At 48.3% G+C, this 53114-nt stretch overlaps 1 protein-coding gene and 1 long non-coding RNA gene across 4 annotated transcripts; both read left to right on the forward strand.

Annotated features, from left to right (window-relative positions):
- The first annotated feature begins 5224 nt into the window (after positions 1–5224).
- DKK3 (dickkopf WNT signaling pathway inhibitor 3) lies at positions 5225–51969 on the forward strand. Of its 3 annotated transcripts, XM_050757439.1 has the most exons (9): positions 5225–5348; positions 5749–5827; positions 6392–6630; positions 12461–12598; positions 16130–16213; positions 46608–46700; positions 47985–48129; positions 49117–49273; positions 50392–51969. In XM_050757439.1, the coding sequence occupies exons 3-9, from the start codon at positions 6418–6420 to the stop codon at positions 50612–50614; spliced, it is 1053 nt and encodes a 350-aa protein (XP_050613396.1). In that variant the 5' UTR covers positions 5225–5348; positions 5749–5827; positions 6392–6417; the 3' UTR covers positions 50615–51969. The 3 variants fall into 3 exon arrangements, with proteins under 3 accessions (XP_050613396.1, XP_050613394.1, XP_050613395.1); XM_050757437.1 differs by lacking the exon at positions 5225–5348 and having other exon boundaries at positions 5651–5827; XM_050757438.1 differs by lacking the exons at positions 5225–5348; positions 5749–5827 and adding an exon at positions 5839–6130.
- LOC126935671 (uncharacterized) lies at positions 31285–36547 on the forward strand. Its single transcript, XR_007719276.1, has 2 exons — positions 31285–35363; positions 36338–36547. It is a non-coding gene; the product is annotated as an uncharacterized LOC126935671 (long non-coding RNA).
- Positions 51970–53114: the final 1145 nt, after the last annotated feature.

The raw sequence follows: 53114 nt of genomic DNA on the forward strand, positions 1-53114 counted from the left end.
TACCTCCCACTGAATCCCTCCCATGACATGTAGAAATTATGGGAGCTACAATTCAAGATGAGATTTGGGTGGGGACACAGCCAAACCGTATCATTCCACCCCTGGCCCCTCCCAAATCTCATGTCCTCATATTTCAAAACCGGTCATGCCTTCCTAACAGTCGTCCAAAGTCTTAACTCATTCTAGCATTAACTTAAAAGTCCAAGTCCAGTGTCTCATCTGAGACAAAGCAAGTCCCTTCTGCCTATGAGCTGGTAAAATCAAACACAAGTTAGTTCCTTCTAAGATACAAATAGGGGTACAGGCATTGGGTAAATATACTCATTCTAAGTGGGAGAAATTGGCCAAAGCAAAAAGGTTACAGCCCCATACACGTCCGAAATCCAATAGTGCAGTCACTAAACCTTAAAGTTTCAAAATGATCTCCTTTGGCCCCATGTCTCACATCCAAGTCATGCTGCTGCAAGAGGTGGGCTCTCACAGCCTTGGGTAGCTCTGTCCCTGTGGCTTTATAGCCCCCCTCATGGCTGCTTTCATTGGCTGGCATTGAGTGTCTCTGTGGCTTTTCCAGGTGCACGGTGCAAGCTGTTGGTTGATCTACCATTCTGGACAGTGCCCCTCCTCTCACAGCTCCACTAGGCACTACCCCAGTGGGAAGTCTGTGTGAGGACTCCAACTCCACATTCCCCTTCCACATTGCCCTAATAGAGGTTCTCCATGAGGGCACTGTCCCTGCAACAGACCTCTGCCTGGACATCCAGGTGTTTCCATATTTCCATACATCTTCTGAAATCTAGGCGGAAGTTCCCAAACCTCAATTCTTGTCTTCTGTGCACCTGCAGGATCAACCAACACCACATGGAAGCTGCCAAGGCTTTCGGCTTCCACTCGCTGATGCCACAGCCTGAGCTGTATGTTGGCCCCTTTTAGCCACAGCTGGGGTGGCTGGGATGCAGGGTACCAAGTCCCAAGCTGCACACAGTAGGGGTGCCCCAGGCACATGAAACCATTTTTCCCTCCTAGTTCTCCAGGCCTGTGATGGGAGGGGCTGCTGTGAAGGTCTCTGATACAACCTGGAGGCATTTTCCCCATTGTTTTGGTGAGTAACATTCTGCTCTTTGTTACTTATGCAGATTTCTGCTGCTGACTTGAATTTTTCCCCAGAACATGGGTTTTTATTTTCTACTGCATTGTCAGGCTGCAAATTTTTCAAAGTTTTACACTCTGCTTTCTCTTAAATGCTTTGCCACTTAGAAATTTCTTCCACCAGGTACCCTAAATTATCTCTCTCAAGTTCAAAGTTCCACAAATCGCTAGGGCAGGGGCAAAATACTGCCAGTCTATTTGCATAGCAAGAGTGACCTTTACTTCAGTTTCCAACAAGTTCCTCATCTCCATCTGAGACCATTTCAGTCTAGACTTTATTGTTCATATCACTACCAGCCTTTTGGTCAAAGCCATTCAACAAGTCTTTAAAAAGTTCCAAATTTTCCTACATCTTCCTGTCTTCTGAGCCCTCCAGGTCTCTAGGAAGTTCCAAACTTTCCTACATTTTCCTATCTTCTTCCGAGCCCTCCAAATTCTTCCAACTTCTGCCTGTTATGCAGTTCCAAAGTCACTTCCACATTTTCAGCTATCTTTAAAGCAGTGCCTCACTACCCGGCACAAATTTGCTATATTAGTCCATTTTCATGCTGCTAATAAAGATACACCTGACACTGGGTAATTTATATTTAAAAAAAGGTTTAATTGCTTCACAGTTCAGCATGGCTGGGGAGGTCTGAGGAAACTTACAATCACGGCAGAAAGTGAAGCAAACACGTCCTTCTTCATGTGGCAGCAGCAAGGAGAAGTGCAGAGCAAAGGAAGGAAAAAGGCCCTTATAAAAACATCAGATCTTGTGAGACTTATTCACTACCATGAGAAAAACATGGGAAAGATCTGCCCTCATGATTCAATTACCTCCCACAGCGTCACTCCCATGGCACATGGGGATTATGGGAGCTACAATTCAAGATGAAATTTGGGTGGGGACACAGCCAAACCATATCAAACTAATATACATTCCCACCAATAGTGTATAAGTGTTCCCTTTTCTCCACATCTTTGCCAACATGTTATTTTTTGACTTTTTAATAATAGCCATTCTGACTGGTATGAGATAGTATTTCATTGTGGATTTAATTTGCATTTCTCTGATGAATTTAGTGACAATGAGCATTTTTTTCATATATTTGTTGCCCACTTGTATGTCCTCTTTTGAAAAGTGTCTGTTCATGTCCTTTGCCCACTTTTTAATGGAGTTACTTGGAGTTTTTTTTATTTGTTCAAGTTTCCTATACATTCTGGATATTAGTCATTTGTCAGAGGCAGAGTTTGCAAATATTTTCTCTCATTCTGTAAGTTGTCTATATACCCTGTTGATTGTTTCTTTTGCTGTGCAGAAGCTTTTTAGTTTAATTAAGTCTCATTTGTCTATTTTTGTTATTGTTGCATTTGGTTTTGAGGTCATAGTCATAAATTCTTTGCCTAGGCCAATGTCCAGAAGAGTTTCTCTTAGGTTTTCTTCTAGTATTTTTATAGTTTCAAAGCCTACATTTAAGTCTTAATCCATCTTGAATTAATTTTTATGTATGGTAAGATGTAGGGGGTCTATTGTGATTCTTCTGCATATGCCTAGCCAGTTTTCCCAGAATCCTTTCCCCATTGTTAATTTTTGTTGACCTTTTTGAAGATCAGTTGACTGTAGGTGTGTGGCTTCATTTATGGGTTCTTTATTCATTCCATTGATCTATGTGTCTATTTTTGTGCCAGTACCATGCTGTTTTGGTTATCATAGACTTGTAGTATTGTTTGAAGTCAGAAAATGTGATATCTCTACTCCAGCCTGTTGTAGATGCCCTTCCTCACCTCACAGTAAAGGAGGCCACTGCTGGGCCTTGGGGAGGTCAGCATTGTGTCAAGAACAAATCTAAGAAAAAAGTCTACTTGACTACAAGAGATTTTATTGAGTTGTTTTTGTTTTGTTTTGTTTGGAGGATGGTGCCTTCTGCTTTTATTTACCAATTTATTCACAAAACATTTAAAATATACCAAAAATAATAAAAAAGAACCAGCTACACCCATGTATCCTGATGTAAATAATCATGGTTGATTAAACAGATGTGAATATTTGGAAACTTTTGTTTCAGAATTCCTCCATTCTGGTACACTCCCTTTCTTGAAGAAATAAAATGTTATGAATACAACTGAAGACATCCTCCATCCCTTCCTTGCCTCCCACCTCAGAGGTAGCCTGCACATTTCTATATTTTTATTATATGTGAGCATCCATAAACAATACATGCTATTTTTCTGCATTTCTAAGATACGCACAAATCGTAACCCATATATGTCATTTTGCAAATTGCCTTTTCTACATCATATTATATTTTTGAGAGTTGGTGATGTTGCTGCCTATAAATGTTGTTCATTATTCTACCTGCTGTACAGTATTCTATTATTGTAGAAGCCCTGGTCTATCCATTCTCCTGCTGGAAAACACAGGCAAGTAGTTTCCACATTTTTTGCCATTGTAAATACTGCCTCAGTAAACATCTTTATACATGTCTTCTTTTGCACGTGGTCATGAGTTTCTGGAGGGTGGACAGCTAGATGTAAAATTGCTGTGTGCACTGTCTAGGCAATTTTCAGCAAGTTGTATCCGCCTTGCTGCCATTTCCTTAACCATGAAATGAGAACCCAGTTTATGACTTGGTAGCTCCCTCATAGAGAAAATGTGAGAACCTAAAATTTTAAATAATAATTCCAGAAAGTGTTTCCAATGCGTCAAAGGAAAAAATCATCTGTTCCTAGTGGATACAGAGCTTAGCCAGTGACACAATGGGAATTGCGGAAATGTAGAATGTTCTCTACTCTACATATGATTGTCCTGGATGGCTCTGCACTCTCTGCCCGCTCTGTGCCCCTCATCTCCCAATGGCCATCCAGACTGACCCTTTCTCCAACAAGTCCCTGACCCCACTGGGCTCCCCAGTCTGAGCTCTTTGGAGCTGACACTCCCTGTCCAGATCTGGTTTGGGCTCAGCTCCGCAGCTGGGCCTGGGGCTTTTCCTTCAGGTCCATGAACGTCTCAGGCTGGTGAGAGGACTGGCATGGAGCTGGGCAGGAAAGCCACTTATATTTGAGACCTGTAGATTTTCTTACCGTTTCTTCTCTCTCTTTTTCTCTCTTTCTCTCTCCCTCTCTCTTTACTCTTTCTCTCTTTCTTTCTCTTTCTCTCTCTCTCTCTCTTTCGCTTGTAGTGTAACCTAATAATTGAACTGTTGATAAATTATTACATTTGGGAATACAAAATGTTGACTCCATACAAGAAAACAAGTGTCCCTTTGCCTGACACTTGAGGCACTTCAATATATAGAGATTTTTAGGTTCAGTCTGAAAGTCAAGACCTCTAGACTGCATGGCAAAAGATGTAAGGCAGAAGACAATCTTACTGGGGAAATTCGTGGTCTTTAAGCCAGCAACATGAAGGACTGGAAGACCATGATGTGCTCTGTAAACCCGCACCACTGCAATTCCTAGCTCGGCCCCACAATATGCCACCACAGCACCCTCCAGTTCGGCATTAGTTTCTTCCTAACGTCCACCCTGCCTGAAGTGACATGCTGGGGCATGTGGAGACTCAGCTCCAGGTTCCTGGACGGGCTCAGCCACCCCCAGAAAGCTAATGAATGCTCAGCCAGGGCTGCCAGATGCCCAGGGGACAGAGCAGGAGATGCCGCGGAAAGGGGCTTTCCCTGCAGTTCAGGAGGGCCCTGTCCCCAGGCCCAGAAGTAGAAGGGAAAGCGGCTGGAAGCTGTGTTTTGCCGGTTAACAGTAATGTGGGTAGTGCTGCAGAGAAAGGCAGTCTTGGGGCGTCAAGCTGGAGAGCACCAACTGCAGAGTCAGCTACACTCAGGACCTCTGGCCAGCCCTGCCTTCACCTGCTGTTTGGCCTGATGGTCTAACTTCTCTGATTCTCCACTACCCACTCCATATTACGTTTTTGAGACTTGTCAATGTTTTACATTAGGGCTAACTGGGACGCACACAAAGCTGGTAACTTGGCCGGGGAGGGAAGGTAGGAAGGAGCAGAGCTGGCTGCAGGTGTCTGGTCCTGACCACTCCTCTATGCCACCCTTGAAGAGCTTGCTGACTTTCTCATGACGTTCTCCCATTCCAGGAGTTGCAAGTGCGTTGTCCTGGCTGGAGCACGGTGTCAACCATGGCAGACTAAGGCCAGCAGTGACGGCTTGAACGCCAGGCTGGGGGGCTGGGAATTTTCCTGAAGATTGCACAGGACGGAGGTTGGCTTGGAAAGACCATGGTGGGACTGAGGAACAGTCCTCCCACACACAACCTCCATGGGCTGTTGCAAGCCTGGAGGCCAGAGAACACAGGGGCCTGGGATGCCTCGGGGCCAGGGGGAGGCAGTGAAGGAGATGGCTGCCTTCCATAGAGCTAGTCGCGGAGGCAGAAGAGGAGGGTGTGGGGCGTGAGGTGGACTGCGCCCCGGCTGGCCAATGGCCGGGCTGCGGCCCCTCCGCAGGGCGGGGTGGGCCTGGTGGGCGGGCGGGGCTCGGGGGGGGCGGGGGCTGGTGGGCGGTCAGGGCGCGGGCTGCGGGCTCTCTCGGGTACCAGCGCTGCCGCACCCTGCCGCGCTCCCGCACCCGCGGCTCGCCCACCGCGCCGTTCTCGCTCCCGCAGCCGCACCCGCAGCCCGGCGGCCTCCCGGCCGGAGCGAGCAGATCCAGTCCAGCCCGCAGCGCAGCTCGGTCCAGTCAGGGTGGGTGAGGGGCGGCGGTGGAGGAGGGGACGACTTGGCTGAGCTCAGCCTCCCTTGAGTGGGTGTGGGGCGGGGCACTCGAGTAGAACCCGACGCCAAGGGGAGGGGGCTGACCTGTGCTCTGCCCACCCCAGATAGGGGTTGAGAGAGGATTGGGGTGGAAGTAGGGGTCGGGCACTCTGACTTGGTGGAGGAGGGGTTAGGGTTTGAACCGGGGACTAAGTCGAGGTGAGCTGGGGCTTGGGAGCTATTAGCGTAGAGGATCCGGGTTCGGTTGCTCTGGCGAGGGCTCCAGCATCGCAGGTGAGAGGCAGAGCTCAGCTTGTGCTGGAGGATGGGGGTGAGGGGTCCTGGGGCGATCCGGGCTCGGGCTGGAGCGGGTGGGGTCGCATCTTTTCGGGTGTAGAGGAGCTGCGTTTTCAGTGGCCTCAGTTTCCTCCTGTCTCCGGGCGGGTGCGGGAAAGAGGGGCGCCAGGGGCGGGCGGCTGGGCGGAGCGGGGCGGGGCGGCGGGCCAGGCAAGGGGGGTGGTCCGCGCGCCTCTGATCGCGTTCCGGGACACACAGGCGGCGGCTGCGGGCGCAGAGCGGAGATGCAGCGGCTCGGGGCCACCCTGCTGTGCCTGCTGCTGGCGGCGGCAGTCCCCACGGCCCCCGCGCCCGCTCCGACGGCGACCTCGGCTCCCGTCGAGCCCGGCCCGGCTTTCAGCTACCCACAGGAGGAGGCCACGCTCAACGAGATGTTCCGCGAGGTTGAGGAACTGATGGAGGACACGCAGCACAAATTGCGCAGCGCGGTGGAGGAGGTGGGTGCGCGATGGCGGCGCGGGGCTCTGGGAAGAGCCAGGCTGGGGGCAGCGAAGGCTGGGAAGGCGTGGAAGAGCGCTGGCCAGGGACCTGGGGTCCCGAGCAGGGGCTGGGAAGGGCCCACAGCCGATGCAGAGTGGCCTGGAGGCAGCGCAGGGTGATCCCTACTCCCGCCTCGTTTTGCCTCCTTGCCAAGAAGTCTGGATCTGAGCCTGTGCACCGAGAGGCTCTGCAGCTGGACCCTCCCGAGGTAGCTGGGGCCACCTGCCTGCAGTTGGAGTCAGGCATGCCGTTGGCCCTCCCTATTGTAAGCGAAGGTTTGCAGGGCCCCTGGTATTCCAGTACTGTGGTTTCACAGAGACCCGGGGCAAGCTCCAGGCATCGCCAAGTTCTAGCTTGTCTGTTATGCTTTGAGCTTGTTAGGATGCCACGCAGGGACAAAGAGGCAAAGAGCCCTGAGCTTTGCTGGCAGTCTGTCTGGGCTGTCTTGCTTCTCATGCAATGTGGGGGCAGAGAGGGAAGATGGAAATCCCAAATCTCAGCACTGTATGAGTGGCGGATGAGGATGTGAGAGGCAATCCCCCTTCCACCCAACAGTGCTTTGCAGTTGTCCTGGGCTCACGTCCTCCTCTGCCACTCAGTAACAGGGTGACATTGGGCAAATCATTTATATCCTGCACCTCAGTTCCCTGTGAGAACTAAATGTCATAAGTGTGGGCATCTGGCAAGTAATAGGTGCACAGTATTTAGCAACTATTATTATCAGATACCACGTACCTTAGCAAAGTTTTGCCTAGCTTCTGCCCTCCATCACCTCCAGGTCTAAACACTGTGGGTGGCGTCTTGTTCTGTCCTCTGTGATGGGCACCCACGCATGCCAAGGGCTGCCTGGGAAGAAGATGTCACTGACCCTGCCCTCTCCATCCAGGTGCGGGGAGCTGTCCCTGGTGCCTGAGGTGGGTAGGCGTGGGCGCTGTTGGGCCGGGCTCTGTCTGTAGCCTGTGTCTAGAGAGGAGCCAGCCATCCCAGTGAAGGAGCCAGCAGGAAACTAATGTCCAGGCTGGTTAACCCCTGGTCTGGTTTCACATCCCTGCTCTCTCCAGCTTGGTAGCCCCCTTGGACAAAGCCTTAACTGCTGGCCCTCGTCTCCAGGGAGAAGTTGCTTTCTCCTCGCAGCCCTTTGTAGTTTGGGGCTATTTCCCCTTCCACTCCACAACAGTTAGCCTGTGGAGTTTGCAGTGAAGGGGACACTGGCTTTGGAGGCAGTGACTTGGGCAGCTGTCCTTGAATATCCACTGGACAGGCCCAGATCCCGAGACCCATGATCTTTCTGTTTCCTGTGATTGCAAAACTATCATGACATGGAGCAATTAAAGGCTGAAGGGATTCAGATAGGCCCCCATGTCTCTTAACTCTGAAGCTTCAAATTAAATGGGGTTCGTGATGCCTCTGGTTCTAAGGCAGGCCGTCTGCTTTCCTTATACAGGTTCTAGAACTTTCCCTCCTGCACACAGATTCCTAGTAAGACTGAGTAAGTCACCTCTATGTTTTTGTGCCCACCACTGTTCAGAAAGTCTGCAGCCTGGTCCTCTGACGTTAGCTTCTGGTGAGGCAGGAGAGGGAGCAGCAAGGGCCTCTTCAGTCTCTTCTTTAGCAGAGCGGTGTGGGGCTCTGCGGGACCTAGTGACGGGGTCTTCTCCATGGGCGTTATCCACACTGGGCTTTGCCAAGACCCCAGCTTTCCTCCCTCTAGATGTGGCTCTGTGTAGGTTGGGGGTTGAAGTTTGCCACCAGAGGAGATGCTGTCTCTTCTATCCCACTGTTTCCCAGAAGTGTCCTCGCTGGCCGTGGGTACAGGATGAGAGAGGTTGAATACCATGGCAGGAGAACAGGCAGTGGGGACTGACCTTCCCTCATCCAGTCCCTGCTCTGCCACTTACTGGCAATGGCATCCTGAGTCTGAAGTGGAGAAATGTCCACCTCTTAGGGTAAGGTGAGAATTCAATGAGATGATGCAAATAAAGCAAATCCGTGAGTTGGGCAGCCGTCCTTGAATATCCACTGGTCAGGTCCAGAGCCCAAGATCCATGATCTTTGTTTCCTGTGATTGCGAAACAATCATGACATGGAACAATTAAAGGGTGAAGGGAGTCAGATAGGCCCCAATGTCTCTTAACTCTGCAGCTTCAAATTAAATTGAGCTTGTGATGCCTGTGGTTCTCAATAGAATCTATCTTTTAAAATATCTTAAAGCATTAAAAATTAATCTTAAAATGTTAAAAGTATCTTTTAGATATCTTCAAAAATAGAATACAATAGATTGTTAATAGACTGTGGTTATTAGTATTAATTTTTTGTAAAGAGACTACCAGAATGCCCCTTAAATCTCATAGACACAGGATAATTGGCATTTAGTCATTGTTCAGGGGAAAAATAAAAAAAGACCTGGGCCAGATGCATTATTTGTTTACATAGTTGCATCATGAATCTGCTTTCAAGAAACTTCCTGGCATTATCAATGTTCCAGCTGGCTCAAGCTGTTGAAGTTTCTTAAGGGGAAGGACAAAGCAGGTCTAGTTGTACAGCCATTATTGGGAAAAGCAAATCTTCAAATGGCTTCAATCAGGGATATTACTACTTCCTACATTACTGTTCTGTATGCTACCAATGTATTCTGAAGATATAACCACTCTGTTTCTCCTCCCCTTATTGCTAGCTCTGTAACTCACTAGTTTTAGAATGTTCTTACTGCCTCACCTATTCTTAGCAAGAACTCCAATACCAAGCCTGGATTCATCTCTTTAATTTTTCCTACTATACCCCTTTTGCAGACACACAGATTTAACTCACTATAAATGCCATTTTTAACAGCATTCACATTCCTCCTCTATGAAACAGCTCCTTTTGCTTCAGACTTAAGTTTCTCTTGCTAGTGGCAATAATAGTTGCGGTTGAAATTTCCATTGTAGACTATACTTTTAGTTCATGGTGCCATTTAAGAACCGTTAGCTCATTCTGTTGAAATAACCAGTGGCTGAGCTGGGGGGAAAAGTTTTATAAAAAGACTATCTGCTCAGCCTAGAGGAAACTCTAGGTTTGGCAACTTGTCAATTATTTGAAAGCCAAACTGATCCCTATGGGAATTTAAAAAACACTAAAACATTCTCTTCTTCTGGGTGGATCCTCTCCAGCACCTTCAGTCTTCTCTTCCCAGCTGTATCTTTTCTGTCACTAACCAGAGTGGTAACTGAGGGCAAGGTCCTTTGCTTTAAAAAAAAAAAAAAAAAAAGTCATTTTCTTGCCCATTCTGCCTTCTCTCTCAGCACCGTTTCTTCTGCCCTTTGTTGGCAAGCTCTTCAAACACGTGATATCAACTGTCTGCTCTTCCTGCTTCTAGCTATCCATTCCCTTCAGAACTCTGGCAAAACAAACTGGCTTCTTTTGAAACTGCCTTCTTAAAGGGCAATATGATGAAAACAGCTATGAATTTCATCTTTGCTGTGTGGCAGGTAGTGTCTTTCATGCCTTAATTCTTGTATCTACGTCATGGTCCTTGATTCTTATATCTACTCAACAAAGTAGTACATCCCTATTTTACAAATGAGCAAGCTGAGGTTTAGTGGGATTTGGTATCTTGTCCAAAGTCATACAGCTACTTTGTGGCAGAGCCAGGACTTGAACCCACCTTGTCTGACTCCAGAATCCTGGTACTTTCCACTGTGTTCCTCTCTGAGGATGCTGCAGGCAACGACTTGACTCATCCAGTGGCCATCTCTCAATGGCTTGATCCTTCTAGACTTACTTAGAGTCTTTCCCACCTAGAAGGCCCCAACCCAGATGTAGCTCCCATCTCCTACACCTAATTCTAGCCAGTTCCCTGACTCCCCTCTCTTTCTGGTCTACTCGTTATATTATTTTCCCTCTAGCCTTCTGGAACTTGCTGTAGCTCCCTATTGCCCGGAACAGAGATTCTTAACGGGGGGGTCAGAGGGAGGGGAGGGAAATCCTCAGAATCATCTGAGAAGCTCAGTAACATCGGGGGTCTCACCTCTGGAAATCCCAATTCAGCAGGTCCATGAAGGGATCCAGATATGTCTATTTTTTTAACTTTTGGACGTGACTCTGTAATCACAGCTTTCCCATTAAGATTGCTGTGAATATTCAGGGCATCTGGTGCAACGGCTCAGATATTGTCAGTGCCCCAAACATGGGGGCTATTCTTAGAATTATTGTTGTTATGAAGCCAGTGATCAAGTTTCAAACATCTCAGCAGCCATCTCAGAATCCAGCACAGCACTGTGTACATGGTGGCCACTGACTAAGTCCTTGTTGAGCCTTTCTGCCTACCAGGTTTTCTTCACACTTCGAGTTTAGTGTTTTCGTGTTGCGTTGAGACATGAGGATTCTTTCCTTCTATCCTCCTCAACTCAGCAAACCTGGTGATTAAAGCAGGGGCTCATCTAGTACTTGAGGGGATAGAGGACAGTGATTTTTTAAAGAGGAAAATATTTTTTGAGCATTCTTTTTTAAAATAAAAATAGCCCACAGTCAAAACTAGCAGTGTAGAAAAATTGCCATATATCAAGTAGAACTTCTCTTTGTGTCTCTCATTTTAAATTCCTAGAGAGAGTATCTGATTGGCTCAATTAGTCTATGATGTGGCCTCCCTTTGGGTCCCATCAGCTGTGAACAGGTGACATTGTCAACTGCCCGCTCATCAGGGCTAGGACAGGGTCATAATCTGGAAGGGGAAGCTGAGTGCAGACATGAAGTCACTGACGTATCTGGTATAGATGTTATGGAGGATCATGAGACTGGAGGATTTGAGGACAGTGGCCGCAGAAACCTGACACCAGAGAAGAACATACGTTCAGGAAGACCAGAAGGGGTGTGGACCCCGGGAACTGGTTAACTGATCCTCTACAAAGGTCCCTTTCCAAGGATTTCCTACAAGGGTACCCAAGAGGTAGGGTGGGGAAGGAGACACAGCTGTGGCCCTACCTACAGGGAGTAAGTTTAGGTTCCCTCCATCCCCTGCCCCTGCCACCACCACCAGCAGGCCCTGCCATAAGGATTTAAGAGCAAATAGTGTATTTGGGATGTGTTCCCAGAAGACACTAGCAGGAAGTGGGGAAGTGAGATGAAAGAAAAGAAAGACAATCAACGGTATGCCCACAAGCAGGTTACTGCTCCGGGCATCTAGAGCTCCATCCCACTGGGGGCCTCAGAGGGAGACTACGTAGATTCTATATGCTTTAGAATTGTCTAGCGAAGGGAGAAGCTGGAGTGCTTACCTTCATAGCCTGTCTGTCACTGCTAGGATGTTAACTCCCTAGCACTTGGGGCCTGTGCAGACTGAGCATACTTTGGTGACCAGAGAATGCCCTCGGAGAGAGACAGAGTTGGTTGTTGGCATGTGTGGGAACTGGAGGCAGGTGACCTCCAGATTAGGCCACCAGGAGATGGGCAGGGCATCAACAGCATTTATACAGGGAGCAAGACTATCTAATGGAAACATGTTCAAAATCCAGCTCCACCGTTTTCTGGGAACCTGGGGAATTTATCTAGTCTTCCTGAGCCTCAGTTTCCCTATTTGTAATACGAGGACATTAACACCCATCTCCCAGAGGGGTTGTGAAATTTCAGTGCTGTAATATATATAAAACATTTAGTATAATATCTTATCATAGTGAGTACTCAATTAATAGCACCTATCATCATCATGATTCTTTGTAATTGCAGAAGAGGAAAAGAGATTTTTTTTTCTAATAGACTCTCATTTGTAACAAGAGAAAATAATTTTGCTCATTAAATTCATCGATTTAATAGATGGAGGCAGAAGAAGCTGCTGCCAAAGCGTCATCAGAAGTGAACCTGGCAAACTTACCTCCCAGCTATCACAATGAGACCAACACAAACACCAAAGTTGGAAATAATACCATCCATGTGCACCGAGAAATTCACAAGGTAAGTCGTGGCCAGCACTTCCTCCTTTCTATAGTGTCCAGTCCCATCAGAGAACTAAGCTTTTTTTTTTCTTTTTTATATGTGACACACAAGCCCAAAATACAATTGAGAATCATAAAATACAGATTGAAAACCAGAAGCAGTAATGTTACTGTTTAAAGTGGAGAGACAATGTATCAGGATCCTAAATTGCTTTTACATTTATGCAATATATTTAACCCTAGGCTTCCTGCCAGTCCAGTTGCAAAGGAATGTCCAGGGATTATCATTTGAAAAAAGAAGCAAATGAATGTCTAAAAAACACCCTTTCCTAGCATTACATTTGTGGAATTGATCTATCTCATAGGTTTTTATGTATGTCTCAGTGGGGATTGAACTAGAGATCATGTTACGGTGAATTGACCCACGCTTTTTTTTAGGAGGCATGTAAATATTATATTCCCCATTTCCAAAAGAGAAACCCTCTATTGCCACAAAATTAAACTCTCATCCATTTGCTGGTTGTGCGTTCAGAATTCTATAGCAGATTTTTCCCCAAACTACCACCTGTCTGAGTGCCTCTTGGTCTAACATCATGCATGAAGAGCAACCAGGTTCATTCCCATTCTGACCTGATGAAAAAAGCTCTGCAAATCTCGAGGAACATAGCACTAGCTTGCCCCTGGTGTGCAATGTCTCTGACATGATTTGGCAGGACTCTGAGAGCAAACTGCCTAAGACTGTGTGCTGTGCAGATATTCAGGATCATTGTTAGCATCCCATTGTGAATATCAAGGAGTTTGCCCCCTCAGCTCATCGCAACTCCTGTATGCAAGGCCACAGTGGCTTTCACAAAAGAGCCTCACTTTTGTTCAAGTGCCCAGATAATTACTTGGTTGAAACAACAGTGTTTCTGTGCCACAGAGCATAGGGGATCAATTTTCACGTGCCATTGCCTTGACTATAAAGTAGCTTTTGTGTGGCACTTCTGCCACTGCATAGTAATGGGTTCAGTTAGATGAATCAGCTACAGAGTGTATCCTCCAGGTAAATGAATGAGTTTACCTGCAGAACACAATCCTTTGGCATTGCTCATCTGTGACTGGAGAATGTTTTCAAGGTGATTGTTTTATTCTTGTCAAACCCAATATCAAGCCATCCTTTCTGACAGTAATTAACCAACAGGTTTGGTTGCTTCTTAAAGTTGCTTCTTGTAAATGTCAGAATACCTGAGTGTGAGTCCTACCAGTCTCTAGTGTGATTTTTGAAAAATTACTTAAATGTCTTGATTCTCACTAACTGCATTTATGAAATAAGGAGATCAACATCTATATTACAGTATTGTTCAGGTCAAATGACCTAAAGTATATGAAAGTTCATTGTAAACTGTAAAGTGCAATGCAAAAACCAGTATTCTTATTATTACTGTTATTATAATAAAGTTATTTTATCAACACAGTGCAGTAGTTCTCAAATGGGTTTTATAGAGCACTAATCTTCAGCCGGGTGTGATGGCTCATGCCTGTAATCCCGGCACTTTGGGAGGCTGAGGTGGGAGGATCACTTGAGGTCAGGAGTTCCAGACCAGCCTGGCCAACATGGTGAAACCCCATTTCTAATAAAAATACCAAAAAAAAAAAAAATTAGCCTTAGCCGGGCATGGTGTCATATACCTGTAATCCCAGCGACTCGGGAAACTGAGGCAGGAGAATCACTTGAACCTGGAGGCAGAGGTTGCAGTGAGCCGAGATCACACCACTGCATTCCAGCCTGAGTGACACAGCGAAACTGTCAAAAAAAAAAAAAAAAAAAAAAAGGCCAGGCACGGTGGCTTATGCCTGTATTCCCAGCACTTTGGGAGGCCAAGGCGGGCGGATCACCTGAGGTCAGGAGCTTGAGACCAGCCTGGCCAACATGGCGAAACCCTGTCTCTACTAAAAATACAAAAATTAGCTGGGCATGGTGGCACACACCTATAGTCCCAGCTACTCGGGGAAGCTGACGCAGGAGAATCACTTGAACCCAGGAGGTGGAGGTTGCAGTGAACCGAGATCATCGCACGACTGCACTCCAGCCTAGGTGATAGAGTGAGACTCTGTATCAAAAAACAAACAAACAAACAAAAAACACTAGCCTTATGCAATGCTTCATAAAAGAAGGACTCAGTAGTAGTGATACATATTTGGAAATCATCTTATATATTCTTCTTCTGGAGATATATATATAAAGAAAAATATAAATTGTTATAATAAAGGTTCTGATAAGTCATGCAACCCATACATACAGGCTTGTAGAATTTTTAAAAATATGACATTGGTTAATTCTATAAAAAGCTGGCATAAAGGAAGAGATCATTTCTTTTGGGGAGAGGAATTACTTAGGTAAAAATGTAAAAGCATGGTAATTAAGATGTGGTCCTTACCTTCTCAGAACTAGAATTTGATTCCCTTCTGCAAATTAGTACAATAGTTTCCACTTTGTCCTGGCTGCAGATTCCTGTGATATTAGAGCTGGCAGAGACCTTAAAGATGATGTAGAAGTGAGGACATCTTGAATCAGAGAAAAGATATGATTTGTTCCAGGTGACATACTAGATGGTTATTGGCGACTGAGCCAGAGCTCAAAGAATACACATCTCCTAGCTCCTGAGCCAGCATCTTTTCTTTTCTTTCTTTCTGTTTTTGTTGTTGTTGTTTGTTTGTTTTTGAGATAGAGTTTCACTCGATCGCCCAGGCTGGAGTAGTGCAGTGGCACGATTTCAGCTCACTGCACCCTCTGCAGCCCAGGTTCAAGCAATTCTCCTGCCTCAACCTCCCACGTAGCTGGGATTATAGGCACCTGCCACTGTGGCTAATTTTTGTATTTTTAGTAGAGATGGGGTTTCACCATCTTGGTCAGGTGACCAAACATCTCTTCTATCCTTCATCAACAAACCAAACATTAGACATGACCTTTCATGGGGCAAGAACAGCCTGGGTTCTCTGTTAGACTTAGCTTTGAGATGCCTGCACCTGGTTACAGAATCAGAGGCAGACAATAGATACAGCAATGTTGGAACAAGTCTCTCATTGTACTTAAGCACTTTCTTGATGAAATGAAACCATTCACTCAAATCAGGTAGGGCTGCTAGAGCTAAAACCTGCTTGCTTTTCATGAAAGATGTTCAACTAAACACCCAGACTTGTAATTTGTCAAAAATAAAGTTGACATTGAGTTTCAAGTGATGAGCCCCAAGAATGATAGAAAGAGCTGACATCTTTGAGCATTTTGCTGGTTGTCAGGCGCTGTGTGGAGTGATTTCTCCGGATCCCCTCATTTCCTCCTCATAGCAACCCTATGAGGCTGACTCTTAACATCTTTTATCACTGTGCCCAGGGGAAGCTGCCCATCTCACAGCTGCCGAGGGAACTCAGAAAGAAAGCGGGGTGGGCATTTCGACTCCTATACTGGATGCCGCTGCTTCAGAAATTGGAAAACAAAACACAAAAACAACTTGTGGAATTTGTCCAGAATTCCTTCTATTTTACTTTCACTGTACCTGTTTTACTACAGATAACCAACAACCAGACTGGCCAAACGGTCTTTTCAGAGACAGTTATCACGTCTGTGGGAGATGAAGAAGGCAGAAGGAGCCACGTAAGTTGTAATTTCCCCTGTACTTGCACCCCAGTACACTCACTTTCATTCAGTTTGCCAACGGTGACTCAGATGCAGACCATGGGCAGGAGGCAGTGGAGTCTCCTGACTCATTTCTACCAAGATCCCTCAATGCCGACATTTCTGACCAGACTGATGCAGTCCAGTAATAGGTTACGCCTTCATGCACTTGGCATCAGAAACAACAGAGAAATTAAATTGAGTGGTCATTTGCATGGCCCATGTCAGCTTTGAAAGGGGGACAAGCGAGTACCAGACATGTTGACTGGGACTTTGGTAACAGACCTGGTGTATCAGGTGGTGAAATCCCCAAAGCGTCTGGGATGGCCACCCCTTTTGTAATCCCACCTCTGGTCAGGCAGTTTGAGAACAAGAACACCTTATGTGGAGCCCAATGGCCTAAAGGGAAAAAGACTGTCGGTCCATTCCAGGGCTAGGCTCTGGTCCCCCGTGATTGCTTCTGTCAGTTGCCTGTTGCTTAATCCAGAGGCAGGATGGATTTCACAGAATTATAGAGTCCTAAATTTGGAAGGGGTGTGATTTCACAGAAGGAAGACCTGGGCATAGGTCAGGGGATGACCCGGTTGGAGTCATTGGTCTCCTAACTCCCAGACCAGAGGTGGCTCAACTGCACTTCATCTTCTCAAAGAGATGCTGGCTTCGGATGCACACGTCTGCTGAGGAGTGGCCAGCAGGGAAAGTGTGCCTTGTTCATGGAGACTGCAAGCCAGCCCCTCTGTATCCAGATGGCTTATGCATCCTCAGCCTTCCCAGGGCACTGATGATTTTCCCCACCTCTTTTGGTCCTATGGCTGGAAGAGAACCAGTGTACTGATGACAGTTAGGAAGGTGGTGTTGTCTTGGTTAGTGGCTGATGGATTTTTTTCTTTGTTTTTGGCACAGTGCTCAACTGTCGGGAGCTGGCCAACATTTACAGCAGGCTGGGGGTCCAGCTGGCTGTGTGCAATGGTAGTGGACCCACCATCCAAGGGAGCCTGGGGGTGGGGGTGAGGAACTGTGCAGTGAAATGGAAAGGGCACTGGCTGTGGGGTCTAGAAGCCTCACTTTGTCCTACCAGTCAGGACACCTCGGTTTCCCCATCTTCAAGTGAGGTAACAATGTCCATCATCTCTCCCAGCCATGGCAGCACAGAAGCCTCTGAAACAAAGACAAGGTTGGCCGGGCGCGGTGGCTCACGCCTGTCATCCCAGCACTTTGGGAGGCTGAGGCAGGCAGATCATGAGGTCAGGAATTCGAGACTAGCCTGGCCAACATGATGAAATCCTGCCTCTACTAATAGTATAAAAATAGGCTGGGTGTGGTAGCACATGCCTGTAATCCCAGCTACTCGGGAGGCTGAGGCAGGAGAATCACTTGAACCTGGGAGGAGGAGGTTGCGGTGAGCCGAGATCGTGTCATTGCACTCCAGCCTGGGCAACAAGAGCGAAACTCCGTCTCAAAAAAAAAAAAGAGAGAGAGAAACAAAGACAAGGTTAACTAAGGCAGGGATGGAAGGAAGGCCAGCTTCCAAAGATGGGAGAGAGAGAAGAAAGCAAAACAAAAACCAGCCAGCCATAGGATATGATCATGGTTCTAGAGGGAAGCGGTTTAGAGTGTTCCAGATCTCAGGCTGTGTTGGGGGTTTGATGAAGCATTGAGGCCCGAGCAGAGTTGTGGAATGAAAAGGGCAGGGGAAACAGAACTCACAGGGCTGTGAATTAGGAAAAAATCTTTTGTTCTCAAGTAAAAAAAACTTAATCTATCATTGCACAATGGTACAGCTGTGCTCTGGGGAGGGCAGCAGCCATGCCTGTGAGCACACCTGCACCTGCTGGAGGACCAGGTGCACATGAGGCTGCCACACCTGCATCCCTTGCTGCCCCCTCCACCCCTTCAACAAGGCAGCTGTGTCCAGTTGGTGCCTTTTAGTCAGGGGAACTGAGACTCTGAGAGTGGGGTGGGGAAGAGACAAGATCTTGAACATGCCAAGGGCATGCTTGGGGCAGAAACTGGTTGCCTACACTTTTGTGCTGTGTGTCACTTTTCCCAAGCATGCATGGCCTTGTGTGCCCCTGTGTACTCTGCTTCAGATCTCATCTGGGAGGCCCAGAATCTCCACAGCTGCCCATGCAGTCTCCTCTGGCCATCGTGTGATGGAGAACACACCTTGGCCCCCTTGTGCAGGGCAGAATCTGAACCCCCATATATGACAGTTCTGAGAATGCAGGAGGTTGAGGGGAGAGCAGTAGATCTAAGAACCCCACATGCTGGAGGCTCACCAAGGTTGTGTTGATGCCTGCTCAGACCCACGGAATGTGAGTGTATTGGGTTTCTATATGAGAATAAATTCCCATTTGATTAACTAGAAGGGAGACCTGGGGCATTTGATGCTTGACTGGCCAGCATCTGGAAGATCCCGCAGGGCTTTGGAGAACAGATTGGAGACTTTTCAAGCCACCTGTGAGAAGGATGTCATATGGCAGAAAAGGTGGCATGTGTGCCTCACTACAGAGCTGCACTCATTGTGGGAGTGGCTTGCCCAGAGTCAGGGAAGTGAGATCTCGTTTCCCGTGTCCACAGAATTCTTTCATTCAACCGCCTTCCTATTCCTGGGCTCACCGTCGTCCTAACACAATTGATCTAGGGCTTCAGCAACGTCTTTACAGAGACACGGAGCTCCTTTCTCTGAATAGAAAGCGATAAAGACTAGTTTACTATCAAAGGAATGCAGGGGGCTCTGCATTCTCACCACTGTCCTATTCTATCATTTTGCAATTTAATGATTTTTACAGTTGACTCTGAAATGCATTACACACTACAGAAACTTTCTCTCAGAGGGAAAAGGGAGATTTGCCATGGCAAAGGACAAATCATATGCTGTGTAAACCTTAAAATACTACACACAGGAGCTGAATTTTCAGGATTTAAAATTTCCAGATGAATTCAATTAAAAGTAATCACCACGCACCCTCTACTTTCCTTTCTTCAAATGCTGGAATGTGTATTAATGTGTATGGTAACCCGAGGAGACTCACAGAAAGTTACAGAGAGTAACACTATATGCCTGTCTAGAAATTGCACGCAGTATGTGCAAGGCCCTGGTCTGTTTTTACACTCAAATGTGAAAGGGGAAAAGGACGCTGCAGCTTGTTATTTCACCTGAGCACCTCGGCTGATGGAGATGTGGTCTGATGTCTTTGTTGTGAGGCTTTTGTGCTGCACTTGCCGCCTGCCCCACTTCACAGGTCAGTGGCAGACGCCCTGATGCTGCGCTGCTTTTGCGCAGCATGTGGAAGCTAGAGCATGGGCAAGCCATTGTGCATTAATAGGACACTTTTATTTATGGAACCGTGTCCCCACATAGGAAGAGTCTGGCCCAATTAGCCAAGGCACCCTTTTTGTGGGATGCATCCTCTTTAAAATCCAACTCACAGCTCCAAGGCTTAGCACATCCTGCATGTTTTGTCCTTCTAGTTTCACATTAGAATATAATGTTAAAAAGTGAGCTGGGTTGTATCTAGGTGAACGCACCTCGTTTGAAGCTATAGGTTCAATCATATACAAGCAACTCCAAGATACTGGCCAAGACTTCTGAGAGGCTGAGTACAGTGGCACATACCTGTAGTCCCAGCACTTTGGAAGGCTGAGGTGGGAGGATCACTTGAAGACAGGAATTCAAGACCAGCCGGGGTAAGAAATTGAGACCCCTCTACAAAAAATAAAAAAATTAAAAAAATAGGTGGGCCTGGTGACACGTGCCTGTGGTTCCAGCTACTCAGGAGGCTGAGGCAGGAGGATCGCTTGAGCCCAGGAAGTCGAGGCTGCAGTGAGCTATGATTGCATCACTGCATTCCAGCTTGGGTGACAGTGATACCCTGTCTCTAGAGACAAACAAACAACAGACTTCTGAGGCCACAGGTGGATGCATTTCCTGCCCAAAGCACCCAGCTTGTAGAGATTTGAGTGACCCAGGGACTTCCTTGTTCCAGTGCTGGTGGTGGCTTTTTGACTGGGACAGCAGACTGAGGACAGTGACCATGGAGTTCTCGACAAGTGTGAGACCGCTTGTTGTGAGGATACTTTGCCTGTTAAATGTGTTGGAGCCTGGGGAGAGTGGGATGTTAAACCGTGGCCATCTTTTCCCATGGAGTAGTGAGCACCCATCACCTCCAAGCCCAGAGAGACCAAGCGAGAAAGTGGGAGAGGAAAGTGTGTGGAACAAGCCTTTCTCCCTCAGGCCTCAAGTTCTTCCCTGACCCCAACTTGTTCATTCATTCCAGAGTGGACAGTGGGGTGCTGGCTTTGTTTTCTCCCTGCGCCCTGGGTTTTGATGCTGAACTCCATTCATTTAATAGAGTGTCAGAGGGTACCATGATGAGGAATCCCTGGGGGCTTATTATTTTAACGGAATTGCACCAGGGGAGGGTGGGGCACCTCTAGAGGGACTCAATCAGTTCCCAGAGGATCTGCCTCCGGGGGAGACCTGCAAGGTCCAGGGAGGCTGGGGTGGTGGCTGGGTCCCAGGAAATGCAGCCCTTCCCTTCTGTCCATTTTGAGGCAGAATGAAGAAGTTTGAAGAAGGCGAGATGCAGACCTCGGTTCGAGCCCTGCATTGACTTTTGCAAGCTCTGCTCTCTGTGACTCGGTTTCTTCAACTATCAAATGGGGCTAATGATCCCTCTTTTACAAGACTGAGTGAGAATCTAGTGTGGCAAAGTTTATAAAAGCTCTTTGTGTGAGGTTCATTATTACTGAAGAGTAATTAAAGCTGGGTTCTAATTGGCTGGTTCCCAGCAACTTTACAGAAAAAGGAATGGCATGAGACTGGGGGGAAACGCGGAAGGCCTCCACAGGCACAGGCATCTTTCTTCTGACGTTTGTAGCCTCCAGCTCCTTTCATTCTGCAGCAGCCTGCCTCGCTCTCTGAGTGATGTGCTCTGCCAGAAGCTCTGTGCTCCTGGCCATGAGGCTGACTCATCCCGCTGCTGTTCCTAACGGTGCCTGTCGTATATGTCTAGGTTGGGGATAGGTGATACAGACAAAGGGAAGGATAGGTCATAATGAATGACCAGGGGAATAGGCGATGGTTGGGTACTGACAAGTTCCAAGTTGGGGCCCCAAGTTGGCAAGGGGTGATACTGGTTTCTGCAGAAAGAAACAGACTTATTGTCCTGAGATTGACAGCATAGGCTTGTGTGAATGTTTGGTTCCACAGTCTGAGAACCACACAAAGTTTGGGTGCATTTGTGTTTCGAGATTTATATTTTGTGTTGACTTTGTGATTTATGGCTAAATATAAGGCCCTCATGCCTTATTCAGTAGGAAAATATATATAAGGAAAATTGAAGAGTTCTGTATCATTCTCAGAAATGGGTAAATAATTCCCAAATAAATAAAGTTGATGTGGGTGAGCAATTTTTATGGGGTAGGCATTTCTTTTTGTGCTGTTACCTGGTATATTAAGTTGCACTTTCCTCAACCTCAGCATCTTCCAAGAAGGAATTCATTAAATAGAAGTGATTTCACATCTAAAATCAAAATACTGTGGAGTTAATACTGTGGAGATGGTATAAAAGGTTGTTTTCAATCAAACATTAAGTGAAAAAAAATTGCAGAACAGTATATATAATATTTAAAGTATACAAAATATACATATAAGGTGTATGAAATATTTTTAGAAAAAAGTATGCATAAAAAATCCTGGTAAAATGTATATTAAATCATTAGTAGATCTTTCCAGAGGATTTTAAGCTTGCAGAGACTTTTCCTTTATAGATTTATTTCTTTAAAAAGAATTTGTGAATTTACAGTTTTGGTGTAAACATCTCTCTATATTTTTGAATGGTTTTGCAAATATTTTCAGTGTAAATGCTAGAAATTAAATTGCTAAGTCAAAGGGTATGCATATCTAAAATTTTGAGAGATACTGACAAATTTTCCTCTAGGAAGACTACACCCATTTTATTTTTAGCATCAATTTCTGAAGCTGTGTTTCACCAGCCCTCACCTACAGTGGGTGTTAACAGTGCATGAGCATATGACAGGCAAAGAAAAAAGATATCTTCTTTTTGTTCATATTTCTTTGATTATTAGGTCAAAGAACTATAAGCAAGGGGGATGGCTGTTTGAGAACTCTAAGTTGTATCAAATGTAGAGTCTGCAAATTTATCTTATCCCTTCTTTTCTTTGTCAGGGAGAAAGGTCAGTTTTGCATTCCAGGCCGTGCCCAAGACCAAATACCATCTATTCCAGTGTGAGGTGATTAGGGAGGTGGGAAGTCCTAGCAGGAACATTTGAGTGCTCAGTGTCTATGTGAGGCGGCTGATGGGCTGAGTCACAGCGGGTGGGTGGTGGGGACATGCAGGCTACTGCCTCCACCCCTGTGAACACAAACAAGATTTAGATGACTGCTGATAGAAGCAGCACTTCAGAGTAGTTAACAGCTCGGGCACAGGCAGATCCAGTTCAAATGGCAATTCTATTACTTCTTAGCTGTGTGCCTTTGGTTAAGTTCCTGAACTGCTCTAAGCCTTAGTTTTCCTGTATGTAAAATGGGCTTAATAAAAGTACCTTCCATATAGTATTGTCGTGAAGATAAAATAAAATAACCCAGGTCAATATATTATACAATACCTGGAACATAAAGAATAAGAAGTCAGTAAATAGCAGGCATTTGTTATGTTTTGATTATTTTGGTAGCCCAATCCATGGCTGTCAAAATTATCAGTATTAATTCATTCATTTATTTGCACATTCTTTGAATACTTGCTACGTTTTTGGCAGAGAAATGTAAAAGACAGTCTCTAACATCAGAGACCATCCAGGCTAGTAGTGGACAAAAAAAAAAAAATAAACAAGTCCTTACAATACAGATGCACAACTTTGAAAGGCAAAGGTTGCACAGGGCATTGTGGGGGCATGGTGCAGGGGCAAAACCAGGTAGCCACGGAAGACTTGCTTGGGAGAGAGTTCTTTATGGGTCTCTTGTTTCTGCTCATTTTATAAGCAAAGGCACTTCTTAGTCCATTTGCATTGCTAGAAAGTAGTACACAAGCCTGGGTAATTTACAAAGAAAAGAGGTTTATTTGGCTTACAGTTCTGCAGGCTGTACAAGCATGGCACCAGTATCTGCACCTGGTGATGGCTTCGGGAAGCCCCCACTCATGGCAGAAGATGAAGGTGAGCAGGCGTCACATTGTGAGAGGAAGCTGGGGGAGGGAGGGGAGAGAGAGAGAGAGAGAGAGAGAGAGAGAGAGAGAGAGAGAGATGCTAGGCTCTTTTTTGTTTTTTGTTTTTGTAGAGACAGTGCCTCACTATATTGCCCAAGCTGGTTTTGAACTCCTGGCCTCAAGAGATCCTCCCACCTCGGCCTCCCAAAGTGCTGGGACTGTAGGCATGAGTCACTATGCCCAGCCTCTTTTTAACAATCAGAACACATGGGAACCAATAGAGTGAGAACAGTGTCAAGCCACCCATAAGGGAGCTGCCCCCATGACCTAGCTATCTTCTACTAGGTCCCACCTCCAATGCTAGGGATTGAATTTCAACATGAGATTTAAAGAGGACAAATATCCACACTATATCTGACACTAATTGACCTCTTGTTCCAGGCCCTCTTTTCAAGGATGTTTTATAGGCAGTGGCCTTGAAAAACAGAGGTAGCTCTCCCTTCATGGCAGAGGGAAGGTTTTCTTGCAGTCCATTATCAAAGGTTTGGGTTCTCCGAGCTTGAGATTCCTTAGGTGTGATGTAAACCCTATGCACATGCAGCATCCACCTGGACTCCTCCATGTGGCAGTGTGGAACCTACAGACAAGGAGAACTGATATAGACAAGAGGCTTATGCTGTTTTTGTGTTGCTGAAATAAAGCCCTTTGTCTCTGACCCGGAAGTCTCATGTCTTCTGCTAGAAGCCATGAAACTGTGGCAGACACATGTATCATCTTGCAAATAGAATAGAATCTTAGACCCTTCACACTTCTTGACAGGCTCCCTGGAAGAGGTGGCAGTTGAGTTGTATTTTGAATGATGTCTAGGAATTCTTAGTTGTGGGGAAGAAGGATATTCCTTGAAGAAGTATTTCTTCTTCAAAGTCAAGGAGACATGTGGAAATAAGAATATGTTGCAGGAACACTAAACAATTTAGAATGCCAGAGCTGGAGATGTGCTTGGGGGAGCAGAAGATGAAGCTGGGGAGAGGCAGGGATGAGATCAGGCAGGCCTTCAAGAGCCATGCCAAGGAGTTAGGAATACATGCTGAGTTAGGAACATATCCTGCATCTGCAGTACTTTACCATGCCCTGTGCTGTATACTGGAATGAGCCTTCATGCAGTCCCTAGCGGAAAGAGCCAGGAAGACATGGTTTGGAAGACAGACATTAGTGGGGATGGAGCTTTGCTTAATCCTGCTGAAGCTGAAGGCTTGAGCCCCTTTGGGCTCCAAAGCCTGTACCCTGCAAAAAACCTGGCTTCCGGCCTTGAAATCTGGAAACTGTTACTTAGAAATGGAGCACTCTGCTTTTGCTTGGTGCCAGTAGACAGGCCAGATAAGTGACAGTGATTGAACTTGAAATCTCATTAGGTTGATGGTGTTGGCTGCAGAACAAGCTGATTTCTGTGGTCTCTGAGTAGCCTGGGCATGTCGGGCCCAACAGCTCCTCCCTGCAGGTGTGTGGCTGTCCACTGCTCTCAGGACCTGGGGATCCTTCCAGACCATCCTGGATAACCTTCACCATAGAGTCTTTGTATCCTGACTGCCAAATATGTGGCCCTGTCCTTCTTTACCTGTTGGCATCATTCCAAAAAACTCATTGAGTCCATTTTGTTTTGTTTTTAAAATAACATCAAGGGCTACAACATTTCCCAGTACTCCCTTATTTAGTCAGGCACTGTGCCAGGGATCTGATTTGCATTCCTTCACATGATCCACATGACAATGATACAAGGCAGACACCCAGTTGACCCCATTTTACAGATGAAGTAACTGAGGCTCAGAGAAAATTATAAAACAGAACTCGTAGGTGGCTGAGACAGTACTAAAAAAGAGAAATAAAATGAAACACTTAGGTCTTGTTGATTCCAAAACTTCCAAGACTCGTGTTCTTAATGGAACATATAAAAATTGTGATGAAATGTATATAAGATAAAATTACCATCTTAACAATGTTTATGCATATAATTCAGCAGTGTTAATGAGATGCTATACCCATTAAACAATGCCCGCCTCCTCCAATCCCCTGGCAACCTCCATTCTTCTTTCTGTCTCTATGATTCTGACCACTCAAGGTACCTCATATGAGTGGAATCATACTGTATTTGTATTTTTGTGACTGGTGAATTTAACTTAGTATAATGTCGTCAGGGTTCATCCATGTTGTAGCAAGTATCAGAATCTCATTCCTTTTTAAGGCTGAATGATAGTACATTGTGTGTGTATATACGTAGCACACCATGTTTTGTCTCTCCATTCATTTGTCAATGCACCTTTGGGTTGCTTCCACCTTTTGGCTATTGTGAATAATGCTGCTATGAACACAGGTATGCAAATATCTCTTTGATATTCTTTCATATCAAATGCTTTCAATTCTTTTGGATATATACCCAGAAGTGGAATTGCTAGATCATATGGTTATTCTATTTTTAATGTTCTGAGGAACCAGCATACTGTTTTCCATAGTGACTGCGCCATTTTGCATTCTCAGCAGCAGGGCACAAGGTAAAAGTTTTTTTCAACCTTTCAGTCTTCATGACTATAGGCACTAGAGGACATAAGTGCCCAATGTGAGCTGAAGGACTGTCTCAAAATTCCTGGCCCCTGCTGCCCTTGGATAAGGCAGTGCCTTCCCCAACTCTGCTTCCAGCAGTTGCCGCTGTAGCGTGGCAGCCATAGTCTCAGGGAGTGTTTTTAAAGCTTAACTGATGCCACTGACCTGAGTTTCTCACCCCTCACCCTGGTATATAGCCAACATGCTGAAAACTTCCCCTAGGCCTGGGCGTATGCAGGCTCAGGCTGCATCTTGGAGATTGTGGGGATCCAGAGATGTGATTTCCTTGACCATTCAGGAATTAACACCCACTCCACACCCTCCTTTATGAGCCCCACCCTCATCTTCTCCATGTTGTCCTCAAAGACTCCCCAGAGGCATGCGCGGCCTCCCACTTCCCTGTAAAGGGGCTCCAGACTCCCAAGAGGTCCTATGGGGGACTCAGGCCTCCAAGGAGGTTTTGTGGTGATGATGGTTGTTTATTAATTCCCACCGGTGGTAGTGAGGGCTTCCCGGGAGGTAGGCCAGGGGACAGTGCCAACAGAGGCCCCGGTCATGCCATCTCCTCTTTCAGGGTCAGTGCCAGGAGCAGTGGAAGGGAACTGGGTCAGGATGGGAAGTGGGGAATGCAAAAGGACATGTTTAATGCTCCCAGGGAATTCACAGTCATGCCCCCAAATCTAATAAATGAACTGGTTTCTCAAATCAGGCAGGAAACCTCTACTCTTGGTCACATCCCCAGCAGACTGTGGGAAAAATGACGGATGGAGATTGAGTCATCTAAATGTTTGCTCAGATCTCATTGCTTGGTCTACTGTCAGTTTCATTTTTCACCTCCACCTCCTGGAAGAGAAAGAATAAACAAGATATTTGGGTACGTTTTAGGGGAACGTAGTGTGGTAGAATTTGGAATCCAAACTGCTGCAAGTTGAAATCCCTGCTTCTGGGGCAACTTCCCTCATGGCTGTGAGCATTGGTTCCTGCTCTGTGAAAGGAGGATTTAATGACTGCTCGAGGAGGGTGTTTTACAAGTAGGAGGCAATGTCTGGAAAACAGTGTTTAATAGATGCTGAATAAGTGTGAATTCTCCTTTCTGACCTAATTTCCTGGACCCCTTGTGGCAGGAAGCAGTAGTTTACTGAATATGAGTGTGATAAATCAGTAAATATGTTTATTTTATTGTAAGGTTGCTGTTGCTTTGAAACAGTAACTGAGGAGGCTTCTGAAAGGTGATGGTGGCTAAGGTGCTAGACCAAACAGATGAAAAAGCTATTTGTGTAAAGACAGGCCTCATGCCAAAGATAAAGTAAAACAGTATTTCACTGAGTCACGCAATTGTAAATGGTAGAATTCACAGGGTCCCCCTAACTCCTCTAAACCAGGAAGGAACACATGTGGCCATCCACTGCCATACCGCACTGCCAGGCATATGGCAGACATTGCTAATCAATCGCAGAGTTGTTTCCTTATGAGCCCAGATAATCTCAGCACTTGAGGCGGCACAGCACTTCAAGCAGCAACTGACAGTTGGAAAAGGACTATCCTTGAAACCTATTTTCCACCCCTGCTTCAGACCAAACCTCCCATTTTGCAGATGAGAAAACAGAGATGGGGATATAATTTTCTCCAAATCATGCAGCCATCAGATCTGGAACCTTATTTCCAGTTCAGTTCAGCTTTTAGTGCATGGTGGACCTGGAATTTCCTTTTTCAGGAAGCAGGGTCTTGGTGCCCTTGTTTTTGTCATATCTCAACAAATTAATAATTGAGAGAATGGGCCACCTAATGCTGAGAAAGATGGTGAAGACCAGCCAGGAAAGGGTGTTCTCAGGCCCAGGGAAAAAATGTAGAGGTTCATAAAGAATTGTCTAAAGACTGAGCTTGGGAAGGCAGGGACTTCACCTGTCATGTGTCATCTCTGTATCCCTATGTCTGTGCTGGACATGGATAGGCATTCAGTAGTTGAATACATAGTTAGTAGATGAAAGCTGTGTGACCTTGGTGCAAATTGGGGAATAGAAACAGAAGTAAAAGTCCTTGAAGATAAGATTCTGTAAAGAGCTGTAAGTATGTAAATGAGTTTGATTTGTTTAAAAAAATGAACCTCTGTTTTTCTTGCCTTTGTTCACTCATCTACATTATTGGACACCTACTGTTTGTTGGGCTGTGTACCCAGTGTTTTACATGTTTTATTTTCTAATTCTTAAAACACTATGAAGTAGATATAATATTATTTTATAGATGAGGACACTGGAGTTTAAAGAAGTTAAATTCCAAAAGTCATGGCAGATGGTAAAATGGTAGAACTGGAGTATGAACCCAGATGTAAATTTTGGCCATTTCAATAAAAAGATATATTTCTGATAAAGTCATGATGGTTTGCAGCCATAATGTTGGGTTGTTTTGATCCCCAACTTTCCATTCCCGAGTTACAGCTTGTGTCATTGAGTCATTGAGCTCAAGAGTCATTGAGCCTCTCCCCCTTCCAAAGGCCTCAGATGGAAAACCAACATCACAAAGGACAACTGTATGGTTTTCCCCTCCCAGGGATGGCAGAGCCCCTTGGGCTCAGGGGAGAAGATATCAGTGGAAGATGATTAGGAAACTGTGGAATCTCACACCCACTTCCTTTTGTTCTCACCACTGATGGGATGTCAGACTTGCTGCTGCTGAAAAGGAACATTCTAAACCAGGAGAGGGGCATTTTAAGTGGGTGGCATGCTTCCGTGTCTGAAGAGGTTGGCCATTGACACATTTCAGTGATGCGATGTGGAAAATACAGCCACAGGGAAAACAGCCTGAATTTTCCATAGTCTCATAATTCAAGCCCTCCCAGAAAGGAGGCAGGAACAAAAGAGTAGTGGCTAGGATAGAAAAACACCCCGGCTTGAAGATGGCGGAGGGGCCTGCCCACTAGGCCAGGGGTCCCCGGGTGGCTGGGATGGGCAGAGGCCAGCAGATTCTATCCTTCTCATGCCTGGCAAGCAGAAGAACTTAGGCTCAGCCCCACATACATGAGATTCCTAGCAGCCTTTGCTTTTTCCATTGTTTCCAGGGTCCTCCTTTTTTGATTAAATCTGTGGGGACCTCCTTCCCCAGAGAGAACACACATCCTGTAGCAGAAAGTTCAAATCAAAGGCCAGAAGTCATACTCAGTGCCTGCTTTGTGCAGAGCTGCTCTCCTCTCCCTGCACCCCTATGGTTTTGCTGGGATTTGGAAGGTGAGAGGAAGGAAAGAGAACAAAATATTCATTAAGCACATACATTAAGATGCTGTGTGATCATTTCATATGAGCTATTTTCCTTCACTCTTACCAAACCCACCTACAGCACGATGTACTAGCCCTGAGTTAAAGATAAGGAGTGAAAAACTCAGAGTGACTTGCCAAGGTCACCCAGCTAGTCAGTGGCAGAGTTGGGATTTATAATTATTTCCAAATAATCTGTCTTACTCCAAAGCCTCGACTCCTTCTAGTACATTGAACACTGCCTTGCAAAATGATCAGATGGTGGGAAGGTCACTAATAGTAACAGAATGTCTGGTACATGCCATGAAATGTGGTCCTACTTATCACCCTTAATCTTTCTGACAACATAGCTTGTGAGGTTTTATCATGCCCATTTTACAGATGAGGAAACTGCAACCCAGTGAAGTTAAATGACTTACCCAGGCTTGCCCAGCAAGAACTGAGGAAGACAGCAGGCTTTGAGAGCTCACTGTAGAGGGAGTTGGTCATTTTAGAGCCTTTTGTCTGAGTCTTGGTTTGGAGAGACGGGGCAGCCCTGGTGGTGTGGCTGGGCTCCTTGGTGCTGGAGCACAAAGGAATCTCCTAGCTCCAGCCAGAAGAAGCACCAAGGCCATTATGAGGATGGGTGGCTCCAGGGTGTCTGGAATAGGAAGCTTGGGTGTGCCCAGACCTCCCTCCCTAGACCATCTGCACATGGCCTCCTCCTTGGAGCTGAAGCTTTCCATGTTTCTTGCCATCCCACAAAAGTGAAGCAAAATTTGACATGGCCTTTTGTGAGCAAAATGAGGTCAAAGCATATGTTTTTCCACCACTGAAATAAATTAAAGTTTTTCCCAGGCTCATTAGCATAAATGGTTTAACTTGAAAGTTAAAAAATTCTGGGAGACCCCTTTCCATCCTCACTGTGGAAGAACTTTGTGGGTAGTGTTGGAGGCGAAAGAAAGAATAATTCCTCAGGGCAGGGAAGAGGCTGGAAGGCAGAAGATTGGACGCTCCTTAGAGGCTCGGCAGGGAATGCCAGGTGCGGTCCCCCACCCAGCAGCCCTGCCAGGGGGCTGGGGAAGTGACCTTTTTTCTGCCCAGGGAAAACAAACTGGTTCTGTTTTTGTTCTGCTTTAGATTTTCTTCACCTTTTCCTTTTTTTTTTTTTTTTTTTTTTTTTTTTTTTTTAAGGGAATTGAGCGAATTCTTTGAGTTGTATTTATAAAGAGGGCAATGGATTAGGGGCACTGAAGCAGTGGTTCTTCACCTTGGGCATATGGCAGAATTATTTTCTTAATCTGGATACAACTCACGGGAAAAGTAATGCGTTTTTATTTTCACTTACTTTTAAATTAAATTGAGCACTACCTTTAATCTGAAATGTGGACAACAAACCACAGTATTATTAGCAGTACTTCGTACCAGTAGCAATCACAAATATTTTAATTTTCTCTTGCTGTTGTTATACATATCTTAAAATAGCATTTATGCTCAGCACTTAGAGATGAAGAGAGTTGTCAGAGTTGCCGATAGGTCTTGCAATCCAGTGTGTTCATAAGAAGCCCATAAAATACTGTCTCTCAAAATATTCTGATAACTCGATTTCAATGCAACCATTTTTCTTTGTAATCCTGTATGTTTACCTTTATTCATCTAACTCTGTTATTCTGAAAACAGGAGAACAGGCTTCATCTAGGTGTTAAAGGGGTTCCTAGGACAAAAAAAAGTTAAGACCCCTTATTTTTAAAAGGCCAGTGTCCACACTGGGGCCTCCTAGTCACTCCTAGTCACAGATATAGATATGGCCTAGTGGGCAGCAGGGAAGCTGTAGAAGGATCTGTCTGTTGCCTTCATTGAAGTGACATCCCCACCATCGTAGATAAGACTTAACCCTGAGGTTCCTCGAGTCACGCCAGCCTCCCCATTCAGTTGGTTTGAATCCTAAAGACTACGAAGAGCCATTTTCAAGAAACTGAAGATTGAGAAGATTCTGATTACCAGCGTTGTTGGGTGGGTGGGGGGGGGCGGTCTTGAAAATGCTGGGCCTGGGCTCCGTCTCAGATGTAGGAGTGCCCAACTCATCCTGGGGATCTCCCAGATGGACCGTTTGACACCAGGGTAGCCCAGATAGGGGCCTGCACTGACTCCTGCTGCTCACAGCTGCAGCCAAGGCTGATCTTCGGTGGAGAAGGCCCCTGGCCCGTGGCCTCAGCTTGGCAGCCTCAACTGCTGCGTGAAGCCTCCTCTGACTCCCTTCTCCCTCTGCGGCCTGTCTTACCCATGGCGTAGCTGGAGGATGCAGACATGACATCCAGTGGAGATTTGTGATGTCAGGAGGGATTACAGGCCACAGCCCCCGGAACTTTGTTCTTCCTGAGAGATTTCACCTGCCCCATGGAAGGCTCCAGCCCTAGGCCTTTGGGATGGACAGAGAAAATACAAAAGATGATGCAGTTTTCATCACCTCCCAGTTCTCTCAAGGACACGTGCCTAGGGACTGTGTCTCAGAAGCACTGTCTCCTAAGGAACCAGCTCCTGCATAGGCACTGTCTCCAAGTGCTGAGAGTGTGGAGGAACTTGGCACATTTATTACTTCCTTCCCAAGGCAAAGGAAAACCAAATTTAAGAGACTGAGCTAGGCCAAGTCAGCTCACTGACTCATCTAAAAAGAGCAAACAAGAAACCAACTGAGTCAGTCTGGAGAAACTCTATCCATCCCCAAAGGCAGGGGGGAGTGTCCTGAATGTGATCAAAATGAGGCTGGGCAGTGAGGACACTCTCAGAGCCTGCTTGGCTTTCTGTAATTACCGCAAAGCAGAAGCATGTACTCCCACCCTGTCCCTGAATCCTGTTCAATTCCTAGCCCTCATCCCCTGCATCATTCCTTCCCTTGCATGAATGAAGGAATAGCACAACCAATCCTGCGAACACTCCCAGGCTTAACTGGGTGCAGGTAAATCATGCGACTCGCTCTAAACTTAATCTTATTTATTGCCGTGTTTGAGAGAAAGGGGATTTCATTAGGGCCTCCAGAGGAGTTTTCTGAGGAAAGAGACACAAATGCTGGCCACCCAGGAGGCCCTGCCTGGACCCTGCCCACCACGGTTGTGTCAGGACATCATCCTCGATTGTGGCCTGAGGACTGGCCGTGGTCTCCCTGGCCCATGGAAGTGAGAAGGCCCGGAGCCCTGTGGCCACGGCAGGGCGCTGCTCCCCGCCATGGCTCAACATTATTAGCCTGGGGCAGATGTCAGCTCTGAGGGGTCCGCCAATTCTGGTATGTCCCAAAAAGTGGCTGAGACTGGAGACAAGGAGATGCAGGCTATGGATGAAGCTGTGAGCCAGAGTGCTGTTTGCACCCCGAAGCCAGAAAAGGAGGAAAAGGTGATGGAGATTTGTGGAGGTAGCTGAGTGTGTGGAGAGGCTGGGGTAGAGCAGGTGCCACCCTTCAGACAGCGCCATGTGGAAGCTGGTGGGACATGTTTCTGCTAACTTGCCAACTCCCAGGAGACCTGGCATGTCACCCAGACCCTTTACCCAGCAGGGCCTGTCATCTCCCCTAGGAGGGCTTGTTACGATTCCCCAGATCTCTCTCCTCCAGCATTTCTTCCGGGAGGGCTATCCTCACGCCTCTGACACATCATGGTTGAGGCCCCCATGACTCCTCCAATGACCCTGGAGCACCCGCAGCACTCCCCAGAGGCAGCTCCAGATGTCTTGCTGTTCATTGCCCTGAACATTTATTTTAAAAAAGAGGCCCTCACCATGAACTTCCGGCATCACGGGGGGCAAGGCTGGGGATGGGGCTGGTCCTTTCCTCAGAGACCAGCTAGGACCCTGGGGAGCACCTGCAGCAGCTGATCCAGAGACCAGGACATCCACACGGACAGATATCTTATAAAAAGTCCTCGGGTTCATAGGAATGCAAGCTCTGCTGGGGGCGGGGAGCTGCTAGCCATGGATGATAATATCAAACCTGTTTGGCCTGGAGAGCAACCAAGAAGGCCCAGGGGTCCTAGCCAAGGCCAGGCAGGGGCAAAGTGGAGATGGAAAAGTTGCTGACATCAGCTACGGAGCTGTAAAGTGGAGGGACAGAGAGAAAGATAAGACAGAGGGATATGAGACAGGCCTCTTTTCTGTAGATGACTGTGTGATTGCTGAGGGCACAAACCCCACCATGATTTTGCTTCTGGTTAGCCTTGCTGCAGGGGAGCAGCACCCCCACCCAGCCCCATGGGCATCGGTGACACCTGCCGAGCCCTGAGATCATCACCTTCAAAGTGCCCAGCAGGAAGGCTGGCAAGGCAGAGGGTGAATTTGAATGCACCGTGTTCTGGGCGTCTGTTACCCAAACTTAGCGGTAAAAAAACCACCATTTATCATGTTCCTGGATTCTGTGGGTTAGGAACTTGGACAAGTACCATGGGGATGTTTGTCTCTGCTCCGTAATGCCTGAGACCTCTGACTTGAAGCCAGGGAGACTCAATGACCATCGCTGGAGACATCCAGAGGCTCTTTTCACCCAAGCTCCTGGCTGTTGCCTGTGCTGTTGGCCCCGCCATGTAGCCTGGACTTCCTCACAACATGGTGGCTTGGTTCAAAGGGCAGGCACCTGACGAGGGAAAGAGCCAAGTGGAAGCTGTGTTGCCTCTTAGAACCCAGCCTTGAAGTTATGCAGCATGACTTCCTCCATAGTCAGTTCATTAGAAGTGAGTCGTTAGAGCCAAGTGCTCTGCTAGGATAAGGACGGTATGATTGAGGGGCTGGTATGCTGCCTTCCAACCCCCTACTATTTTCTGTTTCTAGAAGCAATCCCTTAATCAAAGAAGCTATGAGTGTTCTAGGTGGAGAAGAGACCAGTGATTTCAGTGCAGGTCTTGGGGGCTTTAGGGACTGAGGCATTTCCCTCCTTGGGTTGCCTGGAGACACCAGTGATCAACCAGCCATGGGTCGCCTGGACAGGGCCACCCCTTAGAGAGAAAAACCAACTGTGGGCACTTACAGCCCTCCCATCTGAATCTTGGCTTTCCCAGCATGAGTCTTGGCATGTCTTATAACCACCTGTTGGTCCTTGAACCCTGAACTATTCCTCCCCTTGTCACCCCAGCCCTCAGTACCCAACTGGGGTGGGTACTCAGGGCTGAGGAGCACCCAGGAGAGAGGCGCTAGCTGCCCGGTGGGAGAGTCAGGGAAGGCTTCCTTGAGAAGGAGACATCTGTGCTGCTCCCTAAAGATTAATTGACAGATAAGGGAGGCAAGGGCATTCTAAAAGCATGGGCCAAAAATCTGGGTCCTAGGGAGGTCAGAAAAATCAGACTGGAAAACAGGTTGGGAGCTAACTTTGTATACCTTGCAGTTTGGACTCCAGGTCATGGTTGCCGGAGAAGGTAGAGAGACAATCAGTTGTGAGGTAGAATGTGCTCAGGGTGACAGTCTTATGGGAACTCATCAATTTGCTACAGTCCAGAACCCATAAGCCCTGCAGATTCAGAGACCAGACCTGCTCAGCAATCTTGCTCACTTAATTCCGACCTCACTAATGTGTAAACCAAAAGCACAGGTTATTAATTGGCAGGGGTGAGGAACATCTCATTCCAGTGGCAGGAAAGTGGGGACTCCCACCCAGGAAGCCCCTTATGTGGTGTCAGCATCCTGGGGGACAAGTTTGGTTTTCTGTAGGTTGCTGGGTGAGAGAATTAAAGCCAAGGGAGCTTGAGATCGCTGAAGGGACGTCATGGGTTCCAGAGTGCCTGGTGCAATCAGAGCAGAGAGCTGCCACGGAGCTCCAGGCCTCCCTCTCCCCGGGTCACTGGGGACACACCTTTTGTTCACTCCCTCTCTCCTTGTCACATTCTTTTATGATGCCGGAATCACAGATGCGGGCTGACTATTCCCAGGGCCTGCAAGGCGGGCTGTCTCCTCTGATTACGTGTTGATTGAATTTGTGCAACCCTTAGTCTTCTGCAGGGCCCCTCGGCTGGAGCAGCTTTCTGAACAATTATGATCAATGATGTGCATAATCAAGTTTGTGTTTTAGGCAGATAACTGGGGCTGCAGAAAGGAGTCTGATGGAGAGGGAGGCAGGCTGGTGGCTGGACGCTGGCCTCCTTGCTGCCACATTGTGCAGAGGATGAGGTAGGACTGGTGGGAGCATCTGTGAGGGTAGCCAAGGCCCTTCCCTGCCTGGGAGGAAACCCCAGGACAGTGAGCCCCAAACCACCAGAGCTCCTTTCCACCAATGTCCTGGCCTTAGCAGGAGCTGGGCAGGAATAGAGACTTCTCAGGAGGGTAGAGTTAGGAGTGAAACCAGCTTCCTTTCTCTCTGGCACTCATCTCCTGGGATCCGCATCCAGATTCAGTTCCTGAGAACCTGGTGAGAACTTGGCTACCCTCCTGTGACCGGAAGCATTTCTCTCCGAGTCACGTGGGGGACTTCACACGGACCTGGGCTGGCTCTCCTGTGCTGCATCCAGACACTGTAGGCCCTGTGGGGTTTGCAGCCTGGAGTTTGCAGCAGCTGAAAGGCCTGTGGGCCCTGAGCATATACAGCAGCAGCTGCGAGGGGCTGCTCCTGCCAAGGCTTCCCCGCCCAGCCTCCATTTCCTGACACAAGGGTCAGACAGTTGGAGCTCCCTGTGGGTTGGGGAACAGAGTGGATGGGAAAAGTTAGGCTGAGTGGATGGGAAAAGTTAGGCTGGGGAGAGTCTGAGGCGTTCACTGTCATGATTTGTGCCTTTCCCTGTGTCAGTGAACCTGTTCCCCACCTCTGTAGCTGCTCTTGTTACCTTGGGATACTCAACCTGGCCATATTTTTGGTTCCCAGCCCCCATGTGCTGCCTGACCTAGCAGGAGAGCCAGCTGCTGCTTCACATCCTGGCTCCAGCACTCACTAGCTGTGTGACTTTGGCAAGTTACTCAGCCTTTCTGTCCCTCAGTTTCCTCGTCTGTAAAACAGGAATAATAACAGTCCTCTCTCAGTGGATTGTTTGGAGATCACATGAGTTAATGCTTAGGATGCAGGACAGCTCTGGGAATAATATCTAAGAAGCAATATAAATGTTGGCCATTATGGCTATGATTGTTTCATGACAACCCCTATCATCACACAGAATCCAGAGGCCTTTTCTCCAAGTACAGAAGCTGCACCTGAGCATGGTTGCTCATACCTGTAATCCCATCACTCTGGGAGGCCAAGGTGGGAGGATCCCTTGAAGCCAGGAGTTCAAGGCCAGCTTGGGCAACATAGAGACCCCATCTCTACAAAAAATAAAAATAAAAGCAAAACCAAACAAAATGTTAAAAAAAAAAAAAAAGAAGAAGAAAGAAGAAGAAGAAGAAGAAGAAGAAGAAGAAGAAGAAGAAGAAGAAGAAGAAGGAGGAGGAGGAGGAGGGAGGAGGAGGAGGAGGAAAGAAGAAGGAGGAGGAGGAAAGAAGAAGAAGGAGGAGGAGGAAGAGGAAGAGAAAAGAAAAGAGCAGAAGAAGAAAGAAGAAAGAAGAAAAGAAAGAAGAAAGAAGGAAGAAGAAGAAAGAAGAAGAAGAAGAAAGGAAGAAGAAGAAAAGCTGCACATGCTCACAGAACCGCTGAAGCACAGGCCAGAATCTGGGTTGGTGAGTGGGTAGGGGGAGGAAGGCTTCCTGGCCTCCTCCCTGGAGTGCTGTGTCATCTGCTCCTGTCTGGGGTCAGGAGCAGGCACCCCGATGTCCTTGTTTTCTTATCTTCATGGATGTCTTTGAGGCCACCTCTCTTTCTGTGGCCACCAGCTGCTCTTTCTCAACCTTCTCCTGCTTAAGGCCCCCACTCTCTCTCTTCTAAGAAATGCACCTGTTGAATCTTCACATTGATCGGATTGGCACATAAAATACAAGACACCCTATAGAATACCAAAATAATTTTTGGTATGAGTCTGTCCCGTGTAATAATTGGGGCATACTATATGAAAATACTATTCATTGTTTATCTGAGATTCAGCTATGGCTGGGCATCTTGTAATTTTATTTGCTAAATCTGGCAAATAAAATTTAGCTAAATAAAATTTACTTAGCTAAATTTGACTAAATCTCCTTGAATCTGTCCAATAACCTCATGAGGTTCCCCACTTTGAGGCCCCTAAATGAAGAGGTCCCATGCAAGTGGAATAAGGAGCCATTGAGGAGGCAGCGGGTCTGGGAGACCTGGAAGTGCTGCTGGACTTGTCAGTGCATTTGGGCCTGAAATGCCCGTCAGCCTCCTGATCTTCTGCATGTGGAGTGCCAACTGTGGACTCGGTGTGTCTGGGGAAGGATAGACCCAGGTCAGGCTCAGTCGCTCCACCCACACAGCGTGTCTTTGGATAGGTGGTGGGGGCTGTGCAGACCCTAAGTCCCTGGAGAAGTGTTGAGGGGAGTGGGTAGAGAGGGCTCTCCCCACAGCTGCCAACCCAGGCGGGATGACAGGCACTTGGATGAGTAGAGACAAGCCGCTTCCTTTGGAGTTGAATATGCATCTGACTTTTCCAGAGGAAATGCCACTCAGACTGAAAGAATGTTGGGAGGCTCTGTGTGTGGAGGGCTGGCTCTCGGTGGCCTGGCAGCAGGACAAGAATCCTGGAGGAGGGAACAAGCTTTTCCAGGGACCGGCAAAGAGTGGAGGCTCCCAGAGGAGCCCCAGAGGTGGGAGCTGTATATATTGGAAGGGGAAGAGGGAGGATAGGAGGAGAGAGAGAACTCCAGGACTATTTCCTGAATGAGCAAGGCATGACAGGCACTAAAGGGTTAGGAGCAGTGTTCTCCACTGGGGTGCCAAGCTCTGCTTGGGGTGCATTTTCCTCTTTCCTAGGCTGTGTGACTTAGGGAAGAAAATTAGTGGGAGCAGCCCCAGGCGAGCCAGGCCTTTGCAGACATTAGCACTTCAGAATAATAATAGCTGGCACCGAGGGGCTCCTGGCTCCTGCCTGGGTTTTTCCACAGGGCAGTCTCTGCAGTGGGTCAGGCTAGAGCCCCTCAGTGAGGTTTGCAGCCCCCACCTCCTGGGCTGGCTGAGAGTTTCCAGTGTAGCATCCAGGAAAGACTGGAGGCGCCCTGTTGTGTTCCAGACAAATGTGCATCTTACAGGCTTCTGTGACTGGCCTGGTTTTAAGGTCAAAAAAGGACTCTCAGGAATGGGGAAAGCCTGACTTGGGAATCCTGTAGGATAAAAGGGAGGCTGCCTGCTGCTCTTCCTCAGGGCACTGTTCCTAATCCTGCAGTCACCTTGTGCCAGGGCCAGCCTTGTGGACCCTGCCCTCCTGCAGCAGGCACAACTGGCAGTGCTCCACCTCCCTGAGAGTTCCAGAGCTCCCTCCTGCCTCACACTGCCACCTCCTGCCTCACGCTACCACCTCCTGCCCCCTGGCTGGGGCCCTGACCCAGCCCACCCACTCCCAGAGAGAGCACCATAGAGCACTGGGTTGCAGTTGAGCAGAAGTTGGCTTGAGTGCAGCTCTGCCACTTCTTCTGATTTTGGCAAGTGACTTCATTGTACTGTCTCAGTTTCCTCATCTGTCAAATGGGGCTTCTCTTGCTTACTTTGGAAGACAGGATAGTGTGAGGATGAGCTGAGGCGATGGATGCCCGGGGGCCTAGCCCCCAGGGGTAATTGAATTGTGTCTATTTTTTTTTTTGTCCCTTGCAGTCTCCTTGTCCTTGTTGGTAGTTGGCCCATCCTGGGCCCTCTGTTGGTTCCATTACAACTGTCCTCCTTCTTCTTGTCTTCCCCTCCAGAGCAGAGGGCTCTAGGATGAAGCAGGAAGTTGTACTGTTGGTAATGGGCAGGGCACTGGCTCAAGCCTGATGTTCTGGGCCTTTTCAGTAGAAATGTATTCATTAACAAATGGACCCATTGGCCCACACTTAAGCTCAGGAGAGGCCATCCTTTGAGCTCCTGCCGTGAGTTAAGCACTGCAAATAGAGATCCACTCTAGGGGTAGAGTGAGTGGAGGCCACTAAGCACTATGCAGCTGTTATCTCCTTAATCTATCCAGTAACCTCACGAGGTTCCCTGCTTTACAGATAAGACCCAGAGAGACTCAGTAATTAGGCCAAGATCACCTAGCTTGTAAGTGAACGTGTATTAGAACCCAGGCATGTGTGCAAAAGCCTGTCTCAGCCCTACATGGCCCCAGATACACTTGTGCCATATGGTCTTGACTTGTGACTGAGCAGTATGGCAAGTGCAGCGACAGAGCCTGTAGAGGGGAGTATGGGGGCCCAGTGGGGAGTGGGGAACTGTGCCTGGACTCTCCCAGTGTTGGCACTGCAAGTCTGGCATCCCAGGATGCCCCTAGCCCTGGGTGAACCAGGACCTTGGCCACTTCACCCACACTGCTGGCTCTTTACCAGAGGACCACCTCTGCTCAGGAGGGTGCCTGGGCCAAGCTGCTTCCCACCCATGGGTTCTGGGAACAGTCCCACATCCAGAAGAGGATATTTGTTTATCTCACAAATTATACCATCTGTTCATCCTGGGAGCGCTCAGGGCCTGGCATGACCATGCCACCCCCAGGGTGCCAGGAAATGGTAATCCACAGATAACATGCCCCACCCAAACCTTCAGTGACCAGAATGTGTACGGGGCTGGGGCGCCAGAGCCTGGCTCAGCCAAGAGACCCTGTTCTGGTCCCTGTGGCTCAACATCCTTTGGAATGCACCAGTACCTCCCCACTGACAACCCCTCTGTCACCTTCTAGCAATAAGATGCTGAAGGCTTAGGAGCAGAGCTGACTGTGCATGGAAAATCTAAAACAGAGGAGATTGGGGCTGCTGGCTTGTATGGAGGGAAGCCACATGTACTAGTTTGCTAGGGCTACCATCACAAAGTACCCCAACCAGGATGACTTAACAGAAATCTGTTCTGTCACAGTTCTGGAGGCTGGAAGTCTGAAATCAAGATGTCAACAGGATTGTTTCCTTCTGAGAGCTATGAGGGAAGGATGTGTGCTCTTATAGATGTGTGTGTAAATTTGAGCTTTTCTTCCTTCAACACCGTTGGGCTCTAAGGCTCTATGACCAGTGGTTCATCTACTCATCAGTTCATTATTTCTGTTATTTTTTTTTTCCAAGATGGGGTCTTACTGTCTCACCCAGATTGGAGTGCAGTGGTGCGATCTTGGCTCACTGCAACTTCCACCTCCCGGGCTCAAGCGATCCTCCCACCTCAGCCTCCCACGTGGCTGGAATCACAGATGCATGTCACCATGCCCAGCTAACTTTCTGTTATTCTTTTCGTGAATGGCAGCTGTGAGTCAAGCACATGCTGGGGGAATTAGAGTCAGAGACTGCTCCAGAACTCATGTTGAAATTCAATTGCCTTTTTAACAGTATTAAGAGGTGAGACCCTTAAGGGTTATTTAGATCCTGAGGGCTCCGCCCTCAGACATGGATTAATGCCATTATTGTGGGAGTTGGTTTCTTATAAAAGGGCAAGTTTGGTCCCCTTTTCTTTTGCCCTTTCTTGTGGCCCTTTCACCTTCTGCCAGGAGATGATGTAGCAAGAAGGCCCTCACCGGATGCTGGCTCCTCAATCTTGGACTTCCCAGCCTGCAGAACCATGAGCCAATAAATTTCTGTTCATTATAAATTACCCAGTCTCGGGTATTCTGCTATAGCAGTAAAAATGGACTAAGATGGTGACTGACCTCACAGGGTGGCTGTGAGGATCTGAGAGGCATACTGTACTTAAAGCCTGAAGCAGGTGCATGCAAATGGTTGGCACTCTCTAAACCTCCACTCTTGTCCTCCCCTCCTGCACAGTGTGCAGAGCTCTGAGGACAAGTGCATCCTATTGGTGGAGGACCTGAGCCTCCACTCTGCGTGCAGTTGACCCTCACTTCTTGCCCTGAAGATGTTCTCTTCAGAGCCATGAGCTTGAGAGGAGCTAGGGGAAGGCCCTGGCCCTGGAGGCATCTATCCCTGGCAGCCTCTTCCTTTGGGCCTCCAGTGAACAAGAATGTCTGGGATTCCAGAGAAGTGTGGGAAATCCAAGTGCCCGGCCACTATGAGGAGTGAGGTACAGTAGCAGAAGCGTCCCCAAGAAGCGGTGCCTCTGCGGGCCCCACACAGACCCTGGGAAAGCCTCTAGGGACTCGCTTGTTGTCTGCTCCCTCCTCCAAGTTTTGACTTCTGCTCTCTCAGAGCCTCTCTCCTCTGATCAACTCTAAACTGGAAAATCGAAGACTCAGAATGACTCCTTTGCCATTTTCCACTATTTCATGATAGTGTCAAAGCACCGGGGCTGCTTCCAGCCCAATGTTCCTGCCAAATCTATGCCGTGTTCCCGGTCAGCCGTCTCTCCCACCGGCTTCTGCGCTTTCTAAATATAGTTCCCTCCTCGGGACAACAAAGAAGCCATCCTCTGAATGACTGCATTCCCCACAGCCAGCTTCTGGGCTGTCTGTCAGATTTCCCCAGCAGGATGGGAGGGAGGAGTGGGGGCAAACAGGAGTGGCCAGGACTGGAGAGGAGCTGCTGAAGTCCATGCAGCAGGGTGCTGTCTTCCAGCCATATGACATTTGGGCCCAGACGCCCGGTGGCTATGACCTTGACCGTGAGTTCCTGCCTTCTGCCTCTGGGGATGCATGAGGCCCAGGGCCCTGTCCTGGGCAGGTGCTACTAAGTTGTGACTGAACACGAGGAGAGAGAAATGGTGATCTCCCCAGCAGGAAATGAAAAGAGTCTGTTGCTCCACTCCCGTCAAGCTGGGTGACCTCTTGGCAGATTCTTTCCTTCAGTCTCAGTTTCTACATCTGTGAAGTGGGGATAAGGACTATGTCAAGGAGACTAGAGAGAAATTGTGCCAGGTGGCAGGCACTAGTGGTCCTATCTGGCCAGGGCTCTGCATGCATGTGATGGGTTGCAGGCGTAGCCTCTGAAGTGCTTTTTGGTGCGCCTTTCACTTTAGCCCGGTGCAGAATGGAGTCCCTCTTCCAGTCCCAGAGCTAAGACGTAGAGGCCCTGCAAGGTACTCATTCCTTACTAAAACAAGACCCCAAGCCCAGAGCCCCTGCCTTCCCTCCCAGGCCTCTTACTTCTGATCTCAGCTTCTCAGCCATCCAGAGCCCAGTCGGATGCTGAGGCCCCTTTGACACCTTGGCTCAAATGTGGACAGAACCCTTGAGCACAGCTAAGAGCAATTATAATTATTGAAAAGAATAAAATCTGGATTTCTCAGCTGTGGGCGTGGCTGTGCTTGGAGGGCACTGACACATGTCCTCTCCACCCACCCACTCAGTTCTGCTAAGGGTAGAGGGCCTGACCTCCTCCTCAGGTCTAACAAACACCGGGAAAGGTGGGGCCAGCCCCTACTGCTAGCGGTCCTCAGGAGAGACTCAATGCAAACAGCTTTACTGGATGGAGATCCTGGCCTTTGTACAGTAAAAGGTCACTCTGCCCTGGGACTTGCCTGGGGTGGACATACAGGCCGCTGCCCACCTGTTTGACACCCTCAGGATGTAGGTAAGTCGGAACTAGATGTCTGATCCCCAAGTGCTGACCAGGACAGAGATGTCAAGTTTTGGTGGATGCCTTAGGGCCCTGTTGATTTAGACCTTCCTTTCTGCTCACAAGCTGGTCCCCTGGCAGGGGTGCACCATGGCGGGATCAGGCATTGGATATGTGGAGGAGCAGATGCATCGCTATCTGTTGCTATGGCCACCGTTCACTGAGCATGAACTCCATGCAACAGCCCTGCAAAACAGCTCCTGCCTTCATCTTTGTTTTTAATAGAGGTGGAATCAGCAGCCCAAGGTTTCACAGCTGTTAAGTGGCAAAACTAGGATTGAGTTTGTGCACCTTCGAGTCCCGAAGTTTCTAGTATGACCATAATTCTTAAAGAGTGTGTTCCTGCTGGGAATGGCAGTTGCACATCCAACCAGACAAGCTGGTGGGCTTGATGATAACAAAAGCCTCAAGCTTTCTTGAGGGGAATCATGCGGAACTAACCTACCAGTGCTCCTTGCTGATACCCCAAAGGAAACCAGGAGCTTTGGCATATTTAGATTTTTCAAAGGTCTTTGGCAAAGTTCCATGCCAAAATTTTTTTCCTTACCTAGAAAAACAATTAAGTTTGAAGGGAATGATTTGTCATGCACAGGAGCCTGCTCAGGGAAAGGAAGATATTCCTAAGGATGAAAATGCACTTGTCTTGATGGATAATTGTAAATCTCAGGGTCTTACAGGAATTGATGCTGGAAGAGTCTTAGCTCATATTTTTAATTAAAGATCTAGGAGAGGAAATGTATAGTGAAAATCCCAAGTCTACGAAGGCCTTTTGGGGTAATGAGAAGCCAAGTTAATGGAATGTGTTTTTTGCACTAGTTCTCAAATCATTGTTGACGATCAGCATTTTGTTAGCCTGTTTGCCACAGTAAGATCCAAGTGCTTTCACCCACTCAGCACGGATTTATTGTGTGCCCATGATGTTCCAGGCACAGTGCTGGGCATAGGCCTGAGTGTGGTGTTATTCTGCTTTACAGAAGGGCTTTACAAAAGCATATGGTTTCATCTTTTTCCTGCTTTTGTTTATGGTTCTAACCCTTGCTTGTTTTAGAAATCATTATGCAAAGAACAACTGCATTCTTTTTAATGTCTGCGCGGAGGGATTTTTCTGTGAAATGACTGTACAATAATAAGTTCCCTCTTGTTGGACATTTCTGTTATTTCTGGATTATAAATAATATAACAATATAGCCTTAAATACCCTTGTTCTCAGATATTTACATATATGGACAAGTGTTTCTGAGGGTAGTCACCAGGAAGGGAAATTATTGGGTCAAAGGACATATACATTTAACTATTTCATAGATGCTGATGGATTGCCTGCAAAAAAAACAAAACAAAAAAAACCTTCAATTTTAATTACCCCAAAGCATTTGGCAATATCTGTTTCCTGAAACTAACACTGAATATTTTATTAGTTTCCTATTGATGCTGTAACAAATTACCACACATTTACTGAATTAAAACAACACAAATTTATTATTTTCCGGTTCTGGAGGTCAGAAGTTCAACACAAGTCCCACTGGGCTAAAACCAAAGTGTGGGCAGGGCTGCATTCCTCTCTGGAGGCTCTAAGAGAGATTCTCTTCGTGATGCGTGGCCCCCTTCCATATTCACAGCCAGCGATGGCCAGTGGAGTGCTTGTGACATCTTGCATGATATCACTCTGACACTGACTCTTCCTCTATTCCCTTTTCCATTTTTAAAGTCCCTTGTGATTCCATCAGGTGCTCCTGGAAAATCCAGCGTGCACTCCCGAACCTTCAGGTCAGCTGATTAGCAGCCTGCATTCCCTCTGCCTCTAATTTCCCCTTCCTATGTAACATAACATACCCACAGGTTCCAGGGAATAGGATGGGAACATCTTTGGGGGTGCCATTATTCCTCCCACCATGGAGACATTCAGCCTTTCTAATTTTTCCATTCTAAGTGGAAAAAAAATGATATTCTGCTCTTTTAAGTTGCATTTCTTGATTGATTTCATTGGTGAGGTTGAATGTCTTTCTATTTGAAGAGGCAAATTTCTGTTATTCTAAGTTGTCTGTTCATACCCTTTGTCTCCTTTACTACTGGGTTGCTCTTTCTCTCTTTCTTTTTCCAATTGAATTATGAATTTCTTAAGGGCAGAGGCCTCCTCACATTCACCTTTGTGTCCCCAGTCCCTCAAAATATAGCTGGTTCAGAGAAGGGATTCTGTGCCTCTTGGCCCTTCCTTTCTCCCAAATGTCATCCCTCCCACTCCACCTTGCCATTCTGCTTTGGAAAGAATGTCAGGAGGCTTCCGGCTGAACAGCCTGAGTTGTGTCTGTTCACAGGAGCGTGTGCTGGGCTGAGACAAAGCGCATCTGTGATTTGCTGTTAGCCCTGGGACTTCTCTGGCCATTGGGGTTCTGGCTCAGACTCAGTCCCTTCACTTGGGCGGCCGTTCACCCTACTCAGAGCCTCGGTTTTCTTATCCGTAAAAACAGCGATGGTGTCGTGCCTGACATTTGAGGGGTGCTGGGAAAGTAACTGAAACAAAAGTATCAATGCTTTGCAAGGGAGCGCCCTGGTTGCTGGGCCGGCAGCACTTGCAGTGTTGATCAGAGCAGCAGAGTCCCTGGAAGGGGACTGGAGGCAGCTGCCGGAGGTCCAGGCCTGCCCAGCCAGGCTCTCCCAGGTGGGGCTCCACACCGGCATTCAGGATGGGAGGATGCTCTGTGTTAGAGGGGGCAGCTGGTCCTTCCCTTCCTTGACCCTTTCAGAAGGTCTGCTGGGCCCCAGAATACCAGGCCTCAGGAGGGTCGTTCTCACCTCTGGCTGCTGCATGTGGAGCCCTGAACCCCCTTGGCTCAAGGGCTGGTGGTGGAAAGAGACTGTCCAACCTGAACTAGTCACATTATCTTGGAGGGACTTCTCTGCCTCCATTTCCCAGCTGGCAATATACAGAAGGCAGTCCCTACCTGCTGCCTGCGGGGAAGAGTCACTGAGGGAGATCAGGGCTGTCAAGCCTGATACCTCAAAAGGGCGATCAATGGCCATTCCTGTCATCACGTTCCCTCCTCCCCTGCCCTCCTTCCCCTGCTTTAAAGCTGCCGGTTCCTAGGCCTGAGCCTGACAGCAGGTCCAGGAGCTGAAGTAGCCCTGCTCCTGCCAGTGACCGGTGACCATGGCAGGCCACAGTGCCTTCAGCCATGCCTCCCTGCTCTGTGACTCAGGCCTTGGAGTGGACAGATTTCCCCCACTCCCTCTCTCCCTATTTCTCCAGCCAGGCAGGGCTGGCAGCCACGAGGAGACAGCACCTGGGCTGGGAGGGCTGGAGTCCAGCCTCTTCTAATTCATTTCCAAGCTGGCAGCTGCCTTTGCCTCTTGTGGGGACCCTAGACCCAGGACCCTGAGGGCGCTCCCTGTGGGCAGGGCTGTGGCTTTGTGGCAGGGTCCCTGGTGATGCCCCTCTGCTGCCTCCCAGTCTTCACAGTCAGCAGAGCCCTTGGCGCCTGGCTTCCAGCCTTTCCTGTGCAGTCGGGCGGGCCTGGACCTCATTAGCACTTTTTATTAAATCCATCTGTTCTGTGTGGAAGACCAGCCTTGAGTCCCTGTGCTCCCGCCCTGGGTGTGGGCAGGGGGAGAACTGTGCACAGACGGCGATTGTGTGAATTTGGTGTGGGATCCTCCAGGCTCTGGGCCGCCAAGCCTGCTAGGCATGGAGATGCTGAAGGGCAGTGTGGCCACGCAGGGCTCAGGAGCACCTGGAGTCTGGAGGCCTTTCCTGACCCTCCTGAGCCTATGGGGTCAAGAGTGGGGAATGGAAGCGGCCTGGCCCTTCCTGGGCACTGTGGGCCTGCTGCTGTGCTCCCCATTGACACATCTGCTCCCTGTACCCTTCCCCAGGAGTGCATCATCGATGAGGACTGCGGGCCCAGCAAGTACTGCCAGTTTGCCAGCTTCCAGTACACCTGCCAGCCGTGCCGGGACCAGCGGACAGTGAGTATGCCAGGGCCTCTGGGACTGTGGCACCTGGGTCTCGGGCACCTGGGGGAGAAGGCCAGGGGCCCCAGGGTTCCCAGCTGGGCTTCCCAGAAGAGCCTCACCATGATGGGGAGGACCTAAGAGGGCTCCCCAAAGGACTGACTCCTGGAGTGAACAGGAAATCGTTCCAGTCTGGGATGACAGGAAGCCATCTGCAGACCCAGGGCCACTCCCATCCCACCCCATGTCCTCCGGTCATGTTGTTTGTGTCACTGATGGCAGAGAAGAGGAGGGACGGCCAGGCACCGTGGCTACACCCATAATCCCAGCACTTTGGGGAGACCAAGGCAGAAGGATTGCTTGAGGCCAGGAGTTCAAGAAGGGGAGGGAAGGGAGAGGAGGTGTCCCTACACCTGTTCCTTCCCCTGGGGATGACCCATCCTAGTAGACAAACAGAGACGTTCCTGCAGCCCCCAAGCAGGGAGAGCGGCAGCTGCTCTCCTTCTGGGCCTGCACCCCACCCGCCAGATCTTTCTCCCAATCTGCCAATAAGAGAGGGCAGAGGGACGGGGCAGGAAGAGGCCAGGGCACTGCTCCAGTGTAGGTTACACTGGGAAATGTGAAGCCAGGGCAAAGGAGACTCTTCCTCCACCCAACAGGCATTTTGGACGAAGCCACATGGGCTCGCAGACTTTTCCTCATCATTTTTCCTTATTCAGACAATAACACAGCATGCTAATAAGTTTGGAAAGTCAAGCAGTTCTTATTACCTTACCCGGCTGTCTGTGGTGAGGCCACTGCTGTTGCATCTCCCAGCCATCCTCACTCAGTGCCATCAGTGGGCACAGCCGTGGGGACCTCACTTTGCTCTCTAACTGCCATGCCCTGTGTGGCTGCAGGACCCTGGCACCCACCGGCCATCCTCATCTTGGGCTGGCTTGGGCCTTAGTTTAATCGGCTCATCATTGGGCCTTGCCTCTTTGGGCCTGGACCTAGGGACCTAAGGAAAAGACAGAAGGGCACAAGTCTGTGGGGACCACAAAGATCCCCTGCTGTTCTTTGCAAAATCTTAAGCTCCATGAGTCCTCCTGGTATCATTTTTCCAGTGTTCTGACCCCATGTCTCTCCAGCCAAGCTCCCACCTCTGTCCCGTTGACTTTCACTGAAATCTCAGCCTGGTCTACCTGTCTCTACGAGGGAGGATGCAGGTTGGCCCATCTGTGGTATCTTCAGGCTGGGCTCTCAGCAGGCCCCCAGTCCCTGAGCCACCGGCTCTAGGCTCTTCCCACCTGTCTGCAGCTCTGCACCCGGGACAGTGAGTGCTGTGGAGACCAGCTGTGTGTCTGGGGTCACTGCACCAAAATGGCCACCAGGGGCAGCAATGGGACCATCTGCGACAACCAGAGGGACTGCCGGCCTGGACTGTGTTGTGCCTTCCAGAGAGGTGAGTGGCTTCCCCTCAGATGCAGGAAAAACCCTGTCCCAAGCTCAACCAGACTGGGCCTCCTGGGGCCACGTCCATGCCAACCACATGGGTTCGCGTCCCACATCTTGGGTAGGCTCCCAAATGCTCATCAGTGTGTGCTGCACTCCCACAGCCTCTGCCCAGAGTGGAAAGACCACCTCCTTTTTTTCCCCCAGAAAAGTTAAATGACTTCAAGATGCAGAAGCCCAGTCTGGAAGGAACCCCCAGATGGGTGGGACTAGCAGCCCCCTCCCTCCCACCACTCCTTATTTCCCAGGTTCCTTTTCCTGTGAATCACCCACTTCCACTCCCATCTTCCATCCTCACTGCCTCTCCCAGGTGAGGTCTGCTCAGGCTCTCTCTGCCCCCATAGGGCTTTTGAAAAATTCTCATTTGCCACCACCCCAGCTCTGCATCCCCAGCCCGCTAGTCCTCCCCGTACCTGCCGCCTGCGTGATCTTCCTAAAGGGCTGCTTTTTGGGTGTTGCTCCCCTGGGACCTGCAGCAGCTCCTGTTGTCTCCCACGTTGTTCCGACCCCTTAGGCTGTCTTGCGAGGCCTCATGCAGCTCCAACTTACTTGTCCTCCTTTTCTCTCCACTACTCCTTGGCCTATTTGGGAATTTCACCGGCCCTGACATTTTCCACTGAGCTCAACCCCAGGCCTTTGCTGGTGCTGTGCCTGGGCCTGAATGCCTTTGCCCCACTCTTAATTTCTCCAGACTTTCTGGCCCTCAGGCTCTAGCAGAAGTCCACTTCTTCCAGGCAGTCCTCCCTGCTTCAGCCCTACCAATCATTCCCTCCTGAGCCCAGGCTGCCATTCTTGTTTCCTATCATTCCATGTCTTCAAACCTGCACTTTGGGGTTGACGGTGGGAGGTAGGAGGTTGTGCTCCATTTCTTTGCCCCTCCCCTCGGAGCCCTTCTGCCTACACTGGGCACACAGGGGTGACTCTGGGCTGGTTCCAGGCCTGCTGTTCCCTGTGTGCACACCCCTGCCTGTGGAGGGCGAGCTTTGCCATGACCCCGCCAGCCGGCTTCTGGACCTCATCACTTGGGAGCTGGAGCCTGATGGAGCCTTGGACCGATGCCCTTGTGCCAGTGGCCTCCTCTGCCAGCCCCACAGGTGAGGCCCCCTTTCCCTCCCTCTCAGGGAGCCAAGGGCTGAGGAGGTACCATCCAGCAGGGGCACAGGAGCAGAAGCAGGAGCAGGTTTGCCCCGGGAGAGATGTAGATTCCCTTTAGGATTGGTTTGAGGTCGTTGGGTCATGCAGATGGAAGGGTCCAATCGGCAGTCAGTTCTGGGGCTCTGGAGCCCAGGCTGTCCAGGAGGCACAGATCTGGGGCTCATCCAGCTGGTGGCTGAAGCTTCATGAGTGGATGGCCCAGGGAGAGGGCATGGAGGGAGAAAAGCCTGGGCTCCCTCCCCAGACCCATTGCAATGACAGATACACAGAGAAAAAGGAGCTGGCAGAGAGGCCACAGGGAGGCCAGGAGTGGCCACCAAGGTGGAGGGCACAGCCCACAGTGTCTGAGGCTGCTGAGACTCCGTGAGGCATCAGGCTCAGGCCTGGCCAGCTTCTCAGGGCACATCTCCCTGTCCTCCCTGCAGCCTCTACTCAATCTTCTCTCCCAACAGAATCCAGGGCTGCTGGGCAGACAGGCAGAACTCCCATTCCCCATGGCTGTGTGCAGTGGCTCACGCCTGTAATCCCAGAGCTTTGGGAGGCCAACACAGGATTGCTTGAGGCCAAGAGTTCAAGACCAGCCTGGGCAACATAGATCCCATCTCTACCAAATACACTAATTTTTTTTTAAAAAAGGAATTCTTCCTCCCCACTCCCACAGAGGTCCGTGGCTCCCTGCATGTGGCTAGACTACACCCCAGGGTCAGGCTAACTCCTGCCTGGAGGCCCGAATGGGCCAGGGTCTTTGAGGAACTGTGGTGCTGCTATACAGCCCTCGGGTCCTGCCCCTGGGCTGTGAGGCCTGAGAGTCACAGGAGGTCAGGCCTGCGCTGGAGGAGGGAAGCTGCCCCCCACCAGCACATTCTCCCAAAGTGAGCCTCCCTCAGCCATCATTTTAAGATAGATGTTGATGGGAAGTGAAGTGTCTCTGTTGAAGAGACAGGAGAGGAGGGGGTGTAAAGGTGAGGCTGGGAGCCCCACAGAGTCAGGGCACCTTAGCTTTGGGCCTGGGCAGGCTCCCATGTTTACAGCCTGGCTTTGTCCCATCTCTCCCCAGCCACAGCCTGGTGTACGTGTGCAAGCCGACCTTCGTGGGGAGCCGTGACCAAGATGGGGAGATCCTGCTGCCCAGAGAGGCTCCCGATGAGTATGAAGTTGGCAGCTTCATGGAGGAGGTGCGCCAGGAGCTGGAGGACCTGGAGAGGAGCCTGACTGAAGAGATGGCGCTGGGGGAGCCTGCGGCTGCCGCTGCCGCACTGCTGAGAGGGGAAGAGATTTAGATCTGGACCAGGCTGTGGGTAGATGTGCAATAGAAATAGCTAATTTATTTCCCCAGGTGTGTGCTTTAGGCGTGGGCTGACCAGGCTTCTTCCTACATCTTCTTCCCAGTAAATTTCCCCTCTGGCTTGACAGCATGAGGTGCTGTGCATTTATTCAGCTCCCCCAGGCTGTTCTCCGGACGTCACAGTCTGGTGCTTGGGAAAGTCAGGCAGGGTTAAAGACAGGACCAGGCTGCCACCCCTGTCCAGATTATTGACTGCTTTGCCTCTACCGGTTGGCAGACAGCAGTTTGTTCTACATGGCTTTGATAATTGTTTGAGGGGAGGAGATGGAAAGAATGTAGAGTCTCCCTATGATGGGTTTTGGGGAAATGTGGAGAAGAGTGCCCTGCTTTGCAAACATCAACCTGGCAAAAATGCAACAAAGCAATTTTCCACGCAGTTCTTTCCATGGGCATAGGTAAGCTGTGCCTTCAGCTGTTGCAGATGAAATGTTCTGTTCACCCTGCGTTACATGTGTTTCTTCATCCAGCAGTGTTGCTCAGCTCCTGCCTCTGTGCCGGGGCAGCGTTTTCATATCCACGATCAATTCCCTCTCTCAGCACAGCCTGGGGAGGGGGTCATTGTTCTCATCCATCGGGGATCTCAGAGGCTCAGAGACTGCAAGCTGCTTGCCCAAGTCACACAGCTAGTGAAGACCAGGGCAGTTTCACCTGGTTGTGACTCCAAGCTCAGTATTCTCTCCACTACCCCATACCAGCTTTGGTGCCACCAAAAGCACTTCCCAAAAGGAAGGAGAATGGGACTTTTCTTTTGAGGCATGCACATCTGGAATTAAAGTCAAACGAATTCTCACATTCCTCTGAAATTAAACTTCTGTTAGGAACAGCAGTGTTCTCACAGTGTGGGGCAGCCATCCTTCTGATGGAAACAATGGTTTTGACACTGTCCCTCTTTGGTAGTTGCATTAGTAACTTTGAAAGGTACATGACTGAGCATAGCATATAGGTTAACTTGCAGAAACAGTACGTAGGTAATTGTAGGGTGAGGATTATAAATGAAATGTGCAAAATCACTTAGCAGCAACTGAAGACCATTATCAACCACGTGGAGAAAATCAAACTGAGCAGGGCTGTGTGAAATATCGTTGTAATATGCAGACTGCGAACACTGAACTCTACGCCACTCCACAAATGATGTTTTCAGGTGTCATGGACTGTTGCCACCATGTATTCATCCAGAGTTATTAAAGTTTAAAGTTGCACATGATTGTATAAGCATGCTTTCTTTGAGTTCTAAATTATGTATAAACACATGTTGCATTTAGAAATCAAGCATAAATCACTTCAACTGCTCTTCTGTAGTTCTTGGATTTCTTTTCCCTCTTGACTTTGAATAAATGTAAAATCATTTCAGCCAGAAAAAGTAAAATAGAAATGACCTGTATTAAAAATTCTTCCATAGAAGCAAATTTTCCACACAACCGAAGCACACCTCTTTCAGCATCAAAATATTTTAGAAATCTTAACTATTTTTGGATGGGAATTTGTCTTAAAGACTGGAAATGCTTCACTGCCTTCTGAAAGGACAAATGGAATACGTATGACTTTTTTTTAGGGGAGCCTTCTTTAATCAAATGCAGTTTTGGGCCATAACACAGTAAGATCCTCAAGGACCATAATATTAGAGCTACTATATTGAAGTTAGCTGTGTGGCAAGTGCCAGATTACCTATATTCATTCATTTAATCTTCACTGAATTCCATGAGCATTTTCTTCATTTCATGGATGAACAAATGGAGTTGCAAAGAGATGGACAGAATAGAAGTCAGATGAAAACAGCATGTAGTACAGTATGTCCAGGTTATAGTGATTAAGATCAAACAGGGAGCTGTTTCCTATTCAATGTCAAAAACCATCAGGACTACCCTACATTCTTATTACTTAACAGATACCTACTGAGAGCCTCCTCAGAACCAGATGCTGTGGTACGCTCTGCGGTGCCAAGCTGACCCAGATAGCGTCCCTACCTTGAAAGCATTCCAGTCTAATGAGGGAGACACAGCCAGAGCAAGCAACGACAAAACAAAGACAGTCAACCTGATGTGGGAACAAAGGTGTTACGGGAGCCTCAGTGGAGCACATGGGGAGAGCTGGCATGGGAACTGGCTCTTGAAGATGATAGGAGTTTATCAGGAAGCCAGAGGGCACAGGAGAGGGCTTTCTGGACTGTGGGCAGAGGGAGGGAGGCACAAGGGTCAGGTGCCATGTAGGGGAAACTGCAAGTCATTTGCAGTGGCTGGAAGGCAAGGAAAGCTTGAGGAAGTGTTTGGAGAAGAGGCTAAACATTATGTCACCCAAAAAATGAAAACATTGTGGTAAATGAGATAAAGGTTCCTCCATAGTTGTATATGCAGGTATAGTAGGCTGCTCCATTTTGTCATGATAGCCACAAACTTTTAAGAACATGAGAGGCTTTTCAAAATGCTTAGCTGAAGCCA

The sequence above is a fragment of the Macaca thibetana genome, chromosome 14 (assembly GCF_024542745.1).
Source record: "Macaca thibetana thibetana isolate TM-01 chromosome 14, ASM2454274v1, whole genome shotgun sequence".
Classification (NCBI taxonomy): domain Eukaryota; kingdom Metazoa; phylum Chordata; class Mammalia; order Primates; family Cercopithecidae; genus Macaca; species Macaca thibetana.

Excerpts from the sequence above, each read along its gene's own strand:
- DKK3 (XM_050757439.1), top strand. The coding sequence starts at position 6,418 with ATGCAGCGGCTCGGGGCCACCCTGCTGTGCCTGCTGCTGGCGGCGGCA. Across the intron at positions 16,214-46,607 it reads AAGAAGGCAGAAGGAGCCAC|GAGTGCATCATCGATGAGGA; the intron begins GTAAGTTGTAAT and ends ACCCTTCCCCAG. Across the intron at positions 48,130-49,116 it reads GTGTTGTGCCTTCCAGAGAG|GCCTGCTGTTCCCTGTGTGC; the intron begins GTGAGTGGCTTC and ends GGCTGGTTCCAG.